The 71,606-nt window shown below is 42.8% G+C and overlaps 3 protein-coding genes, 1 long non-coding RNA gene and 1 pseudogene across 4 annotated transcripts; 1 reads left to right on the top strand and 4 right to left on the bottom strand.

Annotated features, from left to right (window-relative positions):
* Positions 1–13,900: 13,900 nt before the first annotated feature.
* RNASE6 (ribonuclease A family member 6) lies at positions 13,901–15,267 on the bottom strand. Its single transcript, XM_005560712.5, has 2 exons — positions 15,030–15,267; positions 13,901–14,666 (listed from the first exon to the last, which is right to left on the bottom strand). The coding sequence occupies exon 2, from the start codon at positions 14,659–14,661 to the stop codon at positions 14,209–14,211; it is 453 nt and encodes a 150-aa protein (XP_005560769.3). The 5' UTR covers positions 14,662–14,666; positions 15,030–15,267; the 3' UTR covers positions 13,901–14,208.
* Positions 15,268–25,136: 9,869 nt separating this feature from the next.
* Positions 25,137–26,238, bottom strand: EDDM3B (epididymal protein 3B). Its single transcript, XM_005560711.4, has one exon. It carries the CDS (start codon positions 25,932–25,934, stop codon positions 25,491–25,493), a length of 444 nt encoding a protein of 147 aa, XP_005560768.1. The 5' UTR covers positions 25,935–26,238; the 3' UTR covers positions 25,137–25,490.
* A 15,856-nt stretch (positions 26,239–42,094) lies between these two features.
* EDDM3A (epididymal protein 3A) lies at positions 42,095–44,860 on the bottom strand. The gene is made up of 2 exons (XM_015453506.4): positions 44,753–44,860; positions 42,095–43,195 (listed from the first exon to the last, which is right to left on the bottom strand). Exon 2 carries the CDS (start codon positions 43,167–43,169, stop codon positions 42,726–42,728), a length of 444 nt encoding a protein of 147 aa, XP_015308992.1. The 5' UTR covers positions 43,170–43,195; positions 44,753–44,860; the 3' UTR covers positions 42,095–42,725.
* Positions 44,861–55,838: 10,978 nt separating this feature from the next.
* On the bottom strand, positions 55,839–58,301 carry LOC107130347 (uncharacterized). The gene is made up of 2 exons (XR_006699465.2): positions 58,058–58,301; positions 55,839–56,629 (listed from the first exon to the last, which is right to left on the bottom strand). It is a non-coding gene; the product is annotated as an uncharacterized lncRNA (long non-coding RNA).
* Positions 58,302–67,501: 9,200 nt separating this feature from the next.
* LOC102142669 (exportin-6 pseudogene) lies at positions 67,502–70,027 on the top strand (annotated as a pseudogene).
* The last annotated feature ends 1,579 nt before the right edge of the window (positions 70,028–71,606 follow it).

The following is a 71,606-nucleotide window of genomic DNA, read 5'->3' as shown; positions in this document are numbered from 1 at the left end:
GCTTGCAGTGAGCTGAGATCATGCCCCTGCACTCCAGCATGGGCGACAGAGGGAGACTCCGTCTCAAAAAATAAAAAATTAGAAGTTGCTCTGGGTGAGTCAATGGGTGAGTGGTGAATGATTGTGCAGGCCTAGGACATTACTGTACACTGCTGCAGACCTTACAAACACTGTACCATTAGGTCACACTGAACTTATGAAAAAGTTTTCTTCCTTCAATAAATTAACCTTAGCTTACTATAACTTTTAAACTTTATACATTTTTAATTAAAAATTTTTTGACTCTTCTATAATAAACTTAGCTTAAAACGCATTATACAGCTGTACAAAAATGTTTTCTTTATATCCTTATTCTATAAGTTTTCTTCTTCTTCTTCTTCTTCGTCTTCTTCTTCTTTGTGTGTGTGTGTGGTTTTTTTTTTTTTTTTTTTTTTTGAGATAGGGTCTCTCTCTGTTGCCCAGGCTAGAGAGCAGTGGCACAATCTTGGCTCATGGCAACCTCTGCCTCCCCACCTCAGTCTCCTGAGTAGCTGGAATTACAGGCACGTGTCACCATGCCGGCTAAGTTTTGTATATTTTGTAGAGACAGGGTCTCACCATGTTGCCCAGGCTTATCTTTCTTTTTTTCTCTTTAAAAAAAAGTTTATTTTATTTTAATTTTTAAACTTTTTTGTTAAAATTAAGACACAGGCTGGGTACGGTGGCTTACACCTGCAATCCCAGTACTTTGGGAGGCTGAGGCGGGTGGATCACCCAAGGTCAGGAGTTTGAGGCCAGCCTGACCAACATGGAGAAACCCCAAGTCTGTACTTAAAATACAAAATTAGCCGGGCGTGGCGGCACATGCCTGTAATCTCAGTTACTTGGGAGGCTGAGGCAGGAGAATTCCTTGAACCCAGGAGGCAGAGGCTGCAGTGAGCTGAGATCGTGCCATTGCACTTCAGCCTGGTAGAGAAGAGCGAAACCCCGTCTCAAAGAAACAAAAAACAACAACAACAAAAAAACCTAAGACAAAAACACTCATATTAGCATAGGGCTACATGGGGTTAGAATCATCAATATCACTGTCTTTCACCTCCACATCTTGTGCCACTGGGAGATCTACAGGGGCAATAACACACGGAGCTATCATCCCCTACAACAATGCCTTCTTTTGGAATACCTCCTGAAGGGCCTGCCTGAGGGTGTTTTACAGCCAACTTTATATATGTAGATAGACACACACATATATATTATATACACGCACACACACACACCCCTACATATATACACATGAAATTTAACATGACATTTTCTTTCTTTTTTTTTCTTGAGTTGCTCTGTTGCCTGGGCTGGAGTGCAGTGGCATGACCTTGGCTCACTGTAACCTCCACCTCCTGGGTTCAAGCGATTCTCCTGCTTCAGCCTCCTGAGTAGCTGGGACTACTGGCACACTCCACCACACCCAGCTAATTTTGTAGTTTTAGTAGAGATGGAGTTTCACCAAGTTGGCCAGGCTGGTCTCCTGACCTCAGGTGATCCACCTGCCTTCACCTCCCAAAGTGCTGGGATTATAGGTGTGAACTACTGCGGCCGGCCTAACATAACATTTTCTAAGTAACATTTGGGTTAAAGAAGAAATCAAAAGAAAAAAATTAAAATATGTACAATATATGAAAACTGGGTGATGGTAATAAAGTACAATTTAAGAGAAAGTTTTGTGAAAGTTGTCAGGATCAAAACAGAGTCACTAATGTTAAAGAAACCCTGAAAAGGCTAGGCGCAGTGGCTTATGCCTGTTATCTTAACACTTTGGGTGGCCAAGGTAGGTGGACCACTTGAGGCCAGGAGTTTCAGACCAGCCTAGATAAAATGGTGAAACCCCATCTCTACTAAAAAATAAATTAAAAATTAAAAAAATAAAAATAAATAAAAATGAGCTGGGTGTGGTTGCACACACCTGTAATTCCAGTCATTGGGAAGCTGAGGAACAAGAAACACTTAAACCCAGGAGGCAGAAGTTGCAGTGAGCCAAGATGGCACTCCAGCCCAGGTGACAGAGTGAGACTCTATCTCAGAAAAACAAACAAACAACAACAACAACAACAAAAATCCTGACAGATAGAGCTGGGGAAAGCTAAGAAGGGAGAATTCTTATGCTTGTATGCCTGATAACTATCACAACAGATCTCAAAAACCACAATCTTGCATAAAGGCCATTGCAACATCATCCAAAAAATATTTCTGCAAGGACATTTACTCAACAACTGCCTATCCAGCCTCAAATTGGTGTCATCCTTGTTAGTGATCTTTGTAGCCAAGGATAATAATTTCAAAACAATTTTGTAATCCTCTTCATTTTTCTTTTAAAAACCTTTGTCTTCCTTTACCTCCGTGAATATGCACATAGTTTACTACGGCACATGTATTCCCATTGCAATACTTTATTCCCAAATAAATATCTTTTTCTTTTAAAGACCCTCTCTCTGGTTGTTACTTAAGTTAAAAGCTTTTATCGCTAAATACCTACATTAGAAAAGTGGAAGAATCTCAAATTATGATCATAGGCTCCTCCTCAAGAAAATAGAAAAAGATAAAATTTAACCCAAAGGAAGCAGAAAGAAATCAATAAAGATCAGGGCAGAAATCAATGAAATAAGAAACAGAAAAATGATAGAGGAATTTAATAAACCAAATCCTGTTTCTTTGAGAAGATCAACAAAATTGCTAAACCTTTCATTAAGCTGAGGAGGAGAAAAGAAAGATGTCACAAACAACCAATATCAGAAATGAGAGATGACTTCCCTACAGATTACACAGATAGCAAAAAGATAATACGAGAATATGATGAACAACTTTATGTCAATAAATTTTTAAACTTCAATAAAATGGACAAGTAATTAAGAGACACAAATTTCCAAAGGTCACTTAAAAAATAGGTAACCTGAATAGCCATAGATCTATTATGAAAGCAATTAAGTTTGCAGTTAAAAACCTTTCCACAAAGAAAACTTTATGCTTGACTGGTGAAGTTTATTAAACATTTAAGAAAGCCATGTTAATTCTATACAAACTACTCGAGAAGAAAAAGTTTTCCAACTAATTCTCTGATGTCATTCAAGACAAATTATCCAGATACATTTAGAAGAAAACTACAGACCAATAGTTCTCATAAATGTAACTCTAAACAAAATTTTAGCAGTTTGAACAAATGTTGATGTAATTTTTCATGTCAATCAATATAATTCATCATATTAACAAACTAAAAAAAAAAAATCATGTGATGATCTCAACAGACACATAAAGAGCATTTGACAAAACCCCACATTCATTTCTGATAAAAGCTGTCAGCACACTAATAATAGAAGGGAAATTCTCAACCTTTAGGGTATTTGCTATGGATTAAATGTTTATATCATTCCAAAGTTTACATATGGAAACTCTGATCCCCAGTGTGTTAATACTTGGAGATGGGGCCTTTGGGCAGTAATAAGGTCATAAGGATAGAGCTCTCATCATGAGATTAGTGCCCTGATAAGAAGAGACATGAGAGAGAAGACCATTATCCCTCTGAAATGTGAGGAGAGAGCAAGGTGTCCCACTGCAAACCAGTGAGTGGGTCTTCACCAGGAGCCAAATTGGCTGATGTCTTGATCTTGAACTTCATAGTCTTCAGAAATTTGAGAAATAAATGTTTGTTGTCTGAACCACCCAGTCTACAGTATTTTTGGTATAGCAGCCTGAACTGAATAAGACATCATCTACAGAAACCCTACAGTTAACATTATACTCAATCTTTGTTTTCCTATCAGACCCCTAAGGAGCTGTCTTAGTCTAGTTCATGCTACTATAACAGGATGCTGGCCAGGCGCCGTGGCTCACATCTGTAATCCCAGCACTTTGGGAGGCCGAGGCGGGCAGATCACCTGAGGTTGGGAGTTTGAGACCAGCCTGACCAACATGGAGAAACCCTGTCTCTACTAAAAAACAAAACTAGCCAGGTGTGGTGGTGCATGCCTGTGATCCCAGCTACTGGGGAGGCTGAGGTAGGAAAATCGCTTGAATCTGGAAAGTGGAGGTTGCAGTGAGCTGAGATCGTGCCATTGCACTCCAGCCTGGGTAACAAGAGTGAAACTCTGTCTCAAAAAAAACAAAAACAAAAACAAAAAAACAAACAGGATGCCACAGACTGAGTGACTAATAATAAACAGAACTTTATTGACTAACAGTTCTGGATGCTGGGAAGTGCGATATCAGAGTGCCAGCATCTAGCAAGGGCCTTCTTGCTGCATCATCACATGGTGGAAGGGCAAAGGGAGAGCAAGAAAGAGATAAAAGGGGGCTGAACTTGTCCTTTTGTAAGGAACCCATTCCTGCAATAATAGCATTAATCTATTCAGGGCAGAGCCCTCATGGCCTAATCACCTCTTAAAGATCCCACCTCTTAATACTTTTACACTGGCAATTACCTTTCAACATGAACTGGGTAGGGGACAAATATATAGGAGGAACCCTTTTAGATATTTTTCTTCCTAACCACTCCACCCATCCTATGAAATTAAATACTATGAAATGAGTCTGTTGAGTAGGGTTTGAAGGACCACAAGCCATTGTAATATCTAAGATTTTTTTACATCTCAAGAAATAATTTTTTTTTTTTTGAGATAGATCTCCTCTCTGTTGCCCAGGCTGGAAAATTGTGATGCGATCTTGGCTCACTCCCGGATGCAGGCAATTCTCCTACCTCAGCCTTCTGAGTAGCTGGGATTACAGGCGCCTGCCACCATACTTGGCTCATTTTTTATATTTTTAGTAGAGACGGGGTTTCACCATGTTGGCAAGGCTGGTCTTGAACTCATGACCTCAGGTGATCTGCCCGCCTTGGCCTCCCAAAGTGCTGTGATTACAGGCATGAGCCACTGTGCCTGGCCAAAAAATAATTTTTGCCCTCTCAGGGGCATTATCGCTTCCATAGAGAAAGCTTGTACTAAATAATCCTCAAACCTCACCTCCAAGGAGATTTTCTTGGTTTTTTGATGACATATCTTCACCACACAATAATCAACTACTTCCTTTTGCCAACAGGAGAAATTTTGAATGCCTGGGCCTAATAATTAATGTCACTGTTTGAAAGAGAAGTCATGTTGAAAAACACATCAGTTACATTTTACAAAATACCTCACCAATTCTCCACAAAGCTGTCATGGTCATCAAAAAAAGTATAGTTTGAGAAACTATCATAGCCAAAGGAGCCTAAGAACACATTACAATTAAATGTAATGTGGTGTCCTGAATAGAATTCTGGAACAGAAAAAGGACATTAGGTAAAAAACTAAGGAAATCTGAATAAAATAAGGACTGTAGTTAATAATAATAATTAAAAAAACAACCCAAACCCTCCCCCTCCTCACTTTGTCCTTGGTAGTGAACACTCTGGGACTTTCTCAGGGAGTGCACCTTTGATTAAAATAGTAGCTGAAACACAGCAGTAGTGGGATTCCAGACACCTTGAGCAAGACCCTGTACTGAGACCTTGGCTTAACTTATCAGCTGCAACTGTTGCTAAGTGCTATAAAACATGAGCACAAGAAGAAGAAGAAGAAAGAACATTTCCACATTTGTGGTAAAAACTGTAAGTGGGACCATAGGCAGTTACATTGCTCAATGTTTCCCTTCCAAGATTTGTGTGAGAGATTTTTCTTCCTTGGCACTTTTTGTTACAAATGAAGGAAAAGTTTGAGTTTTTAATTCAACTACATCTGGTTTCAAATCACAGGTAGGCCCTTTACTAATTTTGTTATTTGGGGAAGATTCTGAATCTCAGTTTCTTCACCTATGAACTGATAATAATAACTGCCTTGAAATGGTATTGATTCTTCACATATCAAATTGAAATGGGAAAATTCCCTTATCCCCCTCCCAGGGCTCACTTCTTTGGTGCCCTGCTGCTCATACCCTAGGAGAAGTAGGCAGACAAGCAGGTCATGGGGCTCTGACCCCACAGCAGCATCTAGGGTTCAGTGTTTACAGCTCTTGAGGCCTCAGTGGGTGTGTGTTACAGTGTACTCTTTCAGTTTAGCCGTCCACAGGAGGCTTGTGTTAATCAGCTCAATTAGACCCTCTGCCTTATGGCAAGGACAGAGGGCTTTCAGTATTCCGGGGTTCTTGTCTTAGTTTACTGGAAAAATTGGATCACATGTGGGGTTGGAGGATGAGTGCAAGGTTTTTTATTGAGTGGTGGTAGCTCTCAGCAGATGAATGGGGAGCCAGAAGAGGGATGGAGTGGGAAGGTGGTTTTCCCTTGGAGTCAGGCTACCCAGCGCCAAATTCCCCTCAGTGTCCACATTGTTCCACCGGTGGATGGCTTGCCAGCATCTGCTGGTGTCTGCAGGTATGTTCTTCTGCCAGCATGCTCCTCTCGACACCTAGCAGCTCACGTGTTCTTCCAGTGGAGTGTTCCTCTCGACATCCAGCTGATTCTGTCTGTGCCCACTAGGGTCTCGGGGTTTTTATAGGCACAAGATGGGGACGTGGTGGGCCAGGGTGGTCTTGGAAAATGCAACATTTGGGCACGAAAACAGAAATGCCTGTCCTCACCTAGGTGGGTGGGCACAGGCCTGGAGGTGGAGCCCTAGCCGGAGACCCACCCTTCTCTACCCAGCGCTTCCTTGCCCCCTCCTGTCTCAAAATCAAGTGGCATCATTTCTTCAGAGAAGTCATTCCTGACCCTCTAAACTTATTCATATTCCTTCTTAATGGTCTCATAACTCCGTATACACTCTCTTTCTAGAATTGATCCAAATTGAGTGATTATTGGGTTAATATCTATTTCCCCCACTAGACCCTAAATTCCATGAAAACAAAGACCATGACTCTTTATCTATCATTATATCAGTAGCTCTCAATGCAGCCTGGGCACATAATTGTCACGTAGTAAATTTTTGAATGAATAAATGAATAATGATTAAATGATATATAAAGAATCTACAGCTGTCTTAAAAACACTGGGCTGCCTTGAGATATCCTACTGATTGAATGAAGAGAACCAGGTATTTTATGGCTTGTTTGTTGAGTGGGCTGTCAACTAGCTCAGGACCAACTCTGATATAAATTATGTAATGGCAATCTGAGTGACAAATATTTGATGAAATATGAAATATTTGATGAAAAGAGCAAATATTTGATGAAAGACATGAAAATAAAGTAGTAAGTAGAATAAAATATAATTCTTTTAAAAAGCGTTATATAATTTGTAAGCTTCTTTGGGCATTAATGTAAAAGAGAAAGGGAAAGGGCTTTGTGTCTGAATTCAAACTCTGCCAATTATAAGTGTCACTTATAAATATGATCTCATTTAAATGCCTTCATCTCCTGAAAACTATTTAATATTTATAAAATGAAGATGAGTATGCTCATTTAAGTTAATGTGTAGATTAAGGAAATCAGGTTACAGAAACCACTTAGAATAGAGTTGAGCAAACAGTGGCACTTACTAATTCCTACATTCAGCAAATATTTCTTAAAAACCTCCTAGTGCCAGGCATTGTGCTAGAAACTGAGGATTTGTTGTTGTTGTTGTTTTTGGAACTGAGGATGCAATGACACTTATAACATCTGTGGTCGTTGTTTTTTCCTACAGACAATGATGGAATAACGGTGGGCTATTTTTTTTCTTTTTAAAAAAATACTGTGCTATTTTGTAGCCATTGGATTGGCAAAAATGTAGGAGTATAACCATGTCATGTTTTGCTACAGATAGAATATAGCAAAACAAAATCTCATATATCATAGTTTCTGTTGAATATGAACTTGTACAATCAATGCTTCAGTTGCTATACCAGTGTAACAAATTAATCCAAAACTTGGTGACATAAAACAATCATTTATTATGCTCCCAATGGGTCAGAAATTCAGATAAATCACAACTTGGGCAGCTTGACTCTGTTTCACTGACTGGGACCGCAACTGGAAGACTCAAAGACTGGTTCTGAAATCATTTGAGGGTTCACTCACCCACATGTTGGGTGGTTGACTCTGGCTGAGACTTTAACTAGGCCTGTTGACTGAAATATCTATAGAAGGCCTCTCCAGGTAGCATAGATGTTCTCACAGTGCGGAGATTGGGTCCAAGGGTGAGTGTCCCACGACAGAGAGGGTAAGCCAAAGCAGAAGCTGTAGCACCTTTGATGATCTAGTCTTGAAGGTCAGGCAGTGTCACTTTCACGCCATTCTAGTAATTAGAAGTGAGTTCTCAAGACTACTCATACTCAAGGAAAGGGAACATAGAGCTTATTTTAGATAGAGGAGAGCCAATGTTACACAGTAGAAAGAACGTGTAGAATGGGATGTGTTGGCATGGACATTTTGTTCTTGTTTTTGTTTTTGAAACAGAATCTTGCTCTGTCACCCAGGTTGGAGTGCAGTGGTGCGATCTCGGCTCACTGCAGCCTCCACCTCCCAGGTTCAAGCAATTCTTCTGCCTCAGCCTCCTGAGTAGCAGGGACTACAGGCATGTGCCACCACACCCAGCAAATTTTTGTATTTTTAGTAGAGTTGGGGTTTCACCATGTTAGTTAGCCATGGTCTCAGACTCCTGACCTCAAGTGATCCACCCACCTCAGCCTCCCAAAGTGCTGGGATTACAGGTGTGAGCCACTGTGCCTGGCCGTGTGGACGTTTTGGAAAATACAATCGGCTACAACTAGTTTGAAGAAAATATGGCAATATTTGGTAAAATTGAACATGCATATGGCTTAGCAATTCCACATCTAGACATATCTTAGTGAAAATTTACCACATGTGCACACAGAAAAATGTACAAAGATATTCATTGCAATATTGCTTGTTAGAGTGAAAATTTGGAAACATCCTAAATATCCACCAGAAGACAGATAAATAAATAGTGGTATACTAATGCAAAGGGGAAAATAATGAATCAATAAAAATAAAGGACCAAGAAAGGCACATTTTAATATTGATGAGTCTTGGAAACACTGTTGGGTAAAAAAAACTAGTTGCAGAATGATATGTACCTTTTGATAGTGTTTATACAAACATATTAAAATTGCATACTGAAACACTGTATTTTGCTTATGAATGTATTATACTTGAAGAGTATAAAAAAACAGGACTGAATATACCCCAAATGTATGATTTCATCTGAGAAGAGTTAAGAAGAATGGCAAGAGAGGAATCAAATGGACCCCAATGTTTTTATATTTTATTTGTTTTAAAATATTAAGCAAATGAAACACTTAATATTTATTTATTTTGCATGCCACTAATGTATTGCATTTATCTGCGTTGTTTAATTTTTGAAAAGTAAATAATCCCATTAAAAATGAAGTGAACTCATGAGAGAGAGCAAGGGAAAAACTTGACAAAATCCATTAGGTATGAAGAGCCCCCAAAGACTCCGCATCCCCACGAGCTTCTGCTTCTCCTCCATGTGAGGCTCTTTGGCTCTGCTATTGCCATCCCTACGCCTGGGTTTTTGTGGGGTTTTTTTGCAATCTTGACTCAAATGTGGACAAACACTTTCTTGTTTTTATTAGCACTGTCTAGATAAGATGGCATTTTCAAAAATAACTTTACAAATTAAGAAGACGACTTGAAGAAATATTCACAGTATCAAAAGAATCAATAAAATCAGTTTTAGATTGTATAATCTTTTCAGATGGAATTAATTAAAATATCCACCTAACTCACTAAGTAAAGCTGTAAAATGGTTTAATGTTTTTACTGGTCCCACTTCCTCCGGTCTTAAAATAAACTTTCTTCTATCCCTCAAGAGTTACTCCCACAATGTTACTCAATTTCTGTTTCCACACTGTGTGGTTAAAGAAAAAGTATTTAATTGTCTATCTAGCCCATTTTCTCTGAGAACTATGACATCCCTAACCAGGGCTAACTCACCTGGAACCAGTCCTGGCCCCAAGACAACACTACAGACATTTGTCCTGAAGCTCCTTAGGGCTTCCTGTGCTGGAAGGAAGGGTTGAGGGTGGGAGAAAGCCCCAAAGGAGAGAAAGAGAATAGGATCCCATGCAGATCTCAGGCCAGGCACTACCAGCCTGGGCTGACTGCAGCCACTAATGAGAGACTTAGAAAATGTTGAGAAGGGTATTCCAAGATGCAAGGGGGTGCCTGAGGAACAGACGAGGCCGGAGACTCCATTTGGCCAGCCCTAACGGCAATTCTCTGTAACCCTCTCTTCTACACGGTCCACAAGAAAGGCTCCCGCGGGAGGCTGAGGCAGGCGAATGGCGTGAACCCGGGAGGCGGAGCTTGCAGTGCACTCCAGCCTGGGCGACAGAGCGAGACTCCGTCTCAAAAAAAAAAAAAAAAAAAAAAAAAAAAGAAAGAAAGGCTCCCGGAAGCTATTTTTTGCAATGTGATTCTGTCCAAGTGGTCATGTCTGATCTATGTGATCAGTCAGAATCCCTTCAAAACTAAATAATACTTACGAGAAAATTAGAAAGTAAGATGGAAAGGGATGACTACCTACTTACTGTGTGAAAAAGAAAAACAGAGGAAATGAGTACATTAGAGAAAAACACTGAAACAGTGCACAGAAAGGAATATTAAGAATTCATTACTTTCCTGAGGCCCCAGTTCAAAATTCTCAGCCTGCCAGGTGTCGTTCCTCCTACTGAATTCCAGTCACCTGCCTCAGCCACAGCCAAAGGACAACATCCACTGAATAGTCTAGAAGACCAGGCGTCAACACACTTTGCCCTATAAAGGACCAGACAGCAAATATTTTACTTTTGTAGAACACATAGAGTTTGTGTCACTTCCTCTCCTTCTTCTTCCTCTTCTTCCCCTTCCTTCCCCTTTCTCACGCTGTCTACACTTTCCTTCTTCCTGTTCTTTCCCTTCCTCCTCTTTCTTCTTCTTCTTCTCCCCCTAAAAAAGTAAAAACCAGCCAAGCATGGTGGCTCACGTCTGTAATCCCAGCACTTTGGGAAGCCAAGGAGAATGAATCATCTGAGGTCGAGAGTTCCAGACCAGCCTGACCAACATGGTGAAACCCCATTTCTACTAAAAATACAAAAATTAGCTGGGCGTGGTGGCGGGTAATCCCAGCTACTCAGGAGGCTGAGGTAGGAGAATTGCTTGAATCCAGGAGGTGGAGGTTGCAGTAAGCTGAGATCAAGCCATTGCACTCCAGCCTGGGTGACAGAGCCAGATTCCATCTCAAAAAAAAAAAAAGCTAAAACTAAAAACCACACTACTACAGGCAGTATAAAATAGGCGCGGCAGGCCAGAGGTCTGCAGATGTAGTTTGCTTACTCCTGTACCAACAGTTGTTACCAATATTTGCTGCCCATTACAATTACATGGGGATCTTTAAAAAACATCGATTAGTGCCCAGGTCTCACCCCCAGATATTCATTTAATTTTTCATTAAATGTTCATAAAATGTATTTAGTAGATCCATTCATTGGTATTTTTCTAAAAGCTCCCAGGTGAATCTAATATGAAGCCAGAGTTGAGCGCTGCTGGAACATCTGCTGAATTCATTTCGAAGCTTTGCCTGCTTTGGGATCATTCTGTATATTCTAGGGATATATCTAAGTGAACTCCTTAGCAATTATGTGTTGAACTTCTTCTGCAATACATAATTGCATGTAGAAAAGAAAATAAATCTATGAGAGATTCCATCCCTGTCTATTCCACTTGTTTAGAACTAATACCTTCTAAAAGTTTGGGCATAATAGATTGTTGCAAAGTTACCCTCATTGTTGCCTTCTCCTTGATCAGCAATGAAAAGTGACTGTAATTGTCGTTGGGGATAGGTTTGTCATGGGAGGGTGGGGAAGATTAGGTATTGTTGTTGTAAATCTCTTCAAAAGATGGTACTCATTATATTTTTGTTTTTAACCATTTGTTACAAAATATTTGCAGTATTTTAGATCTCACAATTTATTTCACTAATTTTAAGTAATATTTCATGTTCCCTAATGTTTCTGACGTTGAAAAATTTTTGCAGCACAGATTTATTCAATCCATGAGGTACCTTTACTATATAAATAACAATAGCATGAGCAATTGAGTTGTTTGGTTTTACTAGGTTACCTTTAAGAATCTCTGGCAATTTCCAGCTAATGTTCATATATTATATAAATCCATTCAACCCATTTCCTTTCAGATGCTGCTACTTTCGTATAGTTGTTCATACCAAACATGAGCACAGATTCTCCCTGCCATTCCACCACACTTTACATGAAGACTCTGAGACAATAAAATGTAAATGCAGCACAGCTTAAAGCTGAATACAATTGAAAGCTGCTTTGAGTTAGAGCACTCAAGTCCCACTGTAGGATTCCCTCTGTAAGGTACCCACCTTCTTAGGTGCCATATTGCCCTGGCCTGCTAATTGCTTCCCAATGGGAGGGCCCTTAATCAGTCATCACCCTGAAACCTCATATTCCATTCTTCGTTCCTATGATATGACGTAAATGTGTGGCATAAAGGAAGGTGAGCTGAGTTCGCATATCTATTAAACTAATAGTCTGGTTTGGAACGAATCATTTTGCAGCACAGGTAACGAATACACTTCAATATGTAGCCTTTTCAAACTTCATTGTCTTTGGCTGCTACTTAAAGACTCATCAGTGTATAAAGCACTTGGGATTTACACCTGGCCCACTAGCCCAATAACTCTAGAGGCTGACAAGGAAACTGAAGTTCCCTCTGTGAAAGTGACTTAGTTCAGGTTCTGTTCCAAAACCCCGATATTTCTGTGATATTTCAGTATTTACACAGGACTAGAATGTTTTTAGTTTCCTAGTGCTTTTTTCTCTTTCTTTCTCTTTTTCTTTTCTTTCTTTCTTTTTTTTTTTTTTTTTTTTTTGATGGAGTTTCACTCAGTCACCCAGGCTGGAGTGCAGTGGTACAATCTTGGCTCACTGCAGCCTCTGCCTCCCAGGTTCAAGTGATTCTCTTGCCTCAGGCTCCTGATTAGCTGGGATTACAGGCTCCTGCCATCATGTCCGGCTAATTTTTTGTATTTTTAGTAGAGATGGGGTTTCACCATATTGGCCAGGCTGGTCTCAAACTCTTGGCCTCAAGTCATCTACCTGCCTCGGCCTCCCAAAGTGCTGGGATTACAGGTGTGAGCCACTGCATCAGGTCTCCTAGCGCTTTTGTCTTTTTCTTTTTTTGTTTTTGAGATGGGAGTCTCACTCTGTTGCCCAGGCTGGACTACAGTGGCACAATATTGGCTCACTGCAACCTCCGCCTCCTGGGTTCAAGCAATTCTCCTGCCTTAGCCTCCTGAGTAGCTGGGATTACAGGCACTGCCACCACGTCCAGCTAATTTTTTTGTATCTTTAGTAGAGATAGTGTTTCACCATGTTGGCCAGGCTGGTCTTGAACTCCTGACTCAGGTGGTCCACCTGCCTCGGCCTCCCAAAGTGCTGGGATTACAGGTGTGAGCCACCACACCCAGCCTAGTGCTTTTTCCTTGATCTATACTTTCTATTTGTCCATTTCAATAGATAATGGAGGATTGACTCTAAGGTTACTACAGTGGATTATTATCCCTATTACTACTACTATTACCTTATATTTAAATCATTAACTGATTAAAAACAGAAACCAATGGAAATGACATAGGATCCTTCAGTTGCCAGTGTCAGAATCTATGTGTGAAATTATCATCAACTGTCTTTGAGGTATCAGTACTACCTCCAATTAAACATAGACAATGGTTTCCAGGGAAATATATAAAGTCTTGAGCAGTGTTTGAAGAAATGCTCCAAAGTCCCAAACGCTCTCATTTCTTGTGGGCAAAGAAGTGGTAGAGGCCCCAGGGAGGCCTTAAAAGTTTTCTAGGGACTTAAAGTCAAAACAGCATTCCTTTGAATACCGGTAAACAATACTTTGAAAGGGGATCTCAAACACACACTCATTAGAAAGCAGCAGGAAATGGTTTTATTGCTGTGAACACAGGGCAATAAAGCTTGGCAAAAGTTGCAGGGTTAGAAATCGGAATCTTTGCTCTCTTCCCTATTCTCTTCTCTCGAAAAGTACAGAACTACAAAGCAGAAGATAATCTTATTTCTTTTCGTCTCAACTCTGGTCTGGTATCCTAGGCACTCTAATTCTCCCAACACCTTTCTTCTTTCTTCTGTGGGAATAAGAAAATCAACAAAAGAAAAGAAAACGTGGATGCAGTTGTAACAGAAGCTATGCCAAATGAAAGGAAAAGCAGTGGATGCCTTAGACAATACTATCTAAGTGTACAGGAACCAACTTGTAGGGGGGGTCGCTCTTCTGAGGGGGGTCACAGGCAACAATGAAGAATTTGTACTGGGCGGCAGCACTATAGCGGCACTGGGGGTACTTTCCTGAAGTGAGTCTGCAGTCAGTCATGTTGACAGGCTTTGAGCTCTGGTGGCAGTTGTGCTGACGATTTTTGCAGATGATGCTGAGCAAATCACAGACAGCAGCCACATTCTGGAAAGAGTCATGCAGAAAGGTATTTTGATGCTTACAGTGCTGGGTGTAATTGTTGATGCCACTCATTGCCCTGTTGCATTGGAGAGGACTTGGCTGTATATGCTGAATTTCAAACCAATGAGCCCTGGTGAGATGCTTAGGCCAAGCATGAAGTAGACACACCGGTCCCCATAGAACCAGCAGCAATAAAAGAAGAGGAAAGCGTAGCACCATCTTTTCTGTGTAGAAAGAGAGAAGATAATTATAGTAGGAGAAACAATAAGAGCAAACATTTTAATCATAACTATTTAGATTTTTATTTTGCCTTTTGAGATGTTATAGCTCCCTTTTAAAAACCATCTTCTTTCTCACAGAGTCTCACAATTCTATAAAGAACCTGAAGCCCAGGAAACAGAAATATGACCTCTCCTTTGATTGACCTATCCCATTTTCTTTCACCTGTACTCATGCATTTGATGACTGTCATATCAGAAACAGTTTCTTCCGTCTTCCCTCCTGAAATATTTACCCTCTATCTGACCACTACCTCCCAGCCGTCTTTACTGCTCTGCTCGCTCCAGCCCTGAGGCCTTCTTTCTTACCTGGTCTCAGTGTTGGGGCTCCTACTGAGAACTGAGGCTGTGATTAGTTCAAAGCTCAGAAGCTGTTGTCTGCCTTTCTTCTCTAACCCTTCAAGTCCTGTGTGTGTAGGGAAGGGGAAGAAATATTCTGAGCTTTCAGAAAGAGAATCCTAGGGCTTGGCAGATTAACTTCTTGTGCAGAGTTTAGATTAAACTCTTAGACTTTCACGCCTATTCTTTAAAACAGTATCATTATCACACGTATACAGGAAGGCTAAGCCGACTTAAAGAAACAACATGACTAAAAACTCACAGTTTTGAGGAACTGATCACTTCCTGATATGGGTTGAGCGCTTCCTGCCTCATCTGAGGCTTCAGTGTTTTTTTTTTTTTGAAGCTTCATGATTTCTGTTTCTTAAGAGAAAATATGTCACATAAATATGATATAATACCTGCCACATACTTGGTAATATTGTAAGTTCCTACAACAGATGTGAATAAATTATTCATTTATGCAAATACTTATTGGGCCAGGTACTGGGCTACACAAATTCAGGAGCTCATGATTTAATGAAAGAGATTAGAGACAGGCAGGTAAGTATATAGACAAGTAGATTATATTAATATAAGTAGCACTTACAGTGTGATGGAGGACACTACAGGAGGCTACAGGAAGATAGTAGAGGGGAAGGATTGTTGGAGGGCACAACACCTGAACTGAATTTTGAGGAATAATTACAAGTTAGGTGAAGAGAGTGTTAAGGGCCTCCCAAAGACGGAACTGTGTATGAAAAGACCTGTAAGCCTGAAGAAGAAGGCTGAATTTAGGATATTTTCCTCTTGAATCTGTTCTTACCTTTTCACTGGTACTGCAACACCCTGATTCAGAAACTCATTGTCTCATGGAGGGCTCACATAAAAGCCTCCCACGTGGACTCCTTGCCTTGCTTTTTTCTCCTTCCAATCCATTCTACACATTACTTCCAGATTCGTCTTTTTTTGAGCAAGATATAATAGTACAACACTCATGCTTTTATGGCTCCAAATATCTGCAGAATAAACATAATGTCTGTTTATAGCAAGGTTGCAGGATACAAGGTTAATATACAAAAGTCAGTTGCTTTCTTATATACCAGCAATGAACAATTGCAATTTGAAATTTAAAACACAATACCATTTATATTGTACCAAAAAAAGTGAAATACTTAGGTATAAATCTAATACATTATGTAAAAATTGGCATGAGGAAAAATTTTAAACTCTAATGAAAGAAATTGAGGAAGCATAGATACTCCATGTACATGAGTAGGAAGACTCAATATGTGAAGATGTCATTTCCTCTCAACTTGATCTCAATAGATTCAGCACAATCCCAATCAATGTCCCAGCACATTATTTTGTGGATAGTGACAAACTGACTCTGAAGTTTATATAAAGGTAAAAGATTCAGGTCAGGCGTGGTGGCTCACGCCTGTAATCCCAGCACTTTGGGAGGCTGAGGCAGGGGGATTATGAGGTCAGGAGATTGAGACCATCCTGGCTAACACAGTGAAACCCTGTCTCTACTAAAAATACTAAAAATACAAAAAATTAGCTGGGCGTGTTGGTGGCAGGCACCTGTAGTCCCAGCTACTTGGGAGGCTGAGACAGGAGAATGGCATGAACCCAGGAGGCAGAGCTTGCAGTGAGCCAAGATCCCACCACTGCATTCCAGCCTGGGAAACAAAGTGAGACTCTGTCTCAAAAAAAAAAAAAAAAAAAAAAAAAGGTTCAGAATAGTTAACACAATGCAGAAAAAGAAGAACAAAGTCAGAAGACTGACATAACCCAACTTCAAAACTTACTATAAACCTACAGTAATTAAGATAGTGTGGTATTGGTGAAAAATAGACAAATAGGTCAATGGAACCAAGTAGAAAGCCCAGAGGTAGACCTACACAAATATAGTGAACTAATCTGTGACAAAGGATCAATTTTCAATTGAGAAAACGTAGTCTTTTCAACAAATGGTAGAATTGAATGTCCACATGCAAAAAATAAATATTTTCATAGATTAGATTTCATACCTTTTCATAGACCTGGACTTTACACCTTTCACAATTTTTTTTTGAGATGGAGTTTCACTTTTGTTGCCTAGGTTGGAGTGCAATGGTATGATCTTAGTTCACCGCAACCTCCGCCTCCTGGGTTCAAGTGATTCTCATGCCTCAGCCTCCCTAGTAGTTGGGATTACAGGCATGTGCCACCACGCCCAGCTAATTTTGTATTTTTAGTAGAGACAGGGTTTCACTATATTGGTCAGGCTGGTCTCGAACTCCTGACCTCAGGTGATCCACCCACCTCGGCCTCCCAAAGTGCTGGGATTACAGGTGTGAGCCATCGTGCCTGGTCACACAAATGTTAATTCAAAATGGACCATAGACCTAATGCAAAATGCAGAACTATAAAAATTCTGGAAAATAATATAGGAGAAAATCTAGGCAACCTCAAGTTTGGCAATGATTTTTTAGATATAATAGCAAAAGCACAATCCGTGAAAGAAAAATATTGATAAGTGGAACTTAATTAAAATTAAAAACTTCTCCTCTGCAACAGATACTATTAAGAGAATAAAAAGACAAGCCAGAGACTAAGAGAAGATATTTGCAAAAGATACATCTGATAAAAGAACATTATCCAAAAAGAACTCAGAAAACCTCAACCATAAGAAAACCAACAACCTAGCTGAAAAATGGCGAAACATCTGAATGGTATGGGGCAAAAACAATTTTTCCTCTGCCTCTGAAGGTTCAAAACTTCTGAAAAGAACTGACAATAGACAGATTAATGGGAGAAAAAGGCATACAAATTTATTATTGTGCATAATCATGAGAACCATACAAATTATGAGACTCAAAAAAGACTAAATAGTTGAAATTCATATACCCTCTTCATAGGGGAGGGGAACATGGGGAAAATGTAGGCAATTTTGAGGAGTTTTAAATGTTTTTGGGGCAATTGGCCCCAAAGAGCAGACAATAGTTTGTAAATGAGTCTCTTTGGAAGCTGAATGGAAGGGTGACGACTTATGGGAAGGTGAAGGGTGGAACTGCACTATGAACAAAGGTTGTCTCATTACACAGATAAAGTCTCTTAGGTACTCTTTTGGAACTGCTCTTGGAAGAATAGATGAAAGGTCTACCTGAGTGTAGTGTGAAGAGACTTTTAGTCTCTTCTCTTTTCAAGTGGCTAATATTTCCTGTTTATCTGATGAGATTTTTAGAAAGGGGGGTCTTAAGACAACTGCATTGCTTGGAAGAAGTTTTCCTTATCCAGACAAGGGAACTCCCAGAGAGAGCTCCTCTCTGCCTTTGAGAGCTAGGGAGAGGAAAAAGAGCAGATTAGAATATCTTTGGTCCTGAGGCAGCTTCTAAGAACTTTTGATTTCTTTAATTCTTTAATTCTAGGTAAATTTAATTCTTTAATTTAATTTACTTTCTTTAATTCAAAAGTGTTCAGAATGCCAATGCATCATAGTTTGTAGTATGATTCTCTGCACCCCAACACTTCACCAAACAAGATACACAGACGGCAGATGAGCAGTGAAAAGATGTTCAGCATCACATTATTTGCAGAGAAACTTTTCCTCTATCATTTTAGGTTTCAAAGGTGGTGGCAAAGGAGCTTGTGAATTAGAAAACGATTAACAGGAGAAAAATTCAAAGTTTATTTACACATGCACACAGGAGTATTACATAATGAGTAACTTGCTGAATAGCCAGAGGTAAAGTTATATACCAACTTTTAAAAAGTGTTTCTGGCCAAGTGTAGTGGCTCATGCCTGTAATCCCAACATTTTGGGAGACTGAGGCAGGAGGATCACTTGAGGTATAGAGTTTGAAACCAGCAACATAGCAAGACTCCCATCTCTATTTTTAACAAAAAGATTTGGCCAGGTGCGGTGGCTCATGCCTGTAATCCCAGCACTTTGGGAGGCCAAGGTGGGCAGATCACCTGAGGTCAGGAGTTTGAAGCCAACCTGGCCAACATGGTGAAACCCCGTCTCTACTAAAAATACAAAATTTAGCCGGGCGTGGTGTGGGCGCCTGTAATCCCAGCTACTCGGGAGGCTAAGGCAGGAGAATCTCTTGAACCCAGGAGGCGGAGATTGCAGTGAGACAACTCCTGGGCAACAAGAGTGAAAGTCTGTCTCTAAACTAAAATAAAAAATAAAAAAAGATTTTTGTTGGGGCTTCAAAAGGAAAATGTGGAAGGTTCTAGTAAGCTTTCTGATGCTAATAGAAATGGGTAGATTGATTTCTTCCTGGCTGGAAGTTTCCTTGTATGGGGGTTTATGGCAGCAAATGTACACATCCCAGTGCTAAGAGGCTGTCTCCTTTCAAACAGGAAAATACCTTTGAAGGGGCTCAATGGCAGCTGAATTTTCAGGAGGCTTCAGTTAAGTTTAGACAGTGTTTCTTTCTGCAGCTTCTGTCTGTTCAGACATTTTCAGTTTAAAATAATTTTCATGCCACTATAATAATAACAGATTTGTTACTTGATGCACAACAAATGGATATAGTAACACAACAGAGACTGAAAAAGAGAAAGAGTTTAATTTTCATAGGGCAGCCAAATGAGTACATGGGAGGTAACCTAAAATTTGGTTTTGGGTTTAGGGATAGGGTTTTTAAGGAGTCTGGAAAAGGGCCAAAGTGTGAGGATTTCCAATTCATCAAGAAGTGAGGGGTGAAGTCGTGGGACAGGGACATGAAGAAATTCAGCATTCTTGTGCCAAGCCAGTTCCTTGGTAGAGGTCTTCAGACTGGTTAGCATTAGCTGTTGCACTGGAATTCAGGATCAGAAAAACACCTTAAGCAATTCTTAAGCAAAAAGGTCTCATGATTCTGGTATCAGAAATTCTACCTATAGGAACAATTGGGGAATAGGTGGTCAGCATGCTACTTGCAAAGTTAGAAGCTACAGGTAAGTGGGTTGAAGTGTACCAGCATGCTATGATTAATGTGCAATTCTGCCTAGAGCCTGGTTTGTAACACTCCATAACTCTGCAAGGGCAGTATTGCCATATTGGTGGGCTGTGAATCCCTTCAATCTATCATTAGAAAATTGCACATCAAAACAATGGGATAATACTACACACCTACATGAATGACTAAAATGCAGTGAAAGCTGACATCATCAAAGCTGGTAAGGATGCAGATCAGCAAAAATGCTGATTGACAGGACTTTGAACCTGGAGGCATATTTTGGGGTGACATATTCTTGCTTCCTATGAGAGTTCAGTTAGGCTAACTTGCATCTCACAACCATCCCTTGGCTCAATAGAGGGGACTGCAGACCTTAGTGGCCAGCCTCACTAATACTGCACACAAAAGAGGAAGGGTAGATACCTAAGGGGAGTCAATATGCAGCTATCCAAATAAGGGGTGGACCACCAGGAAAGCCAGAGAAACAACACAAAGCTATTACTAATTGCCCTTAAATCTACTTTCCTCCTGTACTATTTTGAACAACCATCTGCTAACCCTTTAATAAAAGCAAGTTTTAAAGAGTTACTTAAATGAGGTATTTGTGAGAACCTACTATAGGAGACCAGAATATGCCACCCCAAAATTTGCTTCTGTAGTATAAATACTATTTTGAACTGCTTATTTTGAGAAGCAGTATACACAAGACAAGCTCTGAAAATAGAGTGCACGTTGCCTTTTTGTAAGGAAATTTGCGTTTATAAGGGAAACCCTCATTTGTAAGGATGTCTCCCTCTCTGTACCAGAAAGAGAAAGGTGACTCTAAATCCAAAGAAACCCTTATCAGTGGAGAAGGTACTGACTTAAATCTGCATGAGCAAGCTTTCCCTTGTGTACTATACTTTTCCTGGTCATCTCCCTGTAAGTTGCCCCCCGACACGCTTCTTCCTTTGCTTTAACTGAAGGCATTTAAGTCTAAGTTCTAGCCACCTCTCTTGAGTTGCTTTCTGAGCTTCTCTCATGTATACATGAGATACACATGTTACTACATTTCTATTTTTCTCTTGTTAATCTGACTTTTGCTACAGTGGCCCCAGCCAAGAACCAAATGGGTAGAAGGAAAATATTTTTCCTTTTCTACATATATTTTGAAGAGCATTTGTCAACTGAGAAAAACAAACAGTATTGTTTCTTCTCATATGTATATTGATCCTACAGGCAGAGCTACTGGTTTAATACTAGTCTCTTCTGAGTTTGGTTGGTAGAGATTGTCATCCCCAGGTGTCTGCTCCTCCCCAGGTGCACTCAAAAATTGCAAAGTTGAGGAACTGCCTTTGGAACATGATGACCAATCTAGATACACTGACTACTCATTGAGACCAGAGTTATAGGAAAGTATGCAGTCACTTAATAAATAATGTGACACTTTGGCCTTTTTTTTAATTGTTTCAAGGCCAGAGTCATTCCACATTGTAGGAGTCTGAAGAACACAAGGTACTTGAACATTTAGCATTTTCCCTGCCCAAACTGCTCTAGGGAAAATTGTATGATGTAAACATTTCTTACTTTGCATCTCACTCCTGCAATTAGCAAACAGAATTTCTCATGGACTCAACTTGCTTGTGAACCCAACATTTTTGTTTTGTTTTGCTTTTGTTTTATTTGAGGCTGGCTGGAGTGCAGTGGTGCAATCTTGGTCCACTGCAATCTGCGCCTCTGGGTTCAAGCGATTCCCCTGCCTCAGCCTCCTGAATAGCTGGGACTACAAGTGCGTGCCACCACACCTGGCTAATTTTTTTTTGTTGTTGTTAGTAGAGAGGGGGTTGCACCATGTTGGCCAGGATGGTCTCAATCTCCTGACCTCGTGATCCACTTGCCTCAGCCTCCCAAAGTGCTGGAATTACAGGCGTGAGCCACTGCACCCGGCCTTCCCAACACTTTTTTATCCCATTTATTTCCTCTTTTCTACACAAAATTTAAGTCTTAAGCTCCATTCTTGAGCAATATTGCAGTTTAAAGTCTTTCAACCCCTGCCCTGTCTCTACCAAGTAAAAATGGTTATTTTCAGATAAAATTATTTGTGCTAATATATTCTACTTGACGTGTTGTCCTTAGGAAATGTAATGCTTTAGTCCATCTTTTTTTCGAGATAGAGTCTCACTTTGTCACCAGGGCTAGAGTACAGTGGCGTAATCTCAGCTTACTGTAACCTCTGCCTCCTCGGTTCAAGGGATTCTCGTGCCTTAGCCTCCCAAGTAGCTGGAATTACAAGCATGGGCCACCATGCCTGGTTAATTTTCTTATTTTTAGTAGAAATGGGGTATCACCATGTTGGCCAGGCTGGTCTCAAACTCCTGACCTCAAGTGATCTGCCTGCCTTAATCTCCCAATGTGCTGGGATTACAGGCATGAGCCACCTCATCTGGCCCTTAGAAACATTCTTTTTTGGGGTTTTTTTTTTTTTTTTTTGGAGACAGAGTCTCTCACTGTCACCCAGGCTGGAGTGCAATGGCACGATCTCAACTCACTGCAACCTCCACCTCCTAGGTTCAAGTGAGTCTCCTGCCTCAGCCTCCCAAGTAGCTGGGATTACAGGCACCTGCCACCATGACTGGCTAATTTTTTGTATTTTTAGTAGAGATGGGGTTTCACTATGTTGGCTAGGCTGGTCTCGAACTCCTGACTTCATGATCCTCCCACCTTGGCCTCCCAAAGTGCTGGGATTACAGGTATGAGCCACCACGCCCGGCAGAAACATTCGTAATGAATTGAGTCCAGTGGGGACATCTGTAGGTCTGTGGTTGATAAAAGAGGAGTTCCTTTTTTTTAAATCCTAGGAATGTATAGCTCCCATACAAATGTCAACAAAAAAAGTCAAACTCCATAAAACATTTAAAAAGGTTTACTATGAGCCAAATGTGTGTGACCATGGCCCCGAGGCATAGTCTCAGGAGGACCTGAGAACAAGTGCCCAAGGTGATTGGTTTACAGTTTGGTTGTGTAGCTTTTAGGGAGATATATCAGTCAATATAGGTGATATATACATTGGTTCAGTCCAGAAAGGCAGGACAACTTGAAGCAAGGGCTTACAGGAATTAGTTGAATTCAAAGATGTTTTGATAGGCAATTGCTTGAAATAATTGTTATTATTGAAAAACCTAGACTCAATAGATAGGAGTGTCTGGGTTAAAATAAAGGATGGTGGAGACCAAGGTTCTTATTATGTAGATGAAGTCTCATAGGTGGCTACCCTTAGAGACAATAGATGGCAAATGTTTCCTATTCAGACCTTTAAAAGGTGCTAGACTCTCAGTTAATCTCTTCAGGATTGGGAGGGCCTGGAAGGGGAAAGATCTGATTATGTTAATAGAGATTCCTTACAGATGCAACTTTTCCCTACAGAAGATGGCTTTGCAGGGCCATTTTTCAAAATAAGGCAAAAAAATATTTTGGGATAAAATATTTTGATTTCTTTATCTGTCATGTGATGTTATGGCAGAGTCAGGTTGGAAAGTAAGCCACATTAAATTACTTATTTTCACACTAGTGATATGCTTTAGTTCCACTCAGATTTGGGGGTATTGGCAGAACTGACTGGGTATAAACATGAATTATATAGAGTTAAATAAAACCCACTTAATAATATTTTATGGTTTTCAGGGTGTGATTCTCCAAGGCCCTTAGATAGGAATTTGAGCAAGAGAGAAAAAAAAAGGTCAGAATTCAGTCCTCACAGATGATGGCCTGCTGTATTTTTTGTTTGCTTATTTGTTTTTATTTTTTGAGATGCTTTGGTTCTGTCACCCAGGCTGGAGTGCAGTGGCACCATCTCAACTTACTGTAGCCTCCACCTCCCGGGTTCACGTGATTCTCTTGCCTCAGCCTCCCGAGTAGCTAAGATTACAGATATGTGCCACCACACTTGGCTCATTTTTTGTATTTTTAGTAGAGACAGGGTTTCACCATGTTGGTCAAGCTGTTCTCAAACTCCTGACCTCAAATGGCAAACTCTTGACCTCAAACTCCTGACCACCCGCCTCAGCCTCTCAAAGTGCTGGGATTACAGGTGTGAGCCAACATATCCAGCATGTATTTTTATTGTGTAAATCCCCATCTCTAGAGTTAGGGAGAGCAAATGATTGATGAGCACTTGTTATGTTTGTTTATCAAAGTCAAAATGAAAGTACTAAGCCAAAGAATGTGTTGAGAAACGAAGCAATTTTCACTGAGCACCTACTATAAGCAAGAAACCATGCTACGTGTTTTACACCCAGTGAGCTCTGCCAGTGCCCCAAAATCTGAATGGAACTAAAACATGTCACCACTGTGAAAATAAGTAATTTAACAACTCAGTTGTTGGAACTCTAAATTATTTTTAACCTTAAAGAAATGTGATTTTGGGGCCTCAGCCACATGCCAGGCCACTGTAACCAAGGCAGCTGTAACCGTGGTTTCTCTGTTTATAGATTAAACCTTCTTTCTTGCCTGCATTGTTTGGTGAAATGTTGTAATTTCCCAAAGGGTACAGGAGAAGACTCCTTTCCTCTCCACTGTTGGTCTTCATTATAGAGTAACTTCCCTCTCCTCTTAGAAAGACTTCATCACTATCACATTAAGATGGAATGTTAAAAACACTCTTTTAAATTGAAAAGGAGGTGAAAACAAGCTATAAAGAAAAGAAAAGAAGACTTGAAGTCAGGGACAAACTGTAACGAATTAATTTGTTGTAACTCTTAAACCAGCTGGTATAGAAATTGTTGTAATTCTGTTGAATTCTTTTGTCTTTTTCCTACATAAGCAAGAACTTAATTTTCAGCTTTGGAGCACTGAACCCATTTCTGTGGAGTCTGTGTGTCACTGAATGGCCACTCCTAGCCTTTTGCTTGAATCAACTCTTTAAAACTGGATTCTGACACTTTTGATTATTTCAAATTGATGCTGCAATCAATGCCTACATCACAACTTGTATTGAACTAAGCACACAATCATTTACACCCTCATCATATACACAAACATATTACATACATTAGACATACACCCATAAAATATACCTTAAATCCCTTGCACAGCATCAATCACATGCATAGTCTAGATCACACACACCCATATCAATCACACAATACTTACTCCGTGCACATAACATATATGAATGTCACACACATTGGAATCATATGATTTATTTAGGGAAGGGAAGATTGTTCAGCTTGGGTATGTATCAAGAGAGGGAATATCAGGAAGTCTTGGGTTAGTCAAGAACAGATGCCATATGAGCTGAATGTTGACAAAAGTGCAAGAGTAAATTAGGTAAATGAAGACAGAAGTGTATTCCAGTCAGAGAAACAACACAGGCAAGGTTATGGTATCAAGAAATTATGCTATTCATAACTCTAAGTATTTGGAAAACATTGACAAATAAATGCAAGTGGGGAGTGGTAGGGGCTATTGATGGAGGCAGGGGCCGCTACTTAGAAAGCACTGAATACTCTACCAATACCTGAGGATGTGCATAGACTTTCTAGTTGCTGATAGGTTCTATCATCTTTAGGTCTTCTATCCTATCAACATACCCATCCATGTTACAATGGAATTCAATGTAGTTGAAGCTCCTGCTCTCTGTGTAGCTATTTTTGGAGTTCTCCTGGTGACACTTGAGTACTTTGAGAGGATTCTGGACCCATACATATGCATTTCGGAAGCGATCCATCCAGTTGTCACTAGTGCATATATGCTCGATTTTGTACCACGAGATATAGATAAACATGTGAGAGCTCTTGTCTTTCAGAGCTTCATTTTCTCTCATGAGGACATCACATTTGTACTCTTTGAATTCTCTACTTGGACTTAAGTAGTGCAGTTTCATGAATTCTCTCCAAGAAACTTCCTTGCTCTGTACAAGCAGTGTGGATAGGATGCAAAGCAGGGCCAAGGGTGTGCCCCAGATCTTTAGAGACGATGCCATCTCAGTCACCAGGGCCACCTGTGTGTCCACAGAGAAGAGAAAGAAAAGCGTTATCCAGACAATGCCCAGAGAGCTGAGCTCCACCTTAAAATTCCTTCCCCACCAGGCAGGTACTTGGGTGCAATTTTACTATTTGGTTCCCCAGTGAGAAGATGATAATTCTCATTAGAGAATAGAGTTTATAAGAACTAAAAACATGCTTCAGCCTGTGTGAGCAAATCACAAAATTAGAAAAAATAGATGAAGTTCATTTTGAGAATTCCAAGCATCTCCTGTCGTCCCTCTCTTACTCCCAACCTGAGGAGCCGATCACCCTCCAGCTGGCTCATTTTTGCCAGACCAACTCTCAGGAGATCATGTGTCCAAAAGAGATGATATTTTAAGGTTTATGTCCTTGAAGTGGAAAGGGTTGTCAGATTTTAGGGAAATGTAAAAGATGAGTAACTACTTGGGAGGTGGTTCCTAGGCAAGGCTTCGATTTCCTGAAATGATAGCCCAGCCTGCAATTACACTGACTCTGCAAAATGATGCGTCTCCAATTTTGACTTCCTTATAACACTTTCTCCAAAGCCTGAGTGGAACATACGTTCATTACTAACTACCCATATTCCTTCTCAGGGGTCATTCCCCTAATTATCACTATTACAAATGATCTTGGTTTGTTGGAGCTGCTCCTTGAAAATGTCATCATAAAAGAACTCCAGTTTTGAGGTTTTTGTTTTTGTTTGTTTATTTTTGAGACAGAGTCTCACTGTATCACCCAGGTTGGAGTGCAGTGGCACAGTCTTGGCTCATTGCAACCTCTGCCTCCAGGGTTCAACAGATTTTCTGTCTCAGCTTCCCACGTAGCTGAGATTACAAGGTGCCCACCACCACACCCAGCTAATTTTTGTATTTTTTTAGTAAAGACAGTTTCACCATGTTGGCCAGGCTAGTCTCGAAATCCTGGCCTCAAGTGATCTACCTGCCTCGGTTTTTCAACCAGAATTCCAGATTTGAAATATTCCTGTAATCAATCAAGTACCAAAACTAAAAGGGCCCCCACAGTGGCTTCTCTGGTGATAGCATGGAGTGTGGGGGTCTTTTTGAAAGAGTCTGCCCTTTAAACCAGTGCTCTGTCCTCATTTATCATGAGAAGTGTTCCTGCCCTCACTGAGCCTCTAACCTGATTCACAACTCTAAGCATTGATGTCCTCAGATGGATTTAATAATAGCTCCCTACAGAGCTGCGAGAGTCTAATGAGACGCATGTATTTGAGAGCACTTCTAATGACGTCAAATGTCCACATCTGACACAGAACAAAGGGTCGGTACTTCCTATCTGTGGAACCCTGTCCTGATGATAAAGACCTGAAGAGGATAGAAGAGCAGAATGCAAGTGGTTTTAATGCATTGTGTTTGAGAAGACTGGGGGTGAAGGGAGGGAGGGGCAGGGAAAAGCTTGTATCAGTGGGACTGAGGCTGACCAGAATTCAGGCCTTTGTTTTCCATGATTTGGATCCTTCTCCATTTTTTGCTATCTAAAAGTTCAATCAGCCTCCTTCCAGTGCTCCTGGCTGTTCCCCGAGCACCCTCAGCAGAGCCCTTCTTACCCTACTCAGACTCCAAGTTCAGGTCACTGGTTGTAGTGGGGATCAGCGCGTGGATCTGAAAAGCAGAATCTGGGTCCTCCTCCTTTTCTCAGAGCCCTGGAAATCTGCAGCAGTGGAGAAAGAAATAGCATGGGGAGCTGCAGCGCTCCAGCTGATTGGTAGTGGAGGGGGTGATGGAGAACAGCCTTATTATGTAAACCTGTACCTGTATCTTCTCATCTGGAACATCTGAATTCATTCAGACAGTGGCCTCAAGCAAAGGCTGCAAACATCAAAGACTGACTCCAGGGCACAAAAGAAGTGCAAGACCCTAGAGTGAGGTGACCCCAGAAAGGGGTTATCTGGTGCTATCAGTAGACAACAAGAGACCTGGCTTCTGCTCTGAATTTTTGACAAAGTTCTGGGAAGTCCCTGGAGGGTTATGTTATGTTATGCAGAAACTTCTCTGAGGAAAGCCACTTATAACATTGTGAACTGTGGGACTTTCATTGAGAGGTGAAAGAGTATCTAGTGAAACTGATGGCCAGATAGTTATGATTAGGTAGCCAGTATCTGAAGTTTTACTAGGCAGTTTGTTATTGTTGATGAAAAGAATCGGCTGGGTGTGGTGGCTCACGCCTGTAATCCCAGCACTTTGGGAGGCCAAAGCAGGAGGATCACTTGAGGTCAGGAGTTCAAGACCAGCCTGGCTGACGTGGTGAAACCCCATCTCTACTAAAAATACAAAAATTAGCTGGGCGTGGTGGTGGGCACCTGAAATCCCAGCTACTTGGGAGGCTGAGGCAGGAGAATCGCTTGAACCTGGGAGGCAGAGGTTGCAGTGAGCCGAGATCACGCCATTGCACTCCAGCCTGGGCAACAGGAGCAAAACACTGTCTGAAAAAAACAAAACAAAAAAAAGAGTCAAACTCTGTAAAATATTTGAAGAAATTTATTCTGAGCCAAATATGAGTGACCATGGCCTATAACACAGTTCTCAGGAGGTCCTGAGAACACGTGCCAAGGTGGTTGGAGCGCAGCTGGTTTTATACATTTTAGAGAGGCGTGAAACATCTTATACATTTAAGAAATACATTGGTTTGGTCCAGCAAGGCAGGACAACTCAAAGCTGGTAGGGAGTTGGGGGGGGGGTGCTTCAGGCTATAGGTGAATTTAAACATTTTCTGATTGACAACTAGTTTTGTCTAAAGACCTGGGATTGATAGAAAGGGAATGTTCAGGTTAAAATAAAGATTGTGGAGACCAATTCTTTTGAAGTCTTATAGTGGCTGCACTTAGAGACAATAGATGACAAATGTTTCCCTTTCAGATCTTAGTTAATCTCTTTAGGACTGGAAAGGTCTGGAAGAAAAAGATCTACCTATGTTAATAGAGATTCTTTACAGATGCAAATTTCCCCCCACAAAGAACAGCTTTGCAGGGCAATTTCAAAATGTGGCAAAGAAACATGTTTTGGGGCAAAATACTTTTTCTTTTTTGTCTGGTAATGTTATGCCCGAGTCAGGTTGGAACGTAAAACATGATATATAGGGTTAAATAAAACTCATCTGATGAGAATTTATGATTTGTAGGGCATGACTCCCCAGACACATTAGATAGGAATTTGGGCAAGATAAAAAAAATCAGAGTTTAGTCCTTATTAACAATAACCTTTGCTGACGCTATAGTGCTTACTACCTTAGTAAAATGTCAGGTAGCCTAGCCATAGTTTCTACAATGTTCCTACACATCACATCTGACTCTGAAGTATGGTTCACAAGGTGTTGACCTCGTTGTTTTTCAGGAACTCAAGACTCAGCCCTAAACTCAGCTCAAGCTGGTCAAGACCACCAGCCCTTAAACTGAGTTTGTGTGAGCATCCCATGGGTGACCTTTCCATATCACATCTGGAATTTCCACCATGTTTCATACCAACTCCCCCTAAATTGGTACGTGCAACCAATATTGTTTCAGTAACAGTAACCTATGGTGTAACTTATGGATAATGTAAGATACTTGAATATATTTTATTTATTTATTTATTTATTTATTCATTCATTTTGGAGACAGAATCTCCCTCTGTCACCCAGGCTGGAGTACAGTGGTGCCATCTTGGCTCACTGCAACCTTCATTTCCCAGGCTCAAGCAAGTCTCCTGCCTCAGCCTCCCAAGCAGCTGGGACTACAGGCGGGCACCCCCATGCCCAGCTAGTTTTTTGTATTTTTGGTAGAGGTGAGGTTTCATCATGTTGGCCAGGCTGGTCTCGAACTCCTGACCTTAAGTGATCCGCCCATCTCGGCCTCACAAACTGCTGGGATTACAGGCGTGAGCCATTCATTGCACCTGGCCTTGAATGTATTTTATATCAACATTCACAGGGCCACTCCTACCTGAGCCACCTTGGTTGAGTTTGTCACTGGACCACCTACTATTAGAATGTCAGAATATTCCGTTTATATCCAGAACTTTTCTTCAAACTTCAGCTCATGTCAAGCAATCATTGAATAATAGGGAATCATGTGCTGATAGATTCTGTGGGGCACGGGGGAGATTGTTCCTATGGAACTGAACTGGGGTCTGATCGTCCGGCACAGTAAGATCAAACATCCACACCAAGGTCTGTAGCAGGAGAAAGGAGGGAGTTTATTTGCAAGGCAACAAGCAAAGCGAAGCTTGTGGCTCACACCGAAGACCTGACCTCTCTGATTACTTCAGGTAAGGGTTTTTAAAGGCAGGAATAAATTTCAGGAAAGCAAGTTACAGGCAAAATAGTAAATTAGTATGTGGAGATTATACATTAGTTTGGCTGAGTAAGGCGAGATCTTGAAGCACGGGCTCACAGGTCATAGGTAGATTCAAAGATCATCTGATTTGCAATTGGTTAAGAAGATGAAAGTTTGTTTAAGAATAGGGCGTCAGCAGAACAGAACATAAGTTTTGGATCATGGGTATGACTTTCTCCAGGCCACTCGAAATAATTTAGAAGAACGGTGGTCAGAGTTTAGTCTTCAGTTTCCCCCTTATCTGAGGTCTACGGGCCAGCAGATCTCTTTGGTGGGGGTCTGAGTTTCTGAAGAACTCAGGGACATATGTTAAGATGTTATTTTTCGTTTCTATAGGGAACCAAACATCCCCTGATTCTAACATCCCTGGCTATTGTTTTAAGCTAGTATTACCTTCTTGCTTATCTAGTTCTTCCTCTTTTTTCTTTTCAAGGCTAGCTAAGAAATTGAAGATTTTTCTTTATTTCCATGCTGGGTCGGGGAGGGTGCCCTGCTAGCCTCTAAGATAGATCCCTGCTCTGTCTCATTGCCTCAGAGCAGGATCTGTGCATCCTCCTGCTCTCTAGGTGTTTTGATGATAGGGAAGAGATAAAGGATAAAGGAAACAATTCTGGGCATCTGGATTTGGATGGCTTGAGAAGCGATTCTGAGGGAAAGTCAGCTATTTGTCGTGTGCCCACACATCCAGAGCTCTTTCCAACAAGTGTGCATTATCTATTGAAGACTTAAATTCAAGCAGTGACTCAAGAAATGTAGAGAGAGGTGGGAGAGAGAAGCCACCTGAGCCAATGTTTGAAGAAGCAAGCTAAGAAAGAGCTCTATAGCTTCTGAAGGCATCATATCTTATGATATATTCTAGGACATCAGTGAGTCATTTTGAGAAGTTTTAGAAGTAATGCATTTGAAAGCAGTTTTTAAACAATCAAATATAACAAAATGCAGGCTTGGCTGCTTGTAAAACCAATAACAAGGACAAGATGCAGTGAAAAGAAAGTAACTTTGCTCCAGAGCTAGCACTGGGGAAGTGGCCCTGGCTTGTGCCTTAAAGGAACCATTTCAAACTTTAGCCTGGGGAGAGGGGCTTACAAAGGGAACTTATAGTGGGTGGCATGCAGGGAGTGGTGCTGGGTGCAGGTCTGTGCATCTTGTTCTGGTGGCTATCTTGAGTCATGGTCCACCTGGAGCGTGAGCTGGCATCATCCCCACAATGGCCAAGTTGTTGACTAGCTGCTTTGAGGTAATCTCTGGAATTTTGCAGCTGGGTTTTCACGCCTAGGTCTTAGTCCCTAGAACTTCTAAGTAAGCACATATTTAGATGCCAGCATACAGTCAGATAAATGTATGCGAAGTAAGGGAGTGCACAGTGGGAAAGGAGGGGAAACAAAGACTCTTAGTATGTTTCAAAGCTATGTATTAAGACTGAGGAGGGAAAAAATTTCTGCAGTTTGCTTCAAGGTTATGTCTTGAGATTAAAAAAAGAGAGAAAAAAGAAAAAGGTTTTAAAATGCATTCTTCTTCTTTTTTTTTTTTTTTTTTTTGAGATGGAGTTTTTGCTCTGTTGCCCAGGTTGGAGTGCAGTGGCGTGATCTTGGCTCACTACAACCTCCACCTCCTGGATTCAAGTAATTCTCCTGCCTCAGCCTACCAAGTAGCTGGGATTATAGGTGCCCTGCCACCACACCCAGCTAATTTTTATACTTTTACTAGAGATGAGGCTTCACATGTTGGTCAGGCTGGTCTCAAACTCTTGATCTCAGGTGATCCACCTGCCTAGGCCTTTCAAAGTGCTAGGATTACAGGCCTGAGCACCGCGCCCGGCCTAAAATGCATTTTTGAAGTTAAGTTACTTGGTTACGGCTCCCCACTGTCAAATCCCATCCATTTCTATGGAAAGTGGTCAATGCAGTCAATCTGGCTACTTCCTGCTAAAAAGAGGCATAATTATGAGGTAGTAGGATGGAATCTGCATACCTGGAGTTGGAAATATTCTTGAATCCCAGATTGACAGTGGGAACTTACTGGAGTATTTTGGTGTGGGGAACTAAGAGCTGCTGAGAAAGTCTGTCTTGCATCCCCATACAGAGTGCACAACAGCAATAAAATCCATAGCAGCTGAAGAAGACACTGAGTAGAATGCCAATTATACTATAGATGAGTCTTCCACGCACTAGGGAGTTGACTAAAGCATGCCATCACAAGGCCTTGGGATGAGGCATCTATGGCGGAAATATAGTTATTTAAGGCCTTCATAGCTAGGGTTACACTGTGGGAATAATCTGGTGTATATGTGTGTGTATACACACACACACACACACACAAGACTCAGTCTTAGTTAATGCACATGTGCCGCCTTGGGCTGCAGGCAGGATATCTAAGGCCATGCAGTTCTTTTTTTTTTTTTTTTTTGAGACGATGTCTGGCTCTGTCGCCCAGGCTGGAGTGCAGTGGCCGGATCTCAGCTCACTGCAAGCTCCACCTCCCGGGTTTACGCCATTCTCCTGCCTCAGCCTCCCGAGTAGCTGGGACTATAGGCGCCCACCACCTCGCCCGGCTAGTTTTTTGTATTTTTTAGTAGAGACGGGGTTTCACCGTGTTAGCCAGGATGGTCTTGATCTCCTGACCTCGTGATCCGCCCGTCTCGGCCTCCCAAAGTGCTGGGATTACAGGCTTGAGCCACCGCGCCCGGCGGCCATGCAGTTCTTTAAGACTCTGTCTAATCTGTAAGGTTTCTTGAGAGAGAAAGATGATGGCAGAGTGAGTGTTATTAAAGGCAGCAGCCATATGCTTAGCTACGGCCTCTACTTGTAATTTTACATCTATGGCCGCCTCCTGGAGGGTAAAACCACAAGTGTGTCCATTTCTGAAGACAATATCTGGCTTTTATGCTCTCCTGATTGGCAGGGAGAGGATCCAGATGGGACAGGATGTCCTGGTAAGTAAGGGTGCCCCCAGTTGCATCTCCTGGTTCCATTATAAGGTAAGTAAGGCAACCATGAGTGCCGCAGGCCCATAGCCAACCCCAGGTGGAGGGATGGGCCCCAGTATGAACGTGGGCATTATTCTGCTATCCTAGCCAGTTAACTGGAGAGATTGGCTACATTGAGGACGTAACCATCCCATATGGTGGGCTATGGTGTGCTTGACCCGTTACTTGTATTTGTACCGCAGTCAGACATCCCATGCCATCATGTACAGCAAATCCCAAGGTGGGGGTACTGTTAATCTATTCATAGAATAGGTAAATAAGGTGTCTCTGAGTTTCCTTATAGGAGGGGAACCCACTGTGAGAGGTGCTATGATCATAGAAGGGGAATGGGTATGAACTCTTATACCAGGTATAGAAATGGCTCCAACTGCTTAGGTTAGCAGCTTGTATGCACCATGGCAAGCACGCAGTGCAGGAAAGGAGTAGTTCCCACAGACCCAGCAGTCTGTTTTATTTTGAAGAGAAGCCACTGTTTGTACCCATTCAGCAAAAAGGTTAGTCTTAGCAAAGATCAAGAATGTACTTCGGATTATAAAATTCATTCAGAACTTCATGTTAACAGAAGAGTGGTATTACTCATCCATATGATTCTTGTATCAGTAACTTCAGATCTTCCTTTGGCTCACATGTCCAAGACAAGCAAGGCTGGTTGTCTGAGGTATCAGGTTGAGGAGGAGCTGCCTTCACCCAAGTGTGATGCATCCATAGCTCCATCCCAGCTAGTCTGACCGAGGAATGAATGTCCAGCAGCATTTCAGGGGATCCCGTCTACTTTTCAGCTAGCTGCTGAGCTGGTCCTCAGTTTTCCCAAGACTGTAGCAGCACCTTGTCTCCTGGGTGGAAAGGGTGAAGGGGCTTATCCGAGCAGTAAGTAGACCTGCAGAGAGCAAGCCGGTGCCCAGTTAGCAATGTTTGTCCGAACTGTTGTATGTATTGCTTCATTGCCGGCTCTTTTAAGAGATCCAAAGGTGGGACTCTTGGCAAGGGGCTCTGGAAAAGTCTCCCATAAACAAGTTCAAAAGGGCTTAATTCAACCCACTTCTGGGTACTACCTGATCTGGACCAAGGCAACAGACAAAACCCTATCCCAGCTAAGATTTGTTTCCTGACAGAGTCTGGCTATTGTCCTCTTTAAAGTAAGGTTCATTTTTTCCGTTTTCCTGTCAACTGTGGTCCCCACAATGAGTGCAATTTCCATTTGATTTATGGTGCCTGACTTACCTTTCAAGTGACGTCTGAAATAAAGGATCATTGTTGCTCTGTATGAAACATGAAATTCCCAGTCCAGATCTGGGAATTATTTCCTTTAATAATGGCTTGATTACTTCTGTGGCCCTTTAGACTACTAAGTGGGGTACACCTTGATGCACCCTGAAAGGTGTCCATGAACACCAGGAGGAGTCTGTAATTTCTGCTGGCCGTGGGCATCTGAGTGAAGTCTACCTGCCAGTCCTCAAAAGGGCGTAGTCCTTGGTATCACACCCCTCTAGTGGGAGGATTGCGTTCAGTCTTCCTGTTTTCATTGCATGAGACCCATCCTTGCGTAGTCTTTTGAATAGTCTTCCGGAGGTGTGGCCTCTGAAGATGCTACTGCACTAGGTCAGCGAGAGCCTCTCTCCCATAGTGTGTCCCTTCGTGCAGATGCTTAAAATTGGGTAAACTAAGGCCTCAGGGAGTAATATCATCCTGTAAGTGTTAGTTTCTCAGAGAGAATTAGAATCTATTTTATCAAACCCCAGGCCCTGGTGCATTTTTTATGTTACTCAGTGTAATGAGGTTTGAAGTCTGATAAGTTCAAATGAGATATTAAGGCCTCCAATGTTTTTGCTTCCCAAGCAGCCTGTTTTGCAGTCTTATTGGCTGCCTGATGGCCTTTGGTTGTTTGCAAATTTTTTTTTTTAAGACAGTTTTACTCTTGTCACCCAGGCTGGAGTGCAATGGTTCGATCTTGGCTCACTGCAACCTCTGCCTCCCAGGTTCAAGCGATTCTCCTGCCTCAGCCTCCTGAGTAGTTGGGATTACAGGCACCTGCCACCATGCCTGGATAATTTTTTTGGTATTTTTTAGTAGAGATGGGGTTTTGCCATGTTAGCCAGGCTTGTCTCGAATTCCTGACCTCAGGTGATCCACTCACCTCAGTCTTCCAAAATACTGGGATTACAGGCATGAGCCACCCGCGCCTAGCCGGTTGTTTGCAGATTATCTTTCTGGTGTCTGGCGCAGCACATAACAGAGGTGCGGGCAGGCAAGGCAACTGCTTCTAATAGGGCCAGAATTTCCACTGGGTGCTTAACGTCCTTGTCTCCTGATGTCAAGAGGCCTCTTTCTTCTCAGATGGCTCCATGAGCGTGTCCTTTCATGAAGGTGTAGCTGGAATCAGTGTAAATGTTTTCTTGCTTCCCCTGGGACAGTTTAAAGCTCTGGTAAGAGCAATTAACTCAGCCCTTTGTGTGGAGGTACCCGCAGGAAGGGCGTGGGCTTCTATTACCCTGTTGGTGGTCACCATGATGTACCCTGCTCTGTGTTGTCCATCTTCCATGAAACCATGAAACTGCTCCCCTAGTTACAGTTCTCAATCTGGAGCATCCAATGGCTGAACTGACAGGTCCTGCCTGCTAGAATAGACTGCATGAACAATTTCTAAAATGTCATACTCTAACCTGGAATCAGGTTCAGTAGCTGGGAGCAGTGAGGAAGAGTTTAGAGCCATGGAGGTTTGCAAGGTGATACTTGGGTCATCCAAGAGGATGGCTTGGTAGTTGCCCATTCACCCCACAGTGAGCCGATAATCTCCCTTTTGTTCTAGCAAAGTCAACACCTGATGGGGCACAAAGACAGTGACCTGCTGCCCCAGGGTAAACTTTTCTGCTTTCTGTAGGACTTCACAGGTGACTGCCAATGCTTGAAGGCAGGGATCCAACCTTTAATCGTTGGATTCAATTGTTTAGAAAAATAGACTATTGGCTGTGCGGTGTCTCCTGGCATCTGGATTAGCACACCTAGACTGACCTATGCCTTGTTTCTTATAAATGTAGAGTTTGAACGGCCTTTGGGAATCTGGCAGTGCCAACACTGGGGCTGATACTAATTTTTCCTTGGTGATATTAAATCTGTGTTGGCACTTGGCCGTCCAAGGCGGGGGCTCAGAGTCTAATCCCTTTAGAGTTTCATGAAGGGGCTTAGTCATCAGTCCAAAACTAGGACTCCAAATCCAACAGAAGTCAGCCATGCCTAAGAATCCTTGCAGTTGTCTACTATTTTCAGGAGTTTTAGTGACTCCTCTTGCCTTTCTTTAACCTGAATCTGAGATAAGTTTACTTTTTGTTTACAGATTTGTAAACAGACACTTTGTATCCACCCTGGGCCAGGTGGTTTAGAACTAGGATGGTGTTAGACAAACATTTTTCCTGCTTGAAGCTATCTATAAGTGAGTCATCTACATCGTATAGCAGGACTCCATCAAGTTTTGTTTTAAGATGGAGTCTCACTCTGTCCCAGGCTGGAGTGCAGTGGTGCAATCTCGGCTCACCGCAACCTCTGCCTCATGGATTCAAGCGATTTTCTTGTCTCAGCCTCCCAAGTAGCTGGGATTACAGGCACACACCACCACTCCCGGCTTATTTTTGTATTTTTAGTAGAGACGGGTTTCACCATGTTGGCCAGGCTGGTCTTGAACTCCTGACTTCGAGTGATCTACCTGCCTTGGCCTCCCAAAGTGCTGGGATTACAGGTGTGAGGCACCATGCCTGGTCATTCTTGTTGTTTTTTGAGATAGGGTCTTGCTCTGTCACCCAGGCTGGAGTACAGTGGTGTGATCATGGGTCACTGCAGCTTCAAACTCCTGGGCTCACATGATCCTCCCATCCCATCTCCCAAGTAGTTGGGACTACAGGCATGTTCCACCATGCCAGGCTAATTTTTTGTTGTTGTTTTGAGACAGAGTTTCACTCTTGTTGCCCAGGCTGGAGTGTAATGGCACAATCTCGGCTCACTGCAACCTCTGCCTCCCAGGTTCAAGTGATTCTCCTGCCTGAGCCTCCCAAGTAGCTGGGATTACAAACATGTGCCACCACACCCAGCTAATTTTTAGTAGAGACGGGGTTTCTCCATATTGGTCAGGCTGGTCTCGAACTCCCAACCTCAGGTGATTTTCCTGCCTTGGCCTCCCAAAGTGCTGGGATTACAGGCATGAGCCACCGCTCCTGGCCCAAGGCTAATTTTTTAATTATTTGTAGAGATAGGGTCTCACTGTGTTGTCCAGTAAGGTCTTGAACTCCTGGGCTCAAGCAATCCTAGTGCTTCAGCCTCCCGAAGTGCTGGGATTATAGGCATAAACTGCTATGGCCATCAAGGAAGGTCACTTTGGTCTTTAGGTCATGCGATTCAAAAGTAAACAATTGTTGGGATGCAGAAAAATGCATCCTTTAGATCCAACGCTGAAAACCATCTGTAGTTTCCAGGTATAGCAGTAAAATATATGGGTTAGGTACCGTTGGATGAATATCCTGGACTATTTCATTAATAGCTCTCAGGTTTTAAATCGATATTCATTGGAATGTGGCTTTCCTACAGGCAGGATGGGAGTGTTATATAGGAACCTATAAGGACAGGCCAGTCCATTTTTCAGAAATTTTTGTAAGATAGATTTTATCTCTTCTGAGGCTTCCTTTTTTAATGGGTAATGTTTTTTCCAGGGCACTCCAGCCCCCTCTTTTATCTCCATGTGCCCTGGCTGCATGTTTCTTGCTTTTCCTGAGACCCCCATCTGCCCAAATGCAATTATTCACTCTTTTGCAGACTTCTGGGGAAAGCTTTTCCTTTTTCATCTCAGGGTGAGTGGGTATCATCTATAGTCACAGTGCCTGTTCTGGTGGGACCTGCAGGTGTAGTTGCTGTTTTTCTAGGGAAAAAGTTACTTGAGCACTTAATTTGCATAGTATGTCTTGTCCTAGCAGGAGAATCAGCCATTCTGGCATATAGAGAATGCTGTGCCTTAGTTCCAAGTTTTCCAGTTTGCATTCTGAAGGTTGTAAGAAAGCCTTTTGTTGCACTCCTTGTGCAACCCCTGCCACAGGCACAGTCATTTCGGTGCTCTTTGCCTCTAGGGTGTTAGGAACTGAGTAGGTCACTCCCTTTTTGACAATAAATTAATTAGTTTGTTCCCCACTGTCAACTGTACCCACGGTTTCTGTGAGGAAATTCCTCATTCTCTATCAGAGCTGTAGTCCTGGTTCCACCATCTGCTGGTGGGTCTTTTCCTTCGTACTTTCCCCCTTTTTGTGGTCCTTGGCTCTCTTCATTTTGGGGCAGTTAACCTTCCAGTGGCCCTCTTCCTTATGATAGGTGCGCTGGTTGTGGCCCAAAGGCTTACCCTGACTTTTCTGGCATGGAGCTTTCTCTGCTTGTTCCACATATACAGTGCCTGACTTTTATTTCTTTGCCATTGTACACTGTGAAAGCAATGTCAACTAGCTGAGAAGGGGTAATTCCAGTGCAGCCTCTTTTCTTCTCTGCTGAATGAAAGTCAGGGGCACTCTGCTGAATGAAAGTCATATGTACCAACTTCGAATTCTCAGGGTCTTCTGGTTTTGTATCAGTATATCGGCAGAAAGGTTGGTAAATGCATTCTAAGAGTTCAGAGGGGTCCTTATCTGCCTTTTGAATGACTGGCTGAACTTTATTTAAGCTCTTTTGTTTTGGCGCCCCCTCTTGATTCTGACGCCCCCTCCTGATTCTGCCCTGAATGCATGTTTGGTAGTGTTCCAGATGGGTCATGTCCCCATCTCAGCTGGGGTCCCAATTAGGGTTTGTACCTGGAATTGCTCCTGCAGGATCGGGGATATTGTTTGTCTCATGGAGGTGATGGGCCTCTTCATTTGCCTTCTCTATTGCTAGCCTTCTTTCATCTGTGGTCAGAAGCATAATAAAAAAGACCAAACATCTGCCCAGGGAGGCTGGTGGCTAGCAAAGATGGATTCAAAGGGATTAGTCATTTTCTGGGGGTCTTCTCCATAAGGTGGTTTGGAGCTTTTCCAATTTAGCAAGTTGGATGTTGAAAATAGGCTGTAAGTCCAGTAATGTCCGACAGATTGCGCTTCTATGTGTGAACCACCCACAGGCATCTGACTAAGTGGGAATTGCCCTGCTCCAGGCACAGTATTGCCCTGTCCAAATAGAATGCCCTGTTGGGTCTTGGAGGGACAGACCATTCCAACTCCCTCATCATATTGAGGTGGGGCAGTAGCCCCTTCCTCCAAATTTGGAGCGTCATGTGGTGATGGTGAGGCAGCCAAGCAGCAGTGGAGAAGGTGGTGCAGCAGCCATGGTGGCAGAAGCTGCTGGGGCAGCTGGGTTTAAAGCATGTAAAAGAAATCTTTATCCCTTTGATGAAGGGGCCAGGTTGTATTACAAAAGTATTTTTTTCTTTTAATGGATTCTTAGGCAATGGATGCCCAATTTTGTGAAATGCAGCCTAACAGCCTGCCTGAGAGGACAAAATCAGCATTTTTCACATCAACCAAGATAAAACTACAATTAACATACAAAAAAGATGCAAACACCAGTTGTTCCACTCAATGTCTGAGTGCCTTTGATCCACTCCATCGGGGGAGGGATGACCTCTAGCCAGCAATGTAGTGAATGGCCACTGGTGAGGAAGAGGGAACAAATGGCCACCCTGAGCTAGGCCACCAAGATGCTGCATTGAAGCCCAAGTTCTAGCCATCCCTTTGAGTTACTCTCTGAGTTTCTCCTATGTGTATATGAGATATGCATGTTACCACATTTCTATTTGTTTTTCTCTTGTTAATCTGACTTTTCTTATGGGGCCCCTGCTAAGATCCTAAAAGGGTAGAAGTAAAATTTTTTTCCTCTCCTACACTATATTTTGAAGAGCATTTATCAAATAGGAAAAAATGGCATTTTTCCCCCCATATGTAAATTGATCATTGATGAAGAGCTACTGGTTTAATACTAGCCTCTTCTGAGTTTGGTTGGTAGAGATTGTCATCCCCAGGTGTCTGCTCCTCCCCAGGTGCACTCAAAAGTTGCAAAGTTGAGGAACTGCCTTTGGAACATGATGACCAATCTAGATACACTGACTACTCATTGAGACCAGAGTTACAGGAAAGTGTGCAGTCACCTCATGAATAATGTTGATACTTCAGTCTTTTCCCTGATTGTTTCAAGGCCAGAGCCCTATGTCTCTGCGAAGCAAACATGTTTATTATCAGATAAAATCATTTGTGCTAATGTCTTCTACTTGATGTGTCATCCTTAGGAAATGTAATGCCTTAGCCCATTTAACATGCACTGACTTTCTTAGAAACATTCTTAAGGAATTAAGTCTAACAGAGACATCTGTAAGTGTGTGGTTGATGCAGGAGGTGTTCTTTTTCATCCTGGGTGTGTACAGCTTTTATATAGATGACAGTCTACTCTATTTTTGTATGAGAAATTCCCACCCCTAGGGTCAGGGACAGCAGATGATTGATGGGTACTTACAATGATTGTTTATCAAAATCGAAATTAAAGTACAAAACCAGTGGGTGAGATGGGAAAGGAAACAATTTTCACTGAGTACCTATTATAAGCCAGAAACCATGCCATGTGTTTTATACCCAGTCAGCTCTGCCTATACCCAGAAATCTGAGTGGAACTAAGCGTGTCACATCATTAAAATCTACAATTTCAAATCTAAGTTGTTGGAACTCTAAATTATTGGGAACCTTAAAAGAATGTAATTATGGTGCTTGAGTCATGTGCCAGGCAGCTGTAACTAAGGCAAGTGTATCTTGGTTTCTTTAGAGATTAAGCCTCGTTCTTACCTGCATTTGTGAAATGTTTTAAATGGCTGAAGGGGCCCAGGGAAGACTCATCCCCTCTCAACTGCTGATGTTCATTATGGATTAACTTCCCTCTTCCCTTTCTCATGCAAAGACTTCATCGCTTTCACATTGTCTTTTTGTTTTGTTGTTGTTGTTTTGTTTTTGTTTGTTTTCGCGACAGGGTATGGCTTTGTCACCCAGGCTGGAGTGCAGTAGCACAATCTCGGCTCACTGCAGCTCTGTCTTCTGGGCTCAAGCCGTCCTCCCACCTCGGCCTTCTCAGTAGCTGGGACTAGAGGGACATGCCACCATGTCTGGCTAATTTTTGCTTTTCTTTTGTAGAGACGGAGTTTCACCATGTTGTCCAGGCTGGTCTCAAATCCCTGAGCTCAAGCGATCCGACGACTTCAGTCTCCCAGTTTCACATTGTCTTAAGATGGAATGTTAAATACACTCTTTTGAGTTGGAAAGGATTGAAAAACAACTATAAATAGAACAAGTCATGTGGTGGGGGCACAGAAGTGTAACCAATTAATTTGTTGTAACTCTTGAACCAGTCTGGTATAGAAAATGCAATTCTCTCTCACTTCTTTCTCTTTTTCCTACATAAAAAAGAACTTAACTTTTAACTTTGGAGTACTGACCCTATTTCTCTGGAGTCTGTGTGCCACAGAATGTCCATTCCCAGCCTTTCACTTTAGTAAATTCTTTTTTATTTTTTTTGAGACGGAGTCTTGCTCTGTTGCCCAGGCTAGAGTGCAGTAGCGCAGTCTCGGCTCACTGCAACCTCTGCCTCCCAGGTTCAAGAGAATCTCCTGCCTCAGTCTCCCATAGCTAGAACTACAGGCATGCGCCACCAAGCGTGGCAAATTTTTGTACTTTTAGTAGAGACAGGGCCTTACCATGTTGGCCAGGCTGGTCTCGATCTCCTGACCTCGGGTGATCCACCTGTCTTGACCTCCCAAAGTGCTGAAATTAGAGGCATGAGTCACAGTGCCCAGCCCGCTCTTAAAACTGGATTTTGACCTTTTTGATTATTTCAAATTGATACCATGATGAGTGCTTACATCACTACTTGTCTCCAGTTTAGCACACAATCATTTATATCCACATGAGATACATAAATATATCACATACATTAGACCCAGATACATAAAGTGCACCCTAAACCCCTTGCACAGCCATAGGCAAAAATAGCCTAGATCACCCATACCCACACCAATCACACAATACATACTCTGCACACATAATATATATAAGTGTCGCATATATTAGAATAATATATTTTATTTAAGAAAAAGAAGGTTGTTCAGCTTGGGTAGGTATAAAGAGAGTCAATATCAGGAAACATCTTAGGTTAGTCAAGGATAGATGCCATAGGAGCTGAATCTTGGAAAAAATGTGGGTGTAAATTAGGCAAATTAGGACAAAATTGTATTACAGATACAGACACCACACCAAGATTTGGTATCAAGAAATCGCGAGGTACATAAACTCTAAGTACTTGGAAAACACTGACACATAAATGTAAGTGGGGAGTGGCTGGGGCTATTGATGGAGGCAGGGCCCACCACTTTGGAAGCACTGAATACTCTACCAATATCTGAGGATGTGCATAGACTTTCTAGTTGTTGATAGGTTCTATAATCTTCAGGTCTTCTATGTTATCAACATATCCATCTATGCCACAGTGGAATTCAATGTAGCTGAAGCTTCTGCTCTCTATGTACCTCCTGTTGTACTTCTCCCAGTGACACTCGAGTACTTTAAGGGCACCTGGGGCCCATACATATGCATTTCTATATCGGTTGCTCCCCTTCTCATCGATGCATGTACGCTGAATTTTGAACCATAAGCTATAGATGAATATATGAGACCTTTTGCCTTTCAGAGCTTCTTTTTCTCTCATGAGGACATCACATTTGTACCCTTTGAATTCTCTACTTGGACTTAAGTAATGAAGTTTTATGAATTCTCTCCAGTAAACGTCTTTACTGTATACACACAGCCTGCAAAGGATGTAAAGCAGGGCCAAGAGCATGCCCCAGATCTTTAGAGAGGATGTCATCTCAGTCACCAGGGCCACCTGCGTGTCTACAGGGAAGAGAAAGAAAAACATTATCCTGACAATACTCAGAGAACTGAGCTCCACCTTAAAATTCCTTTCCCTGCCAAGCAGGCACTTGGGCACATATTATATTGCTATTTGTTTCCCTATTAGAAGATGATGATTCTCATTAAAGAATACAGTTTCTGGACCGGGAGCAGTGGCTCACACCTGTAATCCCTGCAGTTTGGGAGGCCGAGGCGGGTGGATCACCTGAGGTCAGGAGTTCGAGAAACACCCTGGCCAACATGGTGAAACTCCATCTCTACTAAAAATACAAAAAGTAACTGGGCGTAGTGGCTGTAGTCCCAGCTACTCGAGAGGCTGAGGCAGGAGAATCGCTTGAACCCGGGAGACAGAGGTTGCAGTGAGGTGAGATTGCGCCTCTGCACTCCAGCCTGGGCAACAGAGCAAAATTCCATCTCAAAAAAAAAAAAAAGAATACAGCTTTCTAAGAACTAAAAATATGCTTTAGCGTGTGAGAGCCAAACACAAATTTGAAAAATATAGATCATGTACCTTTTGAGAATTTCAAATATCTCCTGTCTACCCTGTCTTCTATCCAATTTGAGGAGCCAATCACTATCTAGCTCTCTTTTACCAAATAAACTATCAGGAGATCATGTGTCCAATAGAAAAATGACATTTTAAGCTTTTTGTCTGCAAAGTGGAAAAGATTGTTGCATTTTAAGGGAATGTAGAAGATGAGTAACTACTTGGGAGGTGGTTCCTAGGCAGAAGGCATTGGTTCTGGAAACCAAAGCCCAGGTTGCACTTCTCTGAAAAATGATGTTTTTCCAACCTTGGCTTCCTTATAACACTTTCCCCAAAGCCTGGGTGAAACATGTGATCATTATTCACTATCCACATCCCTTCTCAGAGGCCATTTCCCTAATTATTGCTATTACAAATGATCTTCATTTGTTAGAGCTTATTGGCAATGCCATCATAAAAGGACATCAGTTTAGAACTGTTGCTGTAATCAATCAGGCACCAAGACTAAAACAGTCCCCCGCAGAGCTACTGTGGTCACAGCATAGGATGTATGGTCATTTGAAAAAGTTATCTCTTTACCAGCTCTCTGCCCTCATTTCCCATGAGGAGTATTCCTGGCCCTACTGAACCTCTAGCCTGATTCACAGCTCTGAGTATCGGTGTCCTCAGATAGGCCTAATAACAGCTCCCTACAGACCTGCGAGAGTCTAATGAGAAGCAAGCATGTGAGAGCACTTCTAACCATGTCACATGCCCACATCAGACACAGGGTTCCGCATCCACGGAACCCTGTCCTAGTGATAAAGGCCTACACAGGATAGAAGAGTAGGATGCAAGCAGCTTTAATGCATTGTGGTTAGGAGGACTGGCGGTGAAGGAAGGGAGGAGCAGGGAAAGCCTGTATCAGTGGGACTGGGGCTGACCAGAATTCAGGCCTTTGTTTTCCATGATTTGGATCCTTCTCCATTTTTTGCTATCTGAAAGCTCAGTCAGCCCCCTTCTAGTGCTCCTGGCTGTACCCCGAGCATCCTCAGCAGAGCCCTTCTTACCCTACTCAGACTCCGAGTTCAGGTCACTGGTTGTAGTGGGTATCAGCGTGTGGATCTGAAGAGCAGAGTCTGCGTCCTCCTCCTTTTCTCAGAGCCCTGGAAATCTGCAGCAGTGGAGAAAGGAAGAGCAGGGGGAGCTGCAGCGCTCCAGCTGATTGGTAGTGGAGGGGGCGATGGGGAACAGCCTTATTATGTGAACTTGTTCTTGTATCGTTTCATCTGGAACACTTGGGTTCACTCAAACAGTAGCCTCGAGCAAAGGCTACAAACATCAAAGGCTGAGCCCTGGGCACAAAATAATTGTAAGACCTAGGTGACCCCAGAAAGGGGTTATCTGGTGCTATCAGGAGACAACCAGAGACTTAGCATCTGCTCTCAATTCTAAGAAACTTCTGGGGAAGTCCCTGGAGGGTTATGACTTATGCCATGTTACACGGGAACTTCACTGAGGAAAGCCACTTTTTTTTTTTTTTTTTTTTTTGAGACAGAGTGTTGCTCTGTCGCCCAGGCTGGAGTACAGTGGCATGATCTCGGCTACTGCAACCTCTGCCTCCCGGGTTCACACCATTATCCTGCCTCAGACTCCTAAGTAGCTGAGACTACAGGCACCCGCCACCACGCCCAGCTAATTTTTTGTATTTTTAGTAGAGATGGGGTTTCACCGTGTTAGCCAGGATGGTCTCGATCTCCTGACCTTGTGATGCACCCACTCGGCCTCCCAAAGTGCTGGGATTACAGGTGTGAGTCACCGTGCCCAGCCTTTCCTCCTTTCTTTCTTTTTTTTTTTTTTTTTTTAGACAGAGTCTTGCTCTGTCACCCAGGCTGGAGTGCAGTCGCACAAACACTACTCCTTGCAGTCTCAACCTGCCAGGCTCAAGCAATCCTCCCACCTCAGCCTCTCGAGTAGCTGGGACTATAGGCGTGCAACACCATGCCTGGCTAGTTTTTTGTATTAATTTTTGTAGAGACAGGATTTCATCATGTTGCCGAGGTTGGTCTTGAACTCCTGAGTCCAGCTAATCCTCAACACGTTAGCCTCCGAAAATGCTGGGATTACAGGCATGAGCCACTTGGTCAGGCCAGAAAATCACTTTTAATGTTGTCAATTGTAAGACCTTCCTTGAGAGGTGAAAGAATATCTAGTAAAAACAGTGGCGAAATAGCTATGAATGATTAGGTAGCCAGTATCCGAAATTTCTTTACTCAGTTCTTTAATTATAACCTTTAGCTGTTTGGTGACACTGTACTGCTTGCTATTAAAATGTCACATAACCTAGCCATAGTTTCCACAATGCTACTATACATAACATCTGACTGTGAAGTACAGGTAACAAGGTGCTGGTTAAGTTGCTTTTCAGGACCTCAAGATTCAGTCCTGAACTCAGCTCAAACTGACAAGACCACGAACTCTTCAACTGAGTTTGTGCAAGTGTTCAATGGGTTACCTTTAACATCACAGCCTGATTTTTCCACCATATTTTTCATTCCAACTCCCTGCAAATTGGCAAATGTGATCAATACTGGTTCATCAACGCTAGTCAAAATTAAGATTTATGAATAAAGTAAGATTCTTGCAAATCTTTTCTATCAACACCTCTGAAGTCTGCTCCTAGCCAAACCACCTTAGTTGATTTTCTCACTGGGCCACCTTATTGTTGGAATCACAGAAGGTTCAGTTTATATCCAGAACTTATCTTCAAGCCCCCGCTCCTGTCAAGCAATCTTTGAGCAACAGGAAATCATGTGCTGACAGACTGGATGGACGGGAGATAGTCTCAGAGCAGGTTCTGTGCATCCTCTTACTTCTCTAGGAAATCATGTGCTGATAGACTGGGTGGACGGGAGATAGTCTCAGAGCAGGTTCTGTGCATCCTCTTACTCTCTAGGTCTTTGGGGGACAGGGGAGAGCAAAAAGGGAACAATTCTGGGCATCTGTATCTGGATGACTTGGGAGGTGATTCTGAGGGAAAGTCAGTTGTTTGTCGTGTGCCCACACATCCAGAGCTCTTTCCAACAAGTGTGCATTATCTATTGAAGACTTAAATTCAAGTAGTGACTCAATGAATGTAGAGAGAGGTGGGAGAGAGAAGCCACCTGAGCCAATGTATGAGCCAATATTTCTCAAACAATTGATATTCCACTTTTAATATGGAAAAAAAATATGGACTCCAAGCATACATCCATGAACTCTCCTATGAACTAAGCCCAAAGTCCTAAAGCTTTTTGGATATAAAACCAATTAGGAAGCAATCTAAACTAAACTGGAGAAAAGTATATTGTTATATTTACAGAAATTAGCCACTACCAATGCAGCCCAGGAAGGTAACCCAACCAGTATTTCTGGAAACCACTTAATGGGTCTACTTCCTAGAGTTGTCTGCCAGCTTCTGTAACAGAAGCTCCTTGGGCAGTGACTTTTGATTTCAGTTCTTAAGGAGGTATTCCCCTTTAAATATAAATTTTAAATCACTTGAAAATTATGTTCACCCTTTAAATATTGTCTTTGATTTTAAGTATTTTCTGTTAATTCCTTGATATGTCCTATTATTATTGTTATTATTATTATTATTATTATTATTATTATTAGTTGGAACAGAGTTTCACTCTTGTCGCCCAGGCATGATCCCAGCTCATTGGAACCTCTGCCTCCTGGGTTCGAGCAATTCTCTTGCCTCAGCCTCCTGAGTAGCTGGGATTACAGGCACCCACCAACACATCTGGGTAATTTTTGTATTTTTAGTAGAGACGAGATTTCACCATGTTGGCCAGACTGGTCTCAAACTCCTGACCTCAGGTGATCCACCCACCTCGGCCTCTCAAAGTGCTTGGATTAAAGGCATGAGCCACCACACCAAGCCAATATTTCTTTTGTTAGCCACTATTCAATTCTTAAATGTTTGTGAACTACTGTTTCACAAAACCATAAAAGTGACTTAGGTTCCTTATTCAGGGGATGACAATGTCTGTAGGTGTCTTAATCTGTGATCCACGGGCTTCCAAGTGTTCCATGGACGGAATTCATAGCATCAATGCAGTAGTGCAGTGCAGAAAATTACATCTCTATTTTCACTCACCCCTATTGAAATGTAGGGGCTGGGCATAGTGGCTCACACCTGTAATCCCAACGCTTTAGAAGGTCAAAGTGACCCCGTCTCTATTAAAAAATACAAAAAACTAGCCGGGCGAGGTGGCAGGCGCCTATAGTCCCAGCTACTCGGGAGGCTGAGGCAGGAGAATGGTGTGAACCCGGGAGGCGGAGCTTGCAGTGAGCTGAGATCTGGCCACCGCACTCCAGCCTGGGTGACAGAGCGAGACTCCGTCTCAAAAAAAAAAAAAAAAAAAAAAAGAAGGTCAAAGTGGGAGGACCACTTAAGCTCAGGAGTTTGAGATCAGCCTGGGCAACATAGGGAGAAATCTTATCTCTACAGAAAATTAAAGCAATTAGTTGGGTGTGGTGGCACATGCCTGTAGCCCCGGCTACTTCGGAGGCTGAGGTGGGAGGATCACTTGAGGCCAGGAGTTGAAAACCAGCCTGGGCAACATAGTGATAACCTGACTTTACCAAAAAAAAAAATTTTAAGGCCAGTAGTGGTAGCACGTGCCTGTAACCTCAGCTACTTGGGAAACGGAGGCAGGAAGATTGCTTGAGCTTAGAAGTTTAAGGTTGGAGTGAGCTATGATAGCACCAGCCTGGGTGACTGAGAGAGACCCTGTCTCTCAAAAACAAAACAAAACAAACAAAACAAAACTAAAAAAAAAAACCCCAAAACCCTAGCCCCATACTCCTTGACACACAGATGAGAAGATGAATATAGGCATCAGGCCACACACCTATCATGGTTACATGAGGATTCCCTTGGAGAGAGATAATAGTGGCTGTATTTTCAAAATGCTCTGCTTTAGTCAGTTGAGAGAAGTCCAGATAAGATTTCTTACGTGAGGACCAGCAAGGTCTATTGAGTACAAAGACTGGAGGAAATCAGACAACAAAGACTGAACACCTCCTCATACCTCTTCTCTCAGGTGGTATTGTTTAAGACTCAGCAGTGTGGTTCCTTCACATACTTTGGTACTGGGACTGCAGACTTAGTACTCTCTGGTTTCCCATCTGCCCAGGCATCAGTACCCACCTCTTCTAGGAATTCTTCAGGGATGAGAGAGAGATTCTGAGCCTGTTGCTGCAACAACGCAGCTTGCAAGGTATAGGCTTGATCTGTGGACACTGTAATATTCACCTATCCTGGAGAAAAGGTAACGTTTGCATTCAGTTCAGTCAAGAGATGATGTCCCAAGAAATGGATAGGGTATTCAGGCATACATAAGAAGCAATGCTTTAGGCAGGTCTGTCACAGTTGGAAATCTCGGGGTTGCAGGAATGGTTCTTTTAGGGTCTTCTCTAAAACTGCCATCACTTTCATAGTTTCAGAAGACAATTTGAACAGGTGTGTGTTTAATACTGAGTAGGTGGCACTAGTATCTACTAGAAAGGCTAAACGTTGATTTCTCAGCATCATAATGACCCAGGGCTCCTCATGGGAAATATGGAGGATACTAGCTGGGTCAGAGCCTGCCCTCGGACCCCATCATTTTTGATCCTTATTACAGAAGTTCTCAGCCCCAGATCCCTCAGGTATTTCAGGCATTTGGTGAATTGGAAGTTGATTTTTTCATTATTGGCCCCTTTGTGGTTTGGTCAATCTTTTTTCCAACGGCCTTCTTGTCTGCAGTTGGCACATGGAATTCAATAAGTAGAGTGTTCCTACTTACAGGGAGCCTGGGTCCCAGGGGGTCCTAACTTAAATGGGGCTCCTGTGGTGGGTCTGTGTCATGGTCCAAAGGTTCCTTGAGCAGTTGCTAGCAAGGTGGCTTGCTGCTAAATGTTTTATAGTTCTCTCTGTTTCTGACCAGGTCTCTGCCAGTGAACACCTTTGTTTCTACCATTTGAGACAAAGATATGTCCAGTGCCCCTTCAACTTATTGCAAATTTCACTGGATGTCAAGAACACTCTGGCTAATAAATATCATGTTTATCATCTTTAAATATTCTAAGGCCTTTGGACGAATATCAGTGTATTCCTTGAACACTTCAAAATGCAGCCCAGAAAACTTGAAGGGCTTTCATTAGGCTTATGCCTTACTTCTTGAACTTTCTTAAGGCTCCTCTGCTTTGGTACGCCCTTTCAGAGTCCAGGTTTGAACACTGGCCCAAGTAGGATTATGGGATATAAGATATAGAAGAAAACGTTATGGAAGAGAATAAATTTTCCATTGGCTTTGGATCATCTCGATAGGTGGCAATACTATTTTTCAAATTTAATAAATCAGAAATAGAGAATGGAGATTGTGCTCGAATGAGCCCCATGGGTTGCCCTATGTCAGCGTCAATTCTTCCTATAGGTAATTGTTGAAGGGAAAATTGTCCTGCTGGAGCTAAAGTGGTTCCCTGGCCAAATTAGGTCCTCTGACAGGTGTGAGAAGAGGAAGCCATTCCTGCATCTCGTCATTCCTGGTCTCTTGGTCAAGTGCTGGTGGCCTGGCCCTAGCTCCTTCACCAGGTGAAGGAGGGAGAGCCAACAGCAGTGAGCCAAGATTGTACCACTGCATTCCAGCCTCAATGACAGAGCGAGACTCTGTTTACAAAACAAACAAAACAAAACAAAACAAACAGATTTCAGAACTGAAACCCATACAGCCCAGGAATAGTTCCACTGTACAGTGCCCTTGTGCTCCTTCCAATTGGTAAAAATGTCCTTGAGCAGGGCCCTTTATGAAGGAGGGACAACAGGGCCTCCAAAGAGGTGACAGGACCTCTAAGAAGGCCAGCAGATCAGGAGAAGGAAAAGAGGATGTTGGAACACTCACCAGAGATGTTTTCCCATTCTGGCAACCGTTTCTCCCTTGCAGGTGAGCCTGAGCTGAAGGTTGGCAGTGCCATGCTGGCAAGAAAGACTCCAGATACTTCGGTGAATCTCCAGTTTTGCCACAGCAGCAAGAGAGTACCGAATCATGGACAAATGCCCATGAGGAGCCTCCAGGCTAGCTCTCCACTAAACTTTAACCATAATAGATTCATTGCCTCATGCCCAGTAAGTCAACATACTGAGATAATGGTGATAGCAGCAGAGAAATAGTGTCATATTTTTACGACAGTCAGACAAGGAGATGGGAGGAAAAGTCAAATCCACCTCCCCAAGAGGTGTAAGGTAGGGTTTGTGAGGGATCTGGAGAGCAGCTGAAACATAGGGATTTTTGATTCATTGAGAAGTGAGCAGTGCAGTCTTGGGACAGGGAGATGCCAAAGGTGCATTCTTCTGAGCCTGTTGCATGGTGGGGTCTTTAGACTGGTTGGTGTCAGCCTCTCCACTAGAGTTCAGAATCTGAAATGCCTGAAGCAATTCTTGAGCAAAAAAGACCCACGATTCTTGTTTGTGAGTTTCTACCTATAGAAACAATGGGGGAGCATGTGGTCAGCATGCTACGTGACTCTTGGTTAGTTAGCAGCTGCAGGGAAGCTGCTCCAAGTGGACCACCATGCTATGATTAATGTGTAATTATAATTCTTCCTACTTTGATGAGCTGTTAATCCTTTCATTGTATCATTATCATTAGAGAATTACAAATTAACACAATAGATGTGATAATGCTACACATCTATTTCAATGCCTGAAATGCAGTACGAACTGACATCACCAAAGCTGGTGAGGATGCAGAGCTACACAAACACTAATTGACAGGACTTTGTATCGAGGCATATTTTAGGGTGCCATATATGTATTTCCTACAAAAGAAAGTTCAGTTAGCCTAGCTCAGATCTCATGGCAATTGCTTGACTTAGCAGAGGGGACTGCAAACCTTAGTGGACAGCCTTACCAATAAGGTCCACAAAAGAGGAAGATAGGTCCCTAAGGAAATTAATATGCTACTATCCAAATAAGGGATGGAAATCAGGAAAGCTAGAGCTTATAAAGCTCTGATATTTATCCCTGATTTGGAGAGCTGCATATTCATTCATTTCTGTATCAGTTTCACGTTCCACTGATATACAACCCTAATATACTAATTGCCCTTAAATGCACTTTCCTCCTATACTGTTTTGAATTACCATCTGCTTACCCTTTAGTAAAAGCAACTTTTAAAGAGCTACTTACATGAGAAATTTGTGAGAATCTACTATAGGAGATCAGAATATGCCACCACAAGGTATGCTCTGTAACGTAAAGATTATTTTGAAGTGCTTATTTTGAAAAACAGTATACACAAGACAAGCTCTGAAAATAGAGTATGCATTGGCCTTTTGTAAGGGTAATGCGCATTCATAAGGGAAACCTCCATTCTTATGGATGTCTCCTTCTCGTGCCAGATAGAGAAAGGTGACTCTAAATCACAAAAGACCCTTCTCAGTGGAGAAGATACTTACTTAAATCTGCGTGACCAAACTTTCCCTCATTTACTATACTTTTCCTGGTCATCTCCCTATGACTTGTTCCCCACATGCATTTTCCTTTGCTTTAGCTGAAGAAGGCATTTAAGCCCAAATTCTAGCTACCTCTTTGAGTTACTGTCTGAGCTTCTCCCATGTATACATGAGATACACATGTTACCACATTTCTGTTTGTTTTTCTCTTGTTAATCTGACTTTTCTTTTAGGGGCCCCAGCTAAGATCCTAAAAGGGTAGAAGGCAAATGTTTTCCTCTCTTACACTATATTTTAAAGAACATTTATCAAACAAGAAAAATAATTAGTATTTTTCCCCATGTGTAAATTGACCATTGAGGAGGAGCTACTGGTTTTCTTTTTTCTTTTTTCTTTTTTGAGACAGAGTCTCACTCTGTCGCCAGACTGGAGTGCAATGGCACAATCTCGACTCACTGCAATCTCCGCCTCCTGAGTTCAAAAAATTCTTCTGCCTCAGCCTCCTGAGTAGCTGGGACTACAGATGCGTGCCACCACGTCCAACTAATTTTTGTATTTTTGTAGAGATGGGGTTTCACTATGTTGGCCAGGATGGTCTCAAACTCTTGACTCCGTGATCCACCTGCCTCGGCCTCCTAAAGTGCTAGGATTACAGGCGTGAGCCACCACACCCGGCCTTGCTACTGGTTTGATACTAATCTCTTCTGAGTTTGGTTAGTAGAGATTGTCATCCCCAGGTGTCCGCTCCTCCTCAGGTGCACTTAAAAATTGCAAACCTGAGGAACTGCAATAGGAACATGATGACCGATGTAGATATACTGACTCCTCATCAAGACCAGAGTTCTAAAAAAAGGTGCAGTCACCTCATAAATAATGTTGATACTTAGGTCTTTTCTCTAATTGTTTCAAGGCCAGAGCCATTCAACATTGCAGGAGACTGAAGAACACAAGATACTTTAATGTTTAGCACTTTTCCTCCCCATAGTGGACCTAGGCAAAATTACATGAAGCAAGCATTTCATACTTTGTATCTCTCTCCTACAGTTAGCAAACAGAATTTCACATGGTTCCTACCTGCCTGTGAACCCAACATTTCTTTCTATCTCCTTTCTCATTCATTCCATGAACAAAATTTAGGTCTTAAGTCCACTGTTGAGAACCATTGTATTTTAAAGTCCTCCAACCTCCACCCTATGTTTCTGCCAAGCGAACGTGTTTATTATCAGATAAAATCATTTGTGCTAATATCTTCTACTTGATGTGTCATCCTTAGGAAATGTAATGCCTTAGCCCGTCTAACATGCATTGAACTTCTTAGAAACATTCTTAAGGAATTGAGTCTAGTAGAGACATCTGAGTGTGTGGTTGATAGAGGAGATGTTCTTTCTCATCCTGCGTGTGTATAGCTTCCATACAGATGACAGCCTGCTCTCGTTTTGCATTAGAAATCCCCGGCATGTACGAGGTCCCCAGTTCACTCTCCCGCACCTCCACCAGTTTTGGGCTGGGTTTGGTGGCTCACACCTATAACCCCAGGACTTTGGGAGGCTGAGGCTAACAGATCACTTGAGGTCAGGAGTTCGAGACCAGCCTGGCCAACATGGCGAAACTCCATCTCTACTAAAAATACAAAAAAATCAGTGGGAGGTGGTGGTGTGCACCTGTAATCCTGAGTTACTCAGAGGCTAAGGTCGGAGAATCGCTTGAACCCGGGAGGCAGAAGTTGCAGTGAGCTGAGATTGTACCATTGCACTCCAGCCTGGGCAATAAGGGCTAAACTCTGTCTCAAAAAAAAAAAAAAAAAAAAGAAAGAAAAGAAAAGAAAGAAATTCCCATCTCTAGGCCAGGCATGGTGGCTCGCGCCTATAATCCTAGCACTTTGTGAGGCCAAGGCAGGCAGATTCCCTGAGCTCAGGAGTTTGAAATCAGTCTTGGCAACATGACAAAACCTCGTCTCTACTAAAAATACCAAAAATTAGCCAGGCATGGTGGCTCACGCCTATAATCCCAGCTACCGGAGAGGCTGAAGCAGGAGAATCACTTGAACCCAGCAGGCGGAGGTTGCAGTGAGGTGAAATTGCGCCACTGCACTCCAGCCTGGGTGACAGAGTGAGACTCTCTCAAAAAAATTTAAAAAATAAAAAATAAAAGAAATCCCCATCTCGAGAGTCAGGGACAGAAATGGTTGATGGGCACTTGTTATATTTGTTTATCGAAGTCAAAATTAAAGTAGAAAACCAAAGAGTAATATGAGAAAGGAAAGAATTTTTACTGAGCAACTACCATAAGCCAGGAACTATGCCACGTGTTTTATACCCAGTCAGCTCTGCCTTTACCCAAGAATCTGAGTGGAACTAAGTATGTTACCACCATGAAAGTAAGTAATTCAAAAATCTAAGCTGTTGGAACTCTATATTATTTTGAAACTTAAAAAGAAGTGATGATGGGCCAAGCATGGTGGCTCACGCCTGTAAATCCCAGCACTTTGGGAGGCTGAGGCGGGCAGATCACCTGAGGTTGGGAGTCCGAGACCAGCCTGGCCAATGTGGTGAAACCCAGTTTCCACTAAAACCCAGTTTCCACTAAAAATACAAAAATTAGCCGGGTGTGGTGACGCGCTCCTGTAATTCCAGCTACTCGGGAAGCTGAGGCAGGAGAATCACTTGAACCCCGGAGGCGGAGGTTGCAGTGAGCCTAGATCTGGCCACTGCACTCCAGCCTGGGCAACAGAATGAGACTCTGTCTCAAAGAAATAAAAAAGTGATGATGGGACCTGAGTCACGTACTAGGCAGCTGTAACCAAGGCAGGTGTACCTTGGTTTCTCTGATTAGAGACCCTTTCTTGCCTGCACTGTTGTGTGAAATGTAAAATGACTAAAGGGGGCCAGGGAACACTTGTTTGCACTCCGCTGGCTGATCTTCATTGGATGGATGCCCTCTTCTGTTTTTTATGGAAAGACTTCATTGCTATCACATTGTCTTGGGATGGAATGTTAAATACGCTCTTTTAAAATTGGAACAGAAATGAAGCACAGCTACGAATAAATGAAAACAAGTCATGGGGTTGGGGACAAATCTGTAACTAATTAATTTGTTGTAACTCTTGAACCAGCCTGGTACAGAAAATATTGAATTCCTTTTTAATTTCTTTGTCTTTTTCCTACATAAGCAAAAACTGAACCTTCTCTGGAGTCTGTATGTCACAGAGTGGCCTTCCTCTCTTTTCACTTTAATAAAATCATTAAAACTGGATTATGACCTTTTTGATTATATCAACTCAGGATTACAGGTGCACACCACCACCCCCCACTGATTTTTTTGTATTTTTAGTAGAGATGGAGTTTCGCCATGTTGGCCAGGCTGGTCTCGAACTCCTGACCTCAAGTGATCTGTTAGCCTCAGCCTCCCAAAGTCCTGGGGTTACAGGTGTGAGCCACCAAACCCAGCCCAAAACTGGTGTCTGCATCACAATTTGTCTCCAGCTTAGCCTATAATCATTTACATCCTCATGATACACACAAACGTATCACATGCAGAGACACAGCCACATAAAATATGCCTTAAACTCCTTGCACAGCCTAAGTCATAGGCAAACATAGCCTAGATCTCACACACCCATACCAATTACACAACAATTACTTTACATATATCATATGTAGAATGTCACACATATTGGATAATACAATTTATTTAGGGAAGGGAAGATCATTCACCCTGGGTAGGTTTAGAGTGAATATCAGGAAAAATCTTGGTTATCAAACATCAGATGCATTACAAGCTGAAGCTTGACAAATGTGTAGGAATAAACTAGGTAAATGAAGACAAAAGTGTATTCCAGGCAGAGAAACAACACAGGCAAGGTTATGGTATCAAGAAGTCATGCGACTCATAATTCTAAGTTTTGGAAAACACTGACACATAAGTGCAATGTCAGGGGCTATTGATGGAGGCAGTGGCCACCACTTGGGAAGCACTGAATACCAATTCCTGAGGATATGCATAGATCTTCTAGTTGTTGACAGGCTCCACCATCCTCAGGTCTCCTATGCTATCAACATACCCATCCTTGCAACAGTGGAATTCAATGTAGTTGAAGCTCTCTGTGTAGCTATTGTTGTACTTCTCCCACTGACACTCGAGTACTTTGATGGCACCCTGGGCCCATACATAGGCATTTCTACATCAGTTATTCCCACTTCAATAATGCATATATACTCCATCTTGTGCCATAAGCTATAGATGGACATATAAGAGCTCTTGTCTTTCAGAACCGCTTTTTCTCTCATGAGGGCATCACATTTGCAGTCTTCAAAATCTCGGCTTGGATCTAAGTAGTGCAGTGTCATGAATTCTTTCCAGGAAACGTCCTTGCTATGTACAAGCAGCCTGCAAAGAATGCAAAGCAGGGCCAAGGGACTGCCCCAGATCTTCAGAGAGGATGCCATTTCAGTCACCAGTGACACCTGTGTGTCCACAGAGAAGAGAAAGAAAAGCATCATGTAGACAATGTCCAGAGAGCTGACATTTATCTTAAAATTCTGTTTCCTGTCAATGCAAGCACTCAGCATAATTTTACTATTTGGTTCCCTGATTAGAAGATAATTCTCGTAAGAGAATAAAGTTTCTAAGAACTAAAAATATGCTTCAGCTTATGTGAGCCAAACACAAAGTTGGAAAAAAATAGATGACGTTAATTTTGAGAATTTCAAACATCTCCTGTCTACTCTGTCATCCACCCAACCTGCAGTGGGTAGAATCACCCAATCACCCTCCAGCTGGCTTCTTTTCACCAGACCAACTCTCAGGAAGTCATGCGTCCACTAGAAAATGGCATTTTAAGCTTTTTGTCTGCGAAGTGGAAAGGGCTGTAACTTTTTTTTTTGCACATTAAATATTAAAGTTTATTAAAAATTGCTCACATTGAAAAACAAAGACATCAATTACACCCACCCCCACCAACACACACCACATACACAATCCAGACACAATTATGTTACTGGTGTCAGCTCAAACTTGTGAAGCAAATATTGAAATGCAGATAATTTCCAGAAAATAGCAAGCAGAGGCTAGAAAAATATTTATAAAGCTCTTAGTTGTCATGGCAACAGATAAACCCTGGTATCTGAAATTGTAGAAATCAGAAGTTGAACATTTGTGTGACATTACTTTTCTATGGTTTTTCAAGGGATAAGAGGGAAACTTTTCCAATTAAGTTGTTCCAGGGCCTTCTTGAATGTAACAGATGGCTGCTACAAAGACATTAATTGAGGTTGTAGGACAAAGGATCAGTGGATATCTCCATTCTCAAAAGAAGTGAGCAGGTCTAAAGGCAGAGACTGACTTCCAGGTTAGGCAGCCTGCGAGCTAGTGTTAATCCATCCTCCTCTATCATGCTCCCATGACAGCCATAAACACATGGATGCTGAAGGCAATGCTGTTTTATGATTCTTGTTTTCATGCATTGCTCACAAGCTGCAGATGCATGCCCTCTCCTTGCCCTCCAGGGCTGTGCCTTTGCTAATGTACCAGTCAGGATGCTTTTTCTTTTTCTTTTTTTTTTATAACCAACTTTTTTTTATTAGAGCAGATACAGTTGTGAAAACTGTACATTACACATTTTGGTTTCAAGAATTATAAATAAAGGAACTCACAGGTAGGGAGTTCTTTTTCACAGCAAGAAACTTTAAATAAACAAAGTCATGTTTTATGAAGTACATTGGTAGACTTCATGTGCTGTCCAAAATGTTGAGTACAGTATAACAACCCATTAGAAAGAGCCTTCATGTAAAATACAGCTGTGCACATTTTAGAAAAATACCAACAATTTGAGCTTTGTTTTAAAAAAGCTTATAAATCATACGTATATTTATAAATAGGACCAACGTGCTCACTTTATAAACATAGAGGACGCTTTTTCTTCCTTTCTTCCCGTCTAGGTTTTCCTCAGCATCTTCTGAGTAATGAGGCTGCTGCTGGGCGGCTCCAGAGACTCCACTTCGGTTCCATCTGGCTGGGGAGGTCTCACAATCATGGCAGATGGCAAAGAGGAGAAAGTTACATCTTATGTGGATGACAGCAGGCAAAAAGAGCAGGGCTGTCACATTTTAGAGGAGTGTAGAAGAGTGACTACTAGGCAGGTGGTTCTTAGGCAGGAAGGCTTTAATTCTCCGAAATCACAGACCAGGTTACAATTACGCTGACTCTGCAAAATGATGCTTCTCCAATATCTTGACTTCCTTTTAACACTTCCCCCAAAGCCTGGGTGGAACATATGATTACTACTAACTACCCATATTCCTTCTCAGGGACGTTCCCCTAATTATCACTATTACAAATGATCTTCTGACGATGCCATCATCAAAGGACACCAGTTTAGAAATATAACTGTAATCAATTAGGCAAAAAGACCAAAACAGTCCCCACCAGAGCTACTGTGGTCACAGCATAGGATGTATGGTCATTTGAAAAAGTTACCTCTTTAAACTAGCTCTCTGTCCTCATTTGCCATGAGGAGTGTTCCTAGCCCTACTGAACCTCTAACCTGATTCGCAGCTCTGAGCATCGGTATCCTCACTGATGTAGGGCCTAATAACAGCTCCCTACAGACCTGTGAGAGTCTAATGAGATGCATGTATGTGAGAGCACTTCTAACCATATCAAATGCCCACATCAGACACAGAACAAAGGATGGGTACTTCCTATCTGTGGAGCCCTGTCCTGGTGATAAAGACCTACACAGGATAGGAGAGTAGGATGCAAGCAGCTTTAATGTATTGTGGGGGTGCATTAAAGGGAGGGGGTGAAGGAAGGGAGGGGTAGAGAAAAGTTTGTATCAGTGGGAATGAGGCTGACTGGAATTCAGGCCTTAGTTTTCCATGATTTCGTTCCTTCTCCATTCTTTGCTATCTAAAAGCTCAATCAGACCAGCCACAGTGGCTCACACCTGTAATCCCTGCACTTTGGGAGGCTGAGGCAGGTGGATCACTTGAGGTCAGGAGCTCGAGATCAGCTTGGCCAACACAGCGAAACCCCATGTCTACTAAAAATACAAAAAAATTAGCCAGGCAGGGTGGCGTGTGCCTGTAACCTTAGCTACTCAGCAGGCTGAGGCAGGAGAGTCGCTTGAACTTGGGAGGCGAAGGTTGCAGTGAGCCAAGATAGCGCCACTGCACTCCAGCCTGGGTGACAAAGCAAGACTCCATCTCAAAAAATTAACACTAATAAATAAAAATTAAAGTTCAATCAGCCTCCTTCCAGTGCTCCTGGTCATCCCCCGAGCGTCCTCAGCAGAGCAGTTCTTACCCTACTCAGACTCAAGTCACTACTCAGAGTTCAGGTCACTGGTTATAGTGGGGTTCAATGTGTGGATCTGAATAGCAGAGTCTGCATCCTCCTCCTTTTCTCAGAGCCCAGGAAATCTGCAGCAGTGGAGAAAGGAATAGCAGGGGGAGATTCAGCTCCTGAACTGATTGGTAGCAGAGGTGGTGATGGGGAACAGCCTTATTATGTGAGCCTGTTCCTGTATCGTTTCATCTGGAACACTTGGGTTCACTCAGACAGTGGTTTGAGCAAAGGCTACAAACATCAAAGACGGACTCCAGGCACAAAAGAACTGAAAGACCCTAGGTGACCCCGGAAATGGGTTATCAAGTACTATCAGGAGACAACACGAGACCTGGCTCCTGCATTTAATTTCTGACAAACTTCTGGGAAGTCTCTGGATGACTAGAATACGTTATATGGGAACTTCACTGAGGAAAACCACATTTAACATTGTGAACTTAGGGCCCTCATTGAGAGGTGAAAGAATATCTAATGAAACCAATAGCCTGATAGCTACGAATGATTAGGTAGCCAGTATCTTAAGTTTTTCTGGTCAGCTTATAACTGTGACCCTTAGCTGTCTGCTGATGCTGCAGTGCTTACCATTAAAATGTCACGTAGCCTAGCCATAGTTTCCACAATGTTCCTATATACGACGTCTGACTGTGAAGTGTGGGTCACAAGGTGCTGGCTAAGTTGTTATTCAGGAACTCAAGATTCAGTCCTGAACTCAGCTCAAACCAGACAAGACCACCAGCCCATGAGAGCGTCCAAGGGGTGACCCTTCCACATCACAGCCCGGACTTTTCACTGTAGGTTTCATAACAACTACCCCAGAATTGGCAAATGTGACCAACAGTGGTTCATTAAAACTAGTCAAAGGTGCAATTTATGAATAAAGTAAGATACTTGCATATGTTTTCTATCAGCACCTCCAAGGGCTGCTCCTGGTCAAGTCATCTTGGTTGATTTTCTCACTGGACCACCTCGTTGTTGGAATGTCAGAATGTTTACGACCAGAACTTATCTTCAAAGTGCAGCTCTCAAGCAGTCCTTGAATAATAGGGAATCGTGTGCTGACAGACTGGATGGAAGGAGGATAGTCTTAGAGCCGGTTCTGTGCATCCTTCTACTCTCTACATCTTTGGGGGACAGGGGAGAGCGAAAAGGGAACAATCCTGGGCATCTGAATTTGGATGACTTGAGCGGCGATTCTGTGGGAAAATCAGTTGTTTGTCTTGTGCCCACACATCCAGAGCTCTTTCCAACAAGTATGCACTATTTATTGAAGGCTTAAAATCAAGTAATGACTCAATGAATGTAGAGAGAGGTAGGGAGGTAGGAGAGAGAAGCCACCTGAGCCAATGTGTGAAGAAGCAAGCTAAGTAGGAGATCTATGTGAAAGTAGTTTTTAAGCAATATAGCATTGTGCTGATCTCTATTGTTGACAACATTACACGGTTGTACTACCTCAGACATGTCAACTAGTTAATCTAGTGTTTCTCAAATAAGTGATATTCTGCTTTCTCACTTTTCTTTTTTTTTTTTTTTTTTTTTTGAGACAAGGTCCAGGGTCTCCCTCTCTAATCCAGGCTGGAGTGCAGTACAGTGGCTCACTGCAGTCTCTACCTCCTGGGCTCAAGCAATTCTCCCACCTCAACCTCCCAAGTAGCTGGGACCACAAGTGTGCGCCATCATACCCATCTAATTTTTTAATTTTTTGTAAAGATGAGGTTTTGCCCAGGTTCATCTCGAACTCCTGAACTCAAGCAATCCAGCCACCTCAGACTCCCAAAGTGTTAGGATTACAGGAGTGAGTCACTTTACCTGGCCAGATATTCTACTTTCAATGTGGAAAAAAGTTTATTGTGGACTCCAAGGATACATCCATAAACTCTCCTATGAGCTAAACCCAAAGTCCTAAAGCTTTTTGGATATAAAACCAATTAGGAATTAAGCTAAACTATGCTGAGGGGAACAGCATTCTATTATATTTGCAGAAATTAGCCACTACCAATGCAGCCCAGAAAGATAGGTTAGCCAGTATTTCTGGAAAAGGCTTAATGGGTCTACTTCCTAGAGCTGTCTACCAGTTTCTACAACAGGAGTTCCTTGGGTAATGACTTCTGATTTGCGTTATTAAGGAGATATTTCTCTTTGAGTATAAATTTCAAATTACTTGCTAATCATATTTGTTCTTTAAACATTGTTTTTTATTTGAACTGCTTTCTATTAATTCCTTGGCATTTTATTTTGTTAACAGCTATTCAATTCTTAAATTTAGGTGTGCTACTGTTTCACAAAACCATAATAGTGACTCAGATTTCTTTGTGCAGAGGATGAACATGTCTACGGGTGTTTTAGCCCGTAATCCATGAGATTTGAAAGGCTCTATGGGTAGAATTCATAGGATCCATGCAGTGGTGCAGTGCAGAAAATTACATCTTTTCATTCACCCATATTGAAATGTAGCAATTCCTTTACAAATGAAAGTAGAAAAAAATAGAAATCATAGACTTTTTATATCCATTTATATTTGTTGCCAATATCTCAAAATATTATTTCACATTGATCACTGCCTCAAAATTATAGTAGTAATTAGACCTGAATTTAAGTCTTAGTACTTAATGCATTAATATTTGATTTCCTTTGAAATCCCATGTATTTTTTTTTTTTGCATTTAATGATATTTTTCAGAGAACAAGTATTACTGTTCTCTTTTTCTCAATTGTTATTGTTCTCAACTGTGGCTTCATCAGAATGCGGAAGGGGTGCATGACACAGAAAAGGTGAACACCTTTCTCCTGGGGGATGGCAGAGTAACACAATGAAAGAAGTCCGATTCCTAAATAACTTGCACTGCTTACAGAGGAGCTCTCAAGTGAGAGGAAAATAAAATATTTTGCTTTTAAACTACTGAGCTGTTTTTGCAGCTCAGCCTTATCCTAAGTAACCCCATTGTGATTATCTTGATAGATGTGTTAAATGTTTTCTTTTACTATTAATGATGTTATAATTCAACTTTGTCTTAACTATGTTAACCAGAAAGGGAATATAAATATTTCAAAGAAAAAAAAGACAACACACTAGTTTGTTTTTGTTAGGCTTTGGGTGAATTTCTAAAGTACCAGTAAAGCTGCATTCAGGCAGAAATGCACTTATACCCTCATAATTCTCTAACTCCCAAGGCCAGATCTAATATTGTCTCCCTGTCTTTCTCTCTCTCTCTCTTTCTCTCTCATTCTCAATCTCTCTCCCTTGCTCCGTTTCTCACTCTTGCTCTCAGGAGGTCAAGCAATTTGGAGGAACTTAAGGAAAGGACATGACCACTGACCTTCTCTGTAAGTTAGATATTGACAGAATACCAAAAATGATCATGATAGAACAATAGGGAACAGCAAAGCTCATCTGATTGGGTCAGGTGTATTAAACACATACGTATCTGATCTCACAGGTTAAGAGCTGAGTCCCATAAGATGCCTCCTACTTTAGATGCCACTGGCAAGTCTGGGCCTCCAGTACTTCTGACCAACCAGCTATAAATTGGGGGTTCCAACCACTCCTTCCTTAGATTTGATAATTTGCTACAATGGCTCATAGAACTCAGCAAATCACTTTATTTATATTTATCAGTTTATTATCATAAGCACAACTCACGAATACCTCCATGTATTCAGCAATCTGGAAACTCCTCAGATTGTATGTCCGAGAGTTTTTATGGAGCTTGATCTCCAGTCCCTGCCCCCTTTCTGAATGTCAGTGGGTTGGTTGAAAGTTTTAACCTTCTAATCCCTGGTCTTTCTGGTGCCAGCCCTATCCTGAGGTCATGTAGGGGCCCCACCTTAAGTTACCTCATTAGCATAATCTCAGGCATGATCCAAAGGGGCTCATTATGAAAAACAAGACACTCCTACTTAAGCTGAAATAGCCTGCTTCAAAGATGAATAGCCTCACCCTTTGCTTTGTTCAATATTTAACCATATACTTGCTTAAGAGATCCAGGGGGCAATCTTGAAATAAACCAAGTATTAAATTGAGATTGTAGAATCCTCCCTTCTCAGAAAAACCACTGAGTAGTTAATCCATAACCTGGTTGCATTCATGGTGATGCCAGCCAGACCTCCAGGTGGTTCATCACTGAAGATAGTCATCAGAATGAGACACGCAGTCCTGCGTCCTGCACCACTCCTGCTCATAGTTTCCATGCCTCCTTTTCCTTTAAAATCCCTTTGGCTACCTTAAAAATTTGACATAGTCTTTGAGGCACTAGTCCACCATCTCCTCAGGTTGCCATCTCTTGAATAAACTTGCTTTTCCTTCCACCGGCCCTTGTCTCTTGAGTTTTGCTTTCAAGAGGTGAGCAGCTAAACCTGAGTTTTGTAGGAGACAGTAAATTCCTCTTCAAAGTTTAGCCTGTTGGCCGGGCGCGGTGGCTCATGCCTGTAATCCCAGCACTTTGGGAGGCCGAGGCAGGTGGATCACAAGGTCAGGAGATCGAGACCACGGTGAAACCCCGTCTCTACTAAAAATACAAAAAATTAGCCAGGCGCGGTAGTGGGTGCCTGTAGTCCCAGCTATGCAGGAGGCTGAGGCAGGAGAATGGCGTGAACCCGGGAGGCGAAGCTTGCAGTGAGCCGAGATCGCGCCACTGTACTCCAGCCTGGGGGACACAGCAAGACTCTGTCTCAAAAAAAAAAAAAAAAAACAAAGTTTAGCCTGTTAACGACTTCCTTTAAAATTCAAGAGGGAGAACAATTGTTAAGTACAATGAGCTCTGAGTTCCTCTTCAAAGAACCAATATGTCAGTATGTTCAGCTTCCCTGTTCTTTGTTCTCCATTTTAAAGAACAAGCTTAACTTCCTTGTTCTTTACACCTCCTTGCCCCTAGTTTCAGTAACCAACCCCTTCCTAGCCTCTATCACCTATTCTGTCCTTAGGTATCCTTAGTCACCTGTTCTGTAACTGTCCTTCCCTCCAGAACTACTCACCCCACCACTCCGGCTGGTACCCTCTCTTTAAAATAGCCAATTGGAATTAGCTTGGACTGTGTGGTCCAACCCTAGCCAACAGGGGAAAGACACAGCAGTAGGGACTAGCTGCATTAGGAGTAAGACCCTCTTCCCCTCCCTTGTCCCGTGTGCTCTCACCTTTGCTCCATCCGTGAGATACACCCTTCTATAGAAGTAAATTGGCTTGCTGTGAAAACTTTTGCCTGAGTGCTATTTTCACCCTGTGGCACCGAGCATTTACTTCCAACAAATTTGGGGGCCTTCCCAGGATCCCATTCTTCTCTGCTTCTCTGGGGAAAAGTCTCTGATCACCTCTCGTGAGGAGATGCGTCCCGCTCCCTCATTGCTGCGGCCTCGGGGTAAGGAATCGAGACCTACCCTGTATGACGAATAAATCCGGACTCTCAGCAAAGCAGGAAGAAAAGACCTACAAATAAATACCACAGCAACCAGGTAACTCTGTGCACTGACCAAGATAAGAAAAGCTGTGGGGGCAGTGAAGTATTTCCTTGGTGGTCAGGACATCCTGAAGGTTGAAAGTGTGTGACTGAGACACACAACTGAGTGTAGAGAGAGTGCAGAGTCCAGATCTGGTTCTGCGTTCACCTCATACAGCTTAAAGGCGGCTTGCCCATCATGGGGTTTATACCGACCTGCTCTAGTAAGAGAGATTGAGCCCCGCAGACTCACTGGGGTGCAAGAAATCTCTAGTAAGAGAGACTGAGCCCTGCAGACTCAGCGAAAAACACTTTCTCTAGGATGGTAAATATAGCAGGTAAGACAAAAGATAGGAAAGATCATCATCATGATAATATGCCCTGTGATAGTCCCCTAGGCCTAATGTTAGAATAGTGGAAGGGTAATGGAAGGACCCAACACAAGAAAAAGCAGCAAATGATAAAATACTGCTGTTTTATTTGGACTAAAGTACCTTCCTCTCCCCCAACGAGCTGCCACCCCAGACTCTTCCCTTAACCTAAAAAAGGAGCTTAAACCACTCTTAGATGATCCTTATGGAGTGGCAGATCAAATTGATCAGTTTTAGGACCCCAGTTATATACTTGGGCTGAGTTACTGTCTATCTTAGGCATCTTATTCTCAGGAGAAAAAAGGAGCATGATATGCAGGGCTGCTATGACCGTTTGGGAACATGAACACCCTCCTGGTCAGAACGTCCCAGCGGCTGAACAAAATTCCCAGCCCAGGATCCTTAATGGGGTAACAACAATACGGCCCATCGAGGAAACATGAAAGACCTTAGGGAGATGGTAATAAAAGGAATTCAAGAACTGGTGCCCTGCACCCAAAATCTTACCAAGACCTTTAATAGAAAACAGGGAAAAGATGAGGGACCAATAGAATTTTTAGAAAGGCTTAAAGACCAAATGAGAAAATATGCCGGCCTAGAATCAGAAGACCCTCTTGGGCAGGGAATGTTTTTTGTTGTTGTTGTTGTTGTTGTTGTTGAGACGGAGTCTTGCTCTGTCGCCCAGGCTGGAGTGCTGTGGCTGGATCTCAGCTCACTGCAAGCTCCGCCTCCCGGGTTCACGCCATTCTCCCGCCTCAGCCTCCCAAGTAGCTGGGACTACAGGCGCCGCCACCTCGCCCGGCTAGTTTTTTGTATTTTTTTTTAGTAGAGACAGGGTTTCACTGTGTTCGCCAGGATGGTCTCGATCTCGGGCAGGGAATGTTTAGAACTTCATTTCGTCACTAAGAGTTGGCCAGATATTAACAAGAAATTACAAAACATAGAGAACTGGAAAGATAGACCTATAGAAGAGCTTCTGAGAGAAGCCCAAAAAGTATATGTAAGAAGAGATGAAGAAAAACAAAAGCAGAAGGCGAAAATTCTGCTGTCTGCCATACAACAAAGTACTCAAGGGGCCAGAACCTATAAAGAACCTAGATCCCCACTCTCCAGGCAATATAAAGGGTACAAAAGAGTAAAGCCAGGAGACTCAAAGGGACAGAGGAAAAAAAAAAAATCTTAGAGACAGAAGTGACATATAAAAAACAATAAGCTAGTATCAAATTTTTGTTAATTCTGGAAACAGGGACAAAACTATTAGGAAGAGATGTAATGCTAAAATTAGGCGTAGGCCTCCAAATCAATCATGGAAAATTCCTCCCCTCCCTAAACTTGCTCACCACCACAGACAAAGAACACATTCATCCCGAGGTATGGTCAAAAGACGGAAATTGAAAGTTACAGATTCCTCCGATTCATGTTAAATTAAAAAGCCCTTGGAAAGTAGTAAAGAGAAAGCCATACCCCATTCCTTTAAAAGCCAGGGCAAATTTAAAACCTCTAATTGAAGGTCTTCTCCATGATGAGCTTCTTGAACCTTGTATGTCTCCCTATTACACTCCAATACTGCCTGTAAAGAAGGCAGATGGGTCATACCGGTTAGTGCAAGACCTTAGAGCTATTAACCAGATAGTCCAAACTACACACCCTGTTGTTCCCAATCCTAATACTATTATCAGTAGGATCCCATACAGCCACCAGTGGTTTACAGTAGCAGATTTAAAAGATGCCGTGGTCGGGGGCTGCAGCGCAGTACGAGCGAGCGGCTCCAGGGCGGGCGCGCACAGGGATGCTCTGCGGGGCGGCTGCAGCCACCGTGTGGGCTGAGGAGGCTAGGACAGCGCGGGCCCCCGGGCTTCTCCTCTGAGCCGGCTGCCCCGGCAGCGCAGCCAAGGCTCCATCAGCCTCCGCCCCTTCAGCCTCGGGGCCGAGTCCGCTGCCACCTCTGCCCGCGGAGGCCCGGGGAGCCCCTGCCTGGACCGCAGCTTCCCCCGTGGGCGTCGGGCCCGGGCGGGGATCCCGAGCCGCTGCCCTCCTCGCCGGCATGCGAGCCCCATTTCCTACTTTTTCAGTTTCCTTGGGAAGGGGCGGGTGGGTCTGGATGAATCGTCTCGGGGGCCCCCACGAGGCGACTCAGGCGGCCCTGCCCTTTTTAGAGGGTCCCCTCGGGGCCCAGTGGGGAAGGGGTTGTCTTTGCATGGGTGGGGGACTTCCCTAGTCTGCCGGGACCATGACCTGAACTGTGTGAGTGGGACGTGTCCAAAGCCCAAGAACCAGCTCATCTGAGCCGCCCCCTCCCCGGCCAGCATGGCACCTGAAGAAGCCTCTCTCAGGGCATTGGAAGTCTGCTGACAGGAGTTTTTCACAACTGTACAACCGATGAAAGAAAACATGAGATAGAGGAGCTTCTTAATAACTTTGCCTAACAAATAGGAGCCTGGAGATTCTGCCAGTACTTTCTCTCCAGCACTAGGAATGACTATGTAATGATGTACAGTTTAACAGTTTTTGAGAAGCTGATCAATAAAATGTGGCTTGGGGTCCCATCTCAGGATGAGATGGAAATCCATAGCTGCCTGCCCAAACTCCTTGTGGCTCCCCATAAAACCTTACCTTCTTTTATCATGAACAAGCTCTGCAAAGTTATTGTTGATATTGGACGTCAGGATTGGCCCATGCTCTACCATGACTTTTTTACCAACATTTTGCAGTTGAACCAGTCCCCTGTGACAACCCCCTTGGGCCGATCATGTTGAAGACAACTCCAGAAGAGCTGGCTTGTCCCCGTGAGGACCTCACTGTGGCTGGGAAGGAGGAGTTGCGGAGGTGGCTACTGGACCAGGTGCAGACAGTGCTTGGGCTACTGACAGGTATCTTGGAGACTGTCTGGGACAAACAGTGTTACTGCTGCCACTCCACCACCATCCCCAACCTCAGGAGACTTGCTGAGTAACCTGTTGCAGACTCCTAGTTCAGCGGAACTGTGGAATAAGCCAATTCCCATCCTTGATGTGGTGAGTGAGTATATCTGTTCCCTGGCCTTGGAGTGCCTGGCCCATCTCTTCAGTTGGATTCCTCTGTCTGCCAGCATCACCCCATCCCTCCTTGCCATCATCTTCCACTTTGTGCGATTTGGCTACGACATCCGGGCCAGAAACATGGTGTCAGTTAACGGCAGCAGCCAGAACTGTGTCTGGGTTCAGGAGTGGAGTCGGCTGGGGGTCCTGGCCATGTCCTGCATCAAGGAACTCATGTCCAAGAACTGTGTGCCTATGGAGTTCGAGGAGTATTTACTGTGTATGTTCCAGCAGACTTTCTACCTCCTGCAGAAAATCACCAAGGATAACAATGCCCACACGGTGAAGAGCAGGCTAGAAGAGCTCGATGAGAGCTATATCGAGAAGTTTAATGACTTTCTTCAGCTCTTTGTGAGTGTTCACCTAAGAAGAATTGAGTCTTACTCCCAGTTCCCTGTGGTGGGGTTTTTGACACTATTGTTCAAGTACACATTTCATCAGCCTACTCATGAAGGTGAATTCTCTTGTTTGGATGTCTGGACGCTCTTTTTGGACTATCTGACAAATAAAATTAAAAGTCGTCTTGGAGACAAGAAAGCAGTTCTCAACAGGTATGAAAACGCCCTGGTGATCCTCCTTACAGAGGTGTTGAATCAAATCCAGTTCAGATACAACCAGGTCCAGCTGGAGGAGTTGGATGACGAGACTCTGGATGACTATCAGCAGACAGAGTGACAGCGCTGCTTACAGCAGAGCTTGGAGGTAGTGGACAAAGTGATGGAGCTTCTGCCCATGCACGCCTTCTCCACACCGTTCCCAGTTCTTCAGGATAATTTGAAGTTTATTTGAGATTACAGTAATTTATAGTTACTTCAGGGTCAGGAGACGGGTTGAACAATACCGTGGAGAAAGACTGCCGACGGCTGCACTGCTCCCTGAGAGACTTGAGCTCCCTAATGCAGGCCGTGGGCGACCTGGCAGAGTACTTTATCAGGGATGTGTTTGCTGCACAGTTCAATCATGTCCTCACATTCGTGGAGAGATTGGTCAAAGTTACTCTGTATGGATCTCAGATAAAATTGTACAACATTGAGCCGGGCGCAGTGGCTCACGCCTGTAATCCCAGCACTTTGGGAGGCCAAGGCAGGTGGATCACAAGAGACCATCCTGGCTAACATGGTGAAACCCCGTCTCTACTAAAAATACAAAACATTAGCTGTGCGCGGTGGCACATGCCTGTAGTACCAGCTACTCAGGAGGCTGAGGCAGGAGAATCACTTCAACCCGGGAGGCAGAGGTTGCAGTGAGCCAAGAACGTGCCACTGCACTCCAGCCTGGGCAAGAGAGCGAGACTCCATCTCAAAAAAAAAAAAAAAAAACCACAAAAAAAATTGTACAACATTGAAACTGCTGTACCATCAGTATTGAAATCAACCTCATTGATGTGCGTGCTCAGTCCCTGGCTGCGCTGCAGGCTTACTCTCACTGGTTAGCACAGTATTGCAGTGAAGCTCACCGGCAGAACACGCAGCAGTTCGTGACATTCATCCCTACTACCATGAATGCAATCACACCTCTAATCAGCACCAAGGCCTCGAAGCAGCAAAGCCTACACCTTTTATCTAACTCTGTCTCTCCTTCTGTTCCTATACCCATTTACTAGAAAATCTAAATATGACACAGAGTTAGATCCATAAATCTGTCCACTGTTATATAACTGTGTTATTTCACGTTCCTTTTTAGTTGTAGCCCACATGCATTCAAATACAACTTAACTTTTTTTTTTTTTGAGATGGAGTCTTGCTCTGTCACCCAGGCTGGAGTGCAGTGGCATGATCTCGGCTCATTGCAAGCTCCGCCTCCCGAGTGCACGCCATTCTCCTGCCTCAGCCTCCAGAGTAACTGGGGCTACAGGCGCCCACCACCATGCCCGGCTGATTTTTTGTATTTTTAGTAGAGACAGGGTTTCACCACGTTAGCCAGGATGGTCTGGATCTCCTGACCTCATGATCTGCCTGCCTCAGCCTCCCAACGTGCTGGGATTACAGGCGTGAGCCACCGCGCCCGGCCACAACTTTACTTTTTCAGTTGTCTAAGCTCCCCATGAATACATGGGGAAAAAATAAAATATCATTCAGATTTCCAGACTAAAAAGTTATGATACCTTTGAAACATTTTCCTTCGTGCGGTAAGCACAGTTGGGCATTGGTTGTGCAGGTACACCTCGTTTTGTTGCGCTTCCCTTTATTGCACTTGCAGATACTGTGTTTTTTACAAGTTGAAGGCTTATGGCAACCCTGCATCAAGCAAATCTGTCAGCGCCATTTTTCCAACAGCATTTGGTGCTTCTGTGTGTCACATGTTGGTAATTGTTAGACTATTTCAAACTTTTTCCATGAGTATATCTGACAGTGATTTGTGATCAGTGATCTTTGATGTTACTATTATAATTATTTTGGGGTGCCGCAAACTGAAGACGGCAAACTCGATTGATAAATGTGTGTGTTCTGACTGCTCCACTGACTGGAGCCTTCCCCATATTCCTGTCTTTAGGCCTCCCTATTCCCTGAGCCATTTAGTTACCTTACAATGACCTCTACATGTTCAAGTGAAAGGAAGAGTCACATGTCTCTTACTTTAAAAATCTAGAAATGATCAAGCTTAGTGAGGAAGGCATGTCAAAAGCCAGGATAGGCCATAGGCTCTTGAGCCAGTTAGCCAAGTTGCAAATGCAAAGGAAAAGTTCTTGAAGGAGATTAAAAGTTCCGCTCTAGGCCGGGCGCGGTGGCTCAAGCCTGTAATCCTAGCACTTTGGGAGGCCGAGACGGGCGGATCACGAGGTCAGGAGATCGAGACCATCCTGGCTAACACGGTGAAACCCCGTCTCTACTAAAAATACAAGAAAATTAGCCGGGCGAGGTGGCAGGCGCCTGTAGTCCCAGCTACTCGGGAGGCTGAGGCAGGAGAATGGCGTGAACCCCAGGGGGCGGAGCTTGCAGTGAGCCGAGATCGCGCCACTGCACTCCAGCCTGGGGCACAGAGCAAGACTCCGTCTCAAAAAAAAAAAAAAAAAAAAAAAGTTCCGCTCTAGTGAACACACGAGTGATGAGAAAGCGGAACAGCCTTATTGTTGTTGATATGGAGAAAATTTCAGTTGTTTGAATAGACCAAACCATCCACAACATTCCCTTACGCCAAATCCAGATAAGGCCTTTTAATTCTGTGAAAGCTGAGAGAAGTGAGGAAGCTACAGAAGAAAAGTTGTAAGCCAACACAAGTTGCT

This window comes from Macaca fascicularis, chromosome 7, assembly GCF_037993035.2.
Source record: "Macaca fascicularis isolate 582-1 chromosome 7, T2T-MFA8v1.1".
NCBI lineage: Eukaryota > Metazoa > Chordata > Mammalia > Primates > Cercopithecidae > Macaca > Macaca fascicularis.
The sequence above is the reverse complement of the archived record's forward strand: the minus strand, read 5'-3'. Positions and strand labels throughout refer to the sequence as shown.

What these genes read in the sequence shown, in the direction of transcription:
- RNASE6 (XM_005560712.5), bottom strand. Translation starts at nt 14,661, where the DNA reads ATGGTGCTACGCTTTCCTCTTCTTTTATTGCTGCTGGTTCTATGGGGA.
- EDDM3B (XM_005560711.4), bottom strand. Translation starts at nt 25,934, where the DNA reads ATGGCATCGTCTCTAAAGATCTGGGGCACACCCTTGGCCCTGCTTTGC.
- EDDM3A (XM_015453506.4), bottom strand. Translation starts at nt 43,169, where the DNA reads ATGACATCCTCTCTAAAGATCTGGGGCATGCTCTTGGCCCTGCTTTAC.